The sequence below is a fragment of the Tauraco erythrolophus genome, chromosome 7 (genome assembly GCF_009769465.1).
Source record: "Tauraco erythrolophus isolate bTauEry1 chromosome 7, bTauEry1.pri, whole genome shotgun sequence".
Taxonomy (NCBI): Eukaryota; Metazoa; Chordata; class Aves; order Musophagiformes; family Musophagidae; genus Tauraco; species Tauraco erythrolophus.
Window position 1 is genome coordinate 39,270,378 of NC_141471.1, and position 60,948 is coordinate 39,331,325.

Genomic DNA, 60,948 nt, shown 5'->3' on the forward strand with positions numbered 1-60,948 from the left:
TCAGTTTTAATCAAGAAAATAAGACCGATATTTTAGATAAATTTTCCTGCACACCTGTGAAACATCTACCCCAGCCTTCATTTTGAAGCCAAAAATCTGCAAATTTCTCCGAAGCAGAATTACCTACCTCAGAGTCCACAGTTGCAATCATTGCAAATCCAGTGATAATGGATCAGTTATTTTGCAGTCCTTTCTCCAAACTGATTAAAAGTGTTGCACTTTCAATTCCAACCATGTTGTTATATGTTAATGAATATACCACCTAAAGACTATAGCATATAAAAGAAAAAAAAAAACACCACAACAAAATAAATGGCACTAGTTAAGAAATAATTTTGTGTATAAATGCATATTATGAGGGTTTAAATAGTTGTGATTTTTTCCTCTGTCCTTTCTCCTTCTAGACCTTGTTCTGAATTGAAGGCACAGCTGTTCTATGCCTTGCCTTTCCATGATGGCTGAAGGTATGTTAGCATAGCTTTTGCAGACAGACCTGTGGTGGTTCTGCTGGGCATCAGTGTGGCAGGAGATGTGTCAGCTGCTGTCCAAAAACCATATTGTTTTAGTGTGAGCCCAGCACTGTGGCAGTAACACTTTAGAAGGAGACCTTTGGGAAGCTTTTGGATCAGAGCTCGTGTACATCTGGTGGCTAGGCAAGGTGAGGTCAAATCTACATAAAACCTTAGGCAGAAGTATTGAGTTTACTACAGGTGAATCCAGCACAGGGCTAAGAGCAGTTCATGAAGAAACATCTGCATCTATTCTGTCTTGTCTGACACTTCAAAATGCAAGTCTAGGTGAAGACTTTATTTGGGCCTTCAGAAATTTGGAGCTTGAATTCTATATTGAGGACTGCACTTGCTGTTCTTACTTAAACCCAACTGCTATTCAAGCAAGCACTGTGAGAACAAGCAAGGAACAGTCTGTGGCACCTGAAATTACCAGTCTTAGAATCACCCTTACCAAGAGGACAAAAAAGAACAATTGTTTTGAGATCGGAGAGCAGTAATAATGTTCAATGACTGATGGGATGACTTGTAAGGAGTAAAACAGCTCAAAAAGTATAATTAGTCCTTGTAAATGTACTTCTGAATTATAATTCTTGTATTTCACAAAGCCGATGCTGAGGGGTGGGAGAAACTATTTTGCCTGGTGAAATGTAGAGTCATCTGCAGTGGAGTGCAAATGAGATCAAATTAAGAAAAGGAGAAATTAGGCTGAGTGTCAGGCAATCTGAACTATGAGAGTTATTTGACTGGGAAGGAGCTTCCCAAGGGAAATAATACAAGCCACGTTATTTGGGACACCTAAAATTAGACTTCAGAAAGCACTAAAAAAATGTACAACCTTGCTGTGATAGGGAGGTGGACTAGAAAAGTCAGGGTTTGGGATTTTCCTTTTTTTTTTTTTTTTTTTTTTTCAATAAATTCTGTAATTGTTGGTCCTGATTCTGTTTTGTGAGTGGAAGCCAAGGGGAGATTTACATTACTTTTTGCCTGAGAAAACTGAGGCTAAACACACAGGCTTCTTCTCTCTACCTATTGCCAACTTTCTAAACTGTATCTTTTTATTTCTGTCCCTCAGGGATATTTCAGACCCCTCTCTTCCAATAATAAATATGTATATTTAGAGAAGAGGAGGAAGTGTGCATGTGCCTTAAGAAATCTTCGTGGCATTTCCCTCTTGCCTGGCTCTTAACAGACACGAGAAATAATCAAACGGATACTCCTTTTTTGTTTTTAATTCAGAATTTATTTAGCTTATAATGTGAAAATCCATAACTCCAGCACGTTCGGAAGCTATTGTCTGAAATTGCCAACCGTATTTTAACTAGCAGTGTGACGAGGGTGGAAGAGGCAAATGCAGTACAGCCTTTAACCAAGGAACAGGGGCCTTCAAATAAAGTGTGTTGATATATTGAAAGTGTTGCAGTCATCTCCATTATTTTATTTAAATACAAACCATGTGAGGTAGGTGCAGTGATACAAAAGAGATTCTTATACCCAGTCCTACATATTAAAATGTGCAGTTGTGAGTAAATTGTAAGAGCCAATTTTTTAAATCGTAAATTAGTTTGAAGATGCGTGCCTTTATCTACATACGGTCTTTCTTTGCTATCAGTGTCTGCTTGTGTGAATGACAGCGCTCCTTCTTCCAAAGCTCGCTTGAACAAATAGAACCCTTATGTGGAAAATGTTTCTTTATTGTGTAGGTATTAGATGTGATCACCTTCCCACTGTAATAGCAGTGGTAGGAAAAAAAAAAAGGATGAATTTGTCTATGGGCACAAAAGCATGCCAAGGTTAGGACACTGAGCCTCTGAATTTGTGATAAGAGACGAAGGCACATTCGCAGAATTTTTTGAAAGTTCATTTGTAGAGGATTCAAAACAGCATGGGAGGAAAGCTATAGGGCATCTCCAGTATTTCATTCAAGGGCTATGGGCTATAGTCCCCAAAATGCGTTGTTCTCCTGTGTCACTGGATGAGAGAATTCAGGATAGGGGAGTGGGATACACAGTGAAGTGAACACTTTCTGTGCACTGTATTTTGGGTTGTAGATGGCCACACGGTTTCTGGTCCTGGAACTTAGGCTGCATCACTTGGAGGAATGGGTGCTGGGACTGGTGAGAGAGGCAAATAAAAAAGCCAACTGATTGCATTTCAGATGCAAGATTGACTTCTAAATACCAAGAGCTGATTCCCATTTCCTTTCTCCCACTGCTGCTCGCCTCCAGTGTGCTTTACCTCCTGCTGCCATGCACATGGTCTGTCACAGAAGCGTGGGTTGTATTTTTTTTTCTAATTTGACTAAGAACATATTTCCCAATCTAAATCCTTAATGAAGACAAAAGGCCTGTATTACAGGGTAGGAAGATACTAACCCGAAACATGCTATTAGCAGGGAAGACTCATTCTCCTTATGTCCATGTTTTCGAATGACTTAATTGAGGAAGAGATATCTTCTGATAATAGCTTTTTACACAGGGCAGCTATGAGGGTGGAATGGTGGAGATGCTGCAATGCCGGCTTTTTTGGAAAGCTTCCTTAAGCCATTATTGAAGTGATTGTAACCAATTCTGTTACAGATCCAGAGTGCTTTGATATGCTGGTCCTTCAAATAGCAATCTCTCACGGGAGAAAGCAAATGTTGCAGGGGCTCTCCATAGTTCATTTTCGATCCATCACCCCTACAGTATTTTACAAGGTACAGCAGAAGGAAGATACTCAGATATTGAGTATTGCCTTGCTCGGAAGTGGACAAGGCTTTTAACTTCATTGCCTCTTCCATCTATCCCTCTCTAACAAAACCAAAACAGCCAAGTGTTCCCATCAAGAGTGTAACTTACCTCATTTCTGTCTTATCCTTTCTCCTGAAGCTCTCCAGATTGAACCGTCTCATTTCTTCTGCTTATACAGATGATTCTTAAATTACTTGACCAAAAGGTTTCAGGCAGCTGGAAAAGCATAAAAAAAAGTGCCTGCTTTTAAAAAACAAGGGAAGGGTGAGAGGAATAGGGCCTGGGAATTGTGGTCCTTTCAACTTAACGTAGATTTCTAGAACAACATCAAATGGGGTAAAACGTTTCTAAATGCTTGGAGGAGACAGGAAGACAAATTATGATTTACAGAGATGTATAAAGAACAAATGTGTCAAATCAATGTAATTTCCGGCTAAGATAAAGCATTACAGAAAGGAAAGAAATGGCAGATGTTGTATTTTGCATTATTGTATGGCTATTGACACTATTTTGCATTATGTTCCGAAGAGTCTCAGAATACAGCCATGACATGATGGACATAAAACTAGATATAAAACCATGTTTGGAGCATCTGTCCAAGAGTCACTATCAAAATAAAAGAAATTGTCAAGTATGGCTTGCAGAGGGCTTTGCCTTGTACTTTCATTTGCAAATTTACTGCAATGAAATACAGGGGTCACTTGTTAACTTTACAGGTGACTTCAGACTAAGAGGGGATGCGATTATGTCAGGGGGCTGGGTTAGAGAGGAAAATCAGTGACCAATGCCCTGTCATTCTGCAGGAGATTTAAAAAAAAAAAAACAAAACCACAACATACAGCTGTTATTGGAAGATATATGTCTTTTTAGTCAGTATATTACTAAAGCATTGTGAAAAGTTAATATTTTAAAATGGCAGGAAAACACATATGACTTCAATACTTGTAATTCTTGGTCTTTATTTGATGTCATTTGGTAAAAGAACTGTATTTACTGAAACTTTAATTTGTAGCATTATTTCTTCATTTAGTATTCAAGCCTGTCTTTTTTTTCCTTTTTTTTTTTTTTTTGTAACATTGGAGCAAGTCCAGTGAACCTTACATAGTTCCTTACTCTATCCTTAGAGCAGCAAAACACTGGCTTAAAGTCATCGGAGTTTTTGTCCCAGCAGGAGTGTCTACATGTGGTTGGCTGTGATCTGTTCCCTGCAGAATTGCATTTCAGGGCTATGGGCTGGATTAAGTCAAGGCGTAATAGTTAAAGCTGGACAGGCTGGCATCTCTGCATTTGGAATTCATGGCACCTGTCCAGATCTGTGAGCTTGCTCTTTAGATGAATTTTGTCATCAGAGAACTATGAGGCTGTTCGTACTGTAGTTTTGGAAGCAGTGCAATATAAAAGTCTTCAGTCTGCTCAGAGCTAGAAATTTGGCTGATCTTCAGCTTACAGTGTATAAACACGTTCCTCTTCTCTTTTTTTTCTCCTTTTTATTTTACCCCCTTTTCTTTCTCCTCCCTTCCTTCCCCTCAAAGACATAGACTTTGGCTGTATTTTTCATAACTGCGTGAAGCTAGAAATCTTAACGGATGCCTGTGCCACCGCCGCCACCTCCTCCTCCACCGCCTCCACCACCTTCTGGAGGGCCCCCTCCACCACCACCTCTGGTAAGATTGATTTTTTTATCTCTATTAGCAAAAGCTTAGTTAGCCGTCCTAGAGCCCCAGAATTTTGGTGTGGATATTCATAGCAAATATCTGGGGCAGATGCTTGTTTTCCTGGCTTTTGTTCTTCTGTTCATTAGAGCTGTGGTCTCCAAAGTGGGGTGCATGAGATGATCCATTGGGGCGTGCAAAGAAAATGTTAGAACTTCTGTGATACATGTGTATAATTTATAAATAAATAAATATACATATATTGGGGTGCATGCTCAAATTTTTTTTTACTGCTAGGGTTATGGGATCAAAAAGTTTGGAGACAATTGCATGAGAGTGCATATGGTGAGAATTTAACATTCGTGAGTACTTCTCCAGTCACAGCGAACTCATTTTTGTATTGGTAATGTGCAGGTGGTAAGTGTTAACTTCTTCATCCTCTTTCATAGAGCTTCTATGAAGACTCAGAGTGTTCAGCTGTAGGTGTTGCTCTCTAACACATGCCATGTTCCTGGGGATACAGCACAATATGCTTTTATACGTGTGCAGGAGCAATTGCCGCTTGTAACAGAACGTTACTCTCTGTGTCATGAAGTAGAACATGTGCCCTGCCAGCACGTTTGCAGTAGGAGGAGGATGCTCTGAGTGGAGTTTCAGGGTATTACATTTTCATACCCTCAAATTAATTACTGTGCTTATGGTAAAACATATATAAGTCAGTCCTTGTATTCTGGAATCCATAGCCTGTTTCTGCATTGAAATTCTTAGACTGCGTTTGAAACAGTGAAACCTGGCACGGTTATGTTTAAGACATAAAATTTCTCCTGACATTTTTCCTGTAGTTTTCCGTCACTGCTGTGATTATTTGCAGTGTGTGTTAGTTCTTGTAGAAAAACAGTACATGGTACTTCGAATTATATATATATTAAATTTTTTAAAATAACTTTATTTCTCCCTTGCATTCTCTGACATCTCTGCCTGTTTTGTGCCTATGAAGCTCTGTTGATTTTGTCTGGTGATGTTCTATATTATCTTTTTCCAGGAGGAGGTTTCCTTGCATGCTTCTCTCTGCTACTTTGCAGGGAAACCATTGTGTAAAACTCTCCATGAATTGTGGAGACGAAGAAGAGGAAGACAAAGACAGTACTTGAAATCAGCAGTGCTTGATTCCTTTTATCATTCTATTTTAACTTTGGGCACCATGACCAGTGTTTTCAATTAGCAGCTCTTCTGGGTTGGTACACAACCTATAGTTAGATACTGAAATAAGTGGGCTGAATTTTGTGAGCAACTTAATGCCCACAACTGCAATTAAAGTTAATAGAAGCTACAAGTCATCTTATCCTAATAAATTTAGTTCAGTATGTATCTAGAGACATTTTTAGCCTCCTCTAACATATGCCAATTGTAAAAAACTTGAGAAAGCTGAGAGGACCCCTAAGGACCAATATGAACAAGATTGTGTTTTTATTTGTTTCCCCTCATTTTCTCATGACTAAAATCACTATGACACAGGGTTTTGATATGAGAAGGCTTATACTGTATTTCCATATTTTAGCTAGATCATTCTATTTCTAATGTGATCTTCTGCAGGTAAGATACACAGAATTTAGGGTCAGTTCTATCTTGGTGATACGATACAAACTACACCTATTCCTAATTAATGTCTGATATTAAAGCCTTCCTTTTAATAACTACTGACACTAAAAAGAGCACATGAGCCAACATAAAGAATTAGTAAAATAACGTAGCAGAATATTGTTTGTAACAGCAAAAGGATTTTTCTCTGTCAAAACCAAATGAGAGAGGGCTAACTTTGAGAGGATCCGTAGTCTGCCTGGTGAGTTCAGCAAAAGCACAGGATGAAAGAGAGTCAGCTCTCCAGTTGGTGCCAAATTGCAGAGGAAAATCTTCTGATAGGAGAATCCATGAAAACTTGCTACAGACCCTAGGAAGCTATTTTCAAGAACTTGGCATCTGTCTTACAGCTGCTGAACTGCCCAGCTGTTGTTACAGCTGCTAAATCTACTGTTGGAGGGTGGAAGAAGAAAAAATTCTAACAGGCATGTAGCTTTAAGGAAAACCTTCAAAACAAATAAGTTTTATTCGGCTAAAACTTGAAAATGTTAGCCAAATGGAAATGGAAAAAATCACAATGTTCCACTGTGATTTTTATTATACCGATACAGTTAAACTAGAGTAACATTTACATGTTAGCAATTAAAAGTTAAGTTTTAATTTCGCTGTTGATATGCGGGCGAGCCACTAGTTTAACATACTTGATTTATGTTAAAAGAGAAGTGTCTGTGTGTAGGCTGAAGTTTTAGAATTCTGTCATTTTGCATGATGCTGTTGATGGATACCATAGACTTGTCTTGTTTTTCTAATTATATGGATAATAGCCATACTTTCCTCTTGCTTTCATTCTTAAGAGATTTTTAGCAAAAGTAGTCACCGCATTATCTTTTTTTTTTTGCATGTTTTCTTAGTGAATATTATGGGCCATGGTCCCAAATGATTTTGCAGTCCTTATGTCATTGAAATCCTAAGCACTGTTGGCACTTCACTTTTTTGTACTGTTAACTCTTGAGCAGAAGAACTGTTTTCAAAGCTTTGGGACTTGCAGATATTCTGTAAGTACTTGTACTGAATTGTACTCTCAAAAGTTGTGAGGCAATACTAAAGTGATTTGGAGGTGGTATTTAACACATGCCAGGAGCCACCTGTGCTCAACAGCTGAAAAGCTGCTGGCTGTTAGAGTGTGCTTAAAACAAAGTGGGGTTTTCAGGAGGGAATGGTAGGGTGCCTGCAATGGCACATGTAGATGGCTGAGTCAAAATGTAAATATAGCTAACTGGATTAATTGAGCATGTCTTCAAATGTCTGTCTTCTGGGGGTCGTAGATAAAGTTGAGAGGGATGAGTAGGCAGAATAAAGCTGTGCCCTAACACATTTTCTGGCACTGGCTTACAGAATTCAGGTCTTTCTCTTTCCCTTTTCCCCTCCACTCTAATAACGGAAACTTAGAAAGGAGGCATTAAGATGTCTGTCCCAAAGCTCTTTCAATTTTATAGGCATATGTGCATCACATAAGGTGAGTTTTTCTTGTTTGTTTATTTATTTTTTCTTTAAAACTCTCTGTTCCTGAAAACACCTTTTTATTCCCCCTCTATTTCTTTTATCCCTTTTGCCTTTTAATTTGGCATATGAGACATTCTGGTTAGTTTTGGTTGTTTTATTTCCAGAAGTAGGTACCACCACTGGGACTGACTAAAAATTTTCTCTGCTTAAACTCCCAAGAGAGGATCAAGAGAGAATTTTGCTTTGATAAGCCATGTTCACTTTTTCTGTGTAGTGGAGGCTGCTCACTGCTGTGCTGCCTTTGTGTGTACGTTTGAATTCCTGATGTTGTGATCAGTCATCACCTATTAAAACGTTAATATTGAAGGAAGTGTGTGTATGGGTAGCAGCCCTGCTGGGTTGTGCCTTAATCAGAGAAGATGTTTGTTTAATGATTCATATGTTTGTGGAGTTTAAGAAAATACTTCTATTCTCTTTAGAATTGTTATTATTAAAGTCAGCATGGATATTAACCCCCAAAATCACAAAGGATCAGATTATTAAAGCCAGTGAAGTAGCACCAGGAGTTTACTTGTCTTATTGGCATACTGAAAACTAGGAGAGCAGAAGAAGAAAGCAATATGCTTGCCGCTTTAGTAAGAGAAATGTGAAACTTAAAATAATGCTGAATTCTAGACTGGCATGTAGATTAGTCTTAATGATTACCTCACTCTTATTTAATTGGAAAAAAAGAAAATAAACACAATTTCTGTTGTAGATAAACACATGTCAGTGTTTATCAAATTTGTTATTCTGACTTTATTTTCTACTCTTATAACAAAAAAAAGCAATTCCTTGTGATATAACATGATGATAAATGCATAATTTACACAGAGATAGGATTTCCAAGGTTAAGAAAACATCAGCAGATAGTTTTCCTTGGAGACATGTCTTTTTCCCTTCCTTCATGCAGTTGTCAGAGTGCAAAAACCTTGTTGAGCTGTTTCCTGCAACCTTCTCAAGAAATTGAGAGCACTACAGTGCTTATCTGAAGCTGTGTGGGAGTTGCTTTTGCTCCTATGACATTTAGCACTACTGTTCTTTGGAAAGAGAAAAAACATCGTATGTAAAACAGCTTGGCTGAAGATAATGATGATTTATGGTATTTTGATTTGGTCTTACCAAATATAATATGAGAATGTGCGCATATAAGTGTATGCATGCATAAATGTGTGTGCATGTTTGCTAATTATTTATTGTAAAAATTAAGGTAATTTCTCAAGTTTTCAATCAGGCCCCTAGACCTGCAAGCGTAGCACCGAAAGAACAGAATCATGCATAGTGCCGATTACAAAACATGTAGGAATGTGTTTATTAAAATTTTATGCGAGCTGTGAGCAAGATGATATTTAGTACTTTATCATGAAGTCTCTAGGTCAGGAGATACTAAATCATAATATTTATTACTGCTAGGTAAACATACCGGAGGGAGAGAGAGTGCAGGCTTGGTAATCTTGTCGCTGACAGGCTATCATACAGACTGTGCTAAGGGCCGAGCACAGCGCAGCTGAAATTTTTAAGAATGCTTTTCTCTAGCCAAAATAAAGGAAGCTGATTTATAATATTTTAATAACATCACGTCTCACACCAGTCTGCTTTCATAAAGGAGTGAGTGGCAGTTATGGAGAAAAAATGCTGTGTCTTTGTGTGCTTTATTTGACTTAACTTTCAGATAGTGGAAAATGTGGCATTGCATAGCTATGGCATCTCGAAGTGGTGCTGCTGCAGCCTTCTGCTCTTGTAGTCAATAAGTACAGAAAGGGTAAGTGGGAGCTCTGAAAGGTGGGGAAGATGTAAAGAAAACATAAATACTAGGTTGGCATTTCTCCATTTGTTTCATCTGAACAGGTACAGGGGCAGGTACTGCCTATATTCATATGTGCTAACCTTCTTAAATGATATACTTGAGATCTCTTAGGTCACAACTTTTAATGTATTTAGGTGGTGAGTTCTGTTTTGCAGGTTTCTTCATAATGTTGTGTGTTGTACATGTGTGAATGGAATGGGAAGTGTTTACCTTAGTTTTTATTGCTGTTTTCTTCATCTGTATAATTTTCCATATAAAAGTGAAAAAATTACAGCATGGTACCAGCTGTAAGTGATCAAGCCCAGGTACTAGAAGCAGCTTAGCTGCAGAGAGCTAATAGGTTAATTTACCTTTCTAATCACAAGGTAATATTTCCCCAAAAAATCAGTACCCCATCTGTAGTGTATGCAACTGTTATGTAATAAATTCCAGCTGTCAATTAACATTACACTTGTAGCATTTTAATTAAAAAAGGACCCAGAATTACAGTGATACTTAAGTTGGACTTCTCTGCATGGCTGGAAGGTGACATAGCAAGAAATGTTAGTTTCTCACTATTCTCCCATCTTGGGCTGACCGTAGTTTTGAATGGATGCTAAAAGGCATTTCAGAACAATCAGTAGCTTCTACAGAGGTAACTGGGTAGGACAAATGGCCTCGTATTCTTAGAACAGAGTGAGATTAAATTGCCGTGCGTGTAGGTTGTCACATGTTGAATGTTTTGTTACCACTACTCATAATAGCCTTGTCCTTCTGGGGACCTGCTATGGTAGACAGAGGGAATAAACAGGTAGTGGCACCAGCTCCCATGGCAGCGTTTTCAGCCTTTGCTGTTTGATGTCTTCATTGCAATGCCAGGGCCTCGGGTTTTCTTGTTTATGTGAGAATTTTCACTTCTGTTTTAATTGATGCAGAGGAAATCCTAGGAATTCGAATCCCAAAAATTGAGAAATGAGAAGGTGAAGTTCGAAATTATATTGCGAAGCTGGTCTCAGGGTATTTTTGGTATCTGACTTGTGATCTTTCTAAACTGCTGGGAAATACTTTTTGAGTAGTTTTGGTTTTATACTGCCTCCATTTTGGTGGCTTCTGTTACTGCGTATTTTCTTTTAGTGAAAGAACAGCCAGAATTTGTTTAAAATGTGGGTGTCAGTAAGTTAAATACCCTCAGAAAAGCGAAATTGCTCAGCAGGTATAAATCATCATATTGATTCTGTTGCATGTTTTGCATTCAGGTGCAGAAATTTAGCAACCCACACTGGAAAAACTTTAGGTACACCCTTGTTAATAAGCCCACTGCTCCGTTTGTAGCAGGAGCAATTGAACCTTTAAGTAGACGAGATTTTTACATTGTCTGAGGGAGTGGTGCTAATGTAAAATGGAGAGGGTTTTGTTGGGTGCAGTGGCGTTGATTACTGGTGGTGTTTGAAATGAGCACTGGAATATAGATGTAGAAGAGAGTAACTCCTGCTATGCTATTTTTTAATCTTTTTTCCCCTGCCATTGTGTCTGCTGGTACACTTCAAGCAGGTAGATGCTAGTGCAGAGCAGGCACCATCTCTGCTAACACTGAAACTCCTCCTCATTTGGGACTAACGCCAGGACTAGGCAGCGGCTAAAATGCCAGGAAGAGATCTGTAACAACTTTTGCAGTGTATTTCCCTTGCTAGAAGTTGAGGAATGAGGCTGGTGCAGACACAGCCTATCTAGGTACGCACATTGCTCGATGACCTTTTCAACCCAGCAGGTTCAGATTGCAGAACTTTGTGCGATGGAGACTGAGCTCATGGTTAATCATTATGGAGCTGGGTGTAGATGGAATCGTGAAATGCTGGTCTTGTCATTCTCTTGAAACAATGACTTCATTAGCTGCCAGGAAGCTATTTGGCAGGTCCCCTCATGTGAGTTCCCTCAAAAAGAGCTGGCTGGAGAGCGACCTTCGCATGGGAAGCATTTGAAGCTCAGCTTGCTAGAAGGCTGAGAGACTGCTGTGTTTACCCAGGTAAACCAAGTGCCAAGAATTAATTAGTTTCATCCTATGCTATGCAGCAGACACACAAGAAGTGGCTCTGATCTTGTGATTGACTGTGCAGGTGGAGTCTTGCACCATGGCGAGGTTTCCCATCATTAAAAAGCTTTAAATCAGAGGTTGGGGCTCTATTGTGAACAGATGAACCAAAACTCGCACGTACCAGATATTGCAAGCTTCTTTATAAGCCAGCAGTTTAAAGTACTTAAAAGAACTGATGTGCTGTGTTGTTGAGACTTGTTGGATTTTTCTTTAAGCTGGAAGGGGGCTTTGTTTTGATTGTTTTATTTTGTATTTGACAGTGCATGAGTGAAACCCTACCCAATGCATATTTAAAGTACATGCAAGAAGGATGACAATGTTTTTCTCTATTGTGTTTGTGACTTGCTGGAAACTGAGTTTATTTTACTGTTTTAATAAGCTCCTGGTTTTTGTTGCAATTCCGTTTCTCTGCACGGTCCTGGGGGAGACTTCAGCTGCCTGTTTGAGAATTCTTTGTAAAAGCAATGCTCTTGCCTGCTGGGCAAACTGCTGCTGCTGTAAATACAAAATTGTGAATTCTTGACATAATTCTAATCTAGTAAAGGTGGATTGACCTTGGGGAAAACAAGTTCCTCTGGCGTTTCGGATTTCATGTTGGGCTACAATGCATAGGTGACTTTTATAATCCCGTGCTTTGTCAAGTAAGACATACTGGCTAGTTTACACTGAGATTTCTGGTCATCTTCTGTATTCTATGTTGTTCCAAAACAACTTTGTTCTTTTAATAAAAAATTATGACATTGTAGTTTATTTGAAAATACATTAGTCCTGATGCTTACAGGGACCTCCTTATGGAACACTTGTGGTCAGCAGCTTGTGGTTAAGTGGAAGGAAGTTATGGAGTAAGTTGCTCGCAAACAGGTCTCCCCTGTTCTTGGACAGCTCTTTTTCATCATCAGTGTTCCCAGAAGGGTGTTTTAGCAGCATGTTGCCTCTTATGGCCCCTTGCTCTATGCCTGTGCCCTTCAAGATGTCGTAAGCACCAACCCTGTGCCTGACTTTCCTTCAAAGGAGCAGGAGCTTTATGGCTGGATGGGGACCTAGTCATTGTCTCTCCCTCTGTGCTCTCCTGCTTGGAGAGCCTTTCTGTGCCATATGGGTGGTAAGAACACTCATCATCCTTCCTCAGATGATTTACCAACCCCAAACAAGCTGTGTTTTCCTCTCTGTGTTCTTAGCCATCTCTGGCATGACGCACATGGAGTGTCGCACAGCTGTCTTCACCTTTATGAACAGTCGTATTTGTTGACACAATAATTCCATTTATTGTTAATATAGGAATAATATTTGGAGGTTTGTGTTATATTTCCAGTTGTTCAGGCTCTTCCTTGATGCTTTGCATGTCCTTGAATTAAGGTTTAGATGTTTCATTGTCTCTCACCGTTGATGCACGGTTTCTTTGGCCAGAGTTGGCACTGTCACCGTCACTCACTGCATTGCCTATGCACCTATTGCTGGTGTTGCCCTGTCTGCTGTTCTACATGCTGGCTTTAATTGTCCATTGCCATGTTTGTAGACTTTTGCATTTCTGAGTTAAGTTTGCTGTCTGAATCATGTCACATTGGATGCCACAGAAGGCCAGGACTGGCCCAGGAACTCTTGTTTTCATGAATGTGTGTCTCTGTGATAAAGCATTCCTTATCCTAGAGCTTTCTGTTCATCTTTATCTTGCTGTAACGTCTTTCCCCTTCCTTAAAAGCCAAACCTGAGGTGTTGCATGCTGCAGTGAAGATTCCTTGCCTCAGCCTATGTCTGCGCAGGTTTGGCTGAGCAGGGCAGAGAAAAATAATAGGAAAACAAGAGTTTGTTATGAGGTGTCCTCAAACACCTGTGTATGCCTTCTGCCGATACCTGTGCTTGATCTCTGTGTTGAATCCTTTTTTTTTATCTAGGACGAAAAAATTGGATATGGGAGAGAGGAAGGGTGATTGATTGACACCAGATTCACAGAAATAAATGAAATTGTCAGCAAAAGAGAGCACGCTCTTTCTACCCATAATAAAATACTGCACATCAAATGAATTGATTGATTTTTAATTTTATAATTCTGTGTTTCACCAAATAGTTAGGGATAAGTTAAATGTATTTTGACTTTTTTTTGGGGGTTAGTTTTTTTTTTTATCTAGTTCAGAGAATAAATAAATTTTCTACACAGCTGTATTTCCAGTATGTCCTATGAAAAGGACCAGGAAAGGGAATCTTCTGTGATGATATGAGTCATTACATGTTAGGAGTATGAATACTCAGTAATATTAAGTTCTCTGAAATAAAAAGAGAATGTAGTGCCTTGGGATGGAATTGTGCTTTATTTTATCTTACTTATGGCTCCTACCTATTATAGAGCTGGACTACTGGATCCTCTTTTCCTGTCAGATTATGGTTTTATCCTGAAATAAAGGTCCGCAACTGCCTGGCTACTGGGACCATCCAGACAGCTGGTGGTACATTTTTGCTGCAGATGTCATGCTTATGAAGATCTACACTACCTTGAAGTATTTTGCAAATTCAGTAAAGAGCGTATTTAAAAGTCAGAGTAAACATAACCCATTAATAGGACAGTGTGTGCACCCACTGTGACCTGAACTACCTGCCCAGAGTCTAGAGGATTTTCCCTTTTCTGTGTGCAGGGGTGCTCTTTAAAATCTGAAATATAATAATTAATGCTTCCCTATAATTAGTACTACTATGAACTTTTTCAAATGCCTGGTGCTTTCTGCATTTACATCATTTTAGTATCTGAGCATACATACCTCTTAAATATTTTAAGTCTCATAGGAGCCCAGAGGGTAGATCAATGCTTCCATCTGTCTTGCAAGAGGTAAAGTGACTTTCCCAACGTGATGCATGTATTGCAGCAGTAATGTACCCAGAAACTGAGCTCTTTGCCATGAATTTCAGTCCGTTTTCTTTAAAAAAAAGTCTCTCTAATCTTAATTTGTCTGATACAACCCAATTTAAGGCATTAAGATTGTGATCATTCAGGGCCAAACCTGTCCATATATACAGTGTAAACAGAGTTGTTCTGCTGAACAAAATGATTCACTTCGACAGAACTCAAAACTGAAAGGAACTGTTAGGAGCCACTGGCTGCCTCCCCACTGACATGCAAGGTGTACTGCATGTCAGCAAATAGCTCTGTGTGGGGCTCAACGACTTGTGCTTCACAAAAAGCAATTCTGCCAGAGAGGATCCATCCTTGAACTGAAAACCAAGAAGTTGATAATCTGCTGCTGTCTGCAGCCCTCTGCTGCGGGGACTGGTCGCTCTCATTGCTCCCGTACTTGCTGCTTTCTACTCGGAGCTCGTCTCGCTGTGTCTTACATTAATTCTCCAAATGCCTGTCTCTGCTGGATTAACAGACCCTGAGTCCTCACCATTGTTTCCCTGTGAAGGTTTGTGTTTTGTGCAGGCAGGCCACCCCTCAGATAGCCTCTAGGGCTGATGACCAGACTGAGCTGCTAAAATCTGAACTGTTTCCTCCAGCGTTTTGAATACCACTTTGGCTCTTTCCTGTGCACCTCTGTTTTTTCAACATCATTTTAAAGATCTGGAGACCAGAACTGAACTTGTAATTCCATTTTTGCTCACATTAATTTTTCTGAAAGGATAAAATATATCAGAGGAGTGTGCTGTCCCTCCTTGCCATTGGCACTGTGTTAGGAGATCAGGCACACTTACTTGCTCATACGTGCTCGCTGCTGAAGCCCACTGCCAGTCAGGCTTGCGCCGCTCTGGGTGCAGGCTTCCATTTCAGAGGTATGGCCAGAACTTTTCATCTGGTCATTTTCAGTTTTACATTTGACATTTGTATATTGTGCATCATCACTTTTTTAATTATTATTTTTCCCCCTTTTTTTTTCCCCGTCAGCAGTGGGGCAGCATGTTTTGGTTTGTTGTTCTTTTCAAATGGCCTCAAGTTGCAGTGATTCGGATCTCTGTATAACCATGCTGCCCTCATTCATTTCTCTGCCAATCTGAGTTACCACCTGTGAATTCTGCAATGTTTATTTCCATCACTGATGATTTACACTCTGAATCATCACTCTAAATATTGTGATTTGATGGTATTTTCCTGTTTACAGGTACTTTGGAGACCTGTCAGGTAGCCCAGACATTGGTCCTGTTACTTTACTGAATGGCATAGCTGATGGTGTAATTCAGGACACCAAAGACAAAAGTAGTGGAGTTTGAGATGAAAAGGGAGTAGACCTCTTACATTCAGGCTATTTACATGAGTGATTTGTTCCGTTCTGTTTCCAAGTATGTACTGAATGTGCCATTCTTTATGTCTGAAATAGCAGAATAACCTAACGGTTACTAAGGTAATGAGAACCCACTGTTCCCTTACCAATTCATGTAAATAAAGTATGGAATTTAATTTCACTCTCTGTTACCTGAGGCAGCTCTGGCATCTGATAAAACAAACGATCTTCACATTCTTCCCTGCTTTCCTTCTGATTTTCATTGAAAGATTGAGATGTTTCTCTTTTTGTAAATAAATGAAGCTGCCCTGCAGATGAGGGGAAGAAAGCAGCCTAAGAATTATGTCCTTTGTCATGCAGCTGTTTTTCCTCTGTGACTCAGAGTATATTTGCCTTCCTGCTTAAATGCTCCTACTTCATGTGATCAGGATTGAAGATTTAACACCTGTAAGACTTTGTCTTTTTATTTTTCTCTGGATAAACAACTTGTATGTTTAGTGTCTGTTCCTGTGCTATGGATGGCAGGCAGCATGAGTGTGAATCCCAGATTAATTTCTTAATTAAAGGAAGGGAGCTTCCTTTTTGATTGTGTATCAAAAAACAATATGGTAAAAATACAAATTTGCGAACCCAGTACACCAGTAGGTGAGTGGGTGAGATACTTACCCGGCGAAATGATTCTTGACAAGAATTGTCACTGGCCTTGGGAGTGCAGGCAGCAAACAAGAAATCTGGAGGAGTTCTGACCGCTGAGCAACCAGGCAACACTACACCCCAGACCATCTTGACTTTGTATTTGAAAAAGAGAATCCGTATCAAGCTACTCAGCAGCTAATCAATCATCTGAGTCCACCAGGCTGGGCATGGAAGATTGTATCTCTGATGTACATGAGGAGGAAGGAGAAATAGCTGAGCCAGAGGATGGAGTTGTGCTTGAAGGAAGGGGATCTATTATAAGAGAAAGTCAGCTTGTTACGCTGCCTTGTGGGCCTGCGGAATAGTGTTCCTGCTTTTTTATGCTACAAATTGTGAAAAAAATAGTACCTTAGCCATGTTAAAGTGATACCGAGTCAGAGTCACTTACAAATGTAAGTTGCCACAAGTGGTGTATCTTGGCCTGATTGCTATTTGGATATCAAGACTTTATATTCCAATAGCCTACCTGCTCAGAGAAGTAGTTAGGGGAAATGAAGTGGACAGCTGGTATGATATATGGACACTTGAACCCGGAAACGAAAAGACAGCTGCTGGATCTAATTTTAAACATAGGTCCTGATCAGATCCCTCTAGATCCTGGTCGTCCTGCTACTGCAAAGTCATTAGTGGGAGCAGAGAGGTGTGAAGTTTGAGATACTAGTAAAAAGCTTTCGTGAGAAGGGAAGTCACCCTTGTTCCAGTTATGGTATTTCCATTTCTCACAGTAAGTATTGTCAGCTTATAGAAACCGTGAGTGGAAATAAGTGTCTGGCTGGTACATGGTCTGAAGCTGCTTACACAGGCAGCTTTTCTGGGTTCTCTTAATGGGCAGCGAGACTCGCTGTCCTGAAAGCAGGAGGGCAGGCAGCGGTGTTTGAAATTAGGAAACCACATAACAAAGTGTGGTTTTTTTTCTAATATTTTTAAATCATAAATGATACAGTATCAGTCACAAGATTATAATTCCGAGGTTTTACATCAGGTGTCAGGAATGCAGCGGCGTTAGCAGTGATGTGGAGTGCCATCTGGTGGGGCTCTGCGAATCTGGCTTGCTGGTTTTTTTTAGCAAGTACAAAAATAACCATAAGTAATATTGTATCAGTCTAATTCTTCATTCAGGATTAGCAAGTTAGACATTTTATTAATTCATGAGCTGATTAAGTATTTTCAAGTGTCTATTTCGCCTTCAGAATGCCATTGTCAAGTTGGGTTTTTTGTTTTAAAATGTGACAGTGTTCTGCTTTATTATGACTGTGATGCTAAAATTAAGGGCTATGGAAGCGTTTGGTATTCGTTCTCTTTAGGAGGTTAGCTAACCTACGGGAATTTGCAGTGAATGTGGAAACACACAGTACATTGTTCTTTTTGACAGGAAGATTCACCTCTTTTAGGTCACTCTGGTAACTACATGATAGGTTTAGAAATAACAGCTTTGCTGGCTTAGATCTGCTTCAGTAAAGTGAAACGTTCAAGCTTTTGAAAAACTTGGGGTTTTTTTAATAACAGGAAACTTGATGACATAAGAATAAAGAATGATTTTGTTTGTTTGCTTTACTACAAAACTTTAAACTACAACCTGACTTTATATTTACGGACCTTGGTTAGGTAGAAAAGTTACTAAAATATAATTGTATTGTTCTAAAGACAGTCTAATTAAACTGGTGCAAATCTCCGATAGAGAAAGACAGCCTAAATTAGTTAATGAGCCCATTCAACTCGCAGTATGCAATTAGCTGCCTTTTTTGCTAAGGCAAAGTGGATAAAACAGAAAGATGTTTATTCTAAGGTGGCATATAAAATCTTTGTTGTGAAGTATTGTAAATACCATGAAAAGAGCTAACGAGAGAGGCAATCAGAGCTGGTCTTGTGAGGCAGAGATCATAAGTGGCCAAGCAAGAGGTCACATTTCATTTGAGCATGCCCCCTAATTTCCATTCAACAGTATTAGCACAGCTAGTGTAAGATACGTCGTGCTATATTTAAACTTTCAGCTTTCCTGCCTCCTGTACAACTGAATGCTGTTCTTGTTGATTCGACCCAAAGGCTTGGAAATGACAGCTGCCAAGGATGGTTTGTTTCAAATCTTCTATCTCATGTTTGTTTATGTGCCCTTTCTAAGCATGTATCTTTGCCTGTACTTCTCATCTAATGTTCTTACTGTCAACAGGCAAGTTCAGAGGTACCAAAATTGCGAAAGGAAGACCAAAAAGCACGGAATGCGCTCTTAGCTGATATCCAGCAGGGAACTCGCTTAAGAAAAGTGACTCAAATCAATGACCGCAGTGCACCACAGATTGAAAGTAAGTATGTGCTCCTGAGCAAGGTCCCTGTGTGAGCTTCACTTGAAGCCTTAGTTGTGGAGGTCAGCTGGACAGTTTTCAAACTGGAGGGCAGGTTGGAAGTTCAGCAACGGTCTGCATCTTCATGGGGCTTTAGGATGCGGAGGGGGGAGACTTTCTAAACTTGCGTCTTGCTCTAAGATCAACTATTAACACTTCATTGTAACTCTATAGCTGGATATCACCTTAACAGGCATTTCTTGTCATAAAAAAATCATGAATGATGAAATCATGGAGAGTTTCTCTATAAAATAATTGTTTAAGTGGGAATTGCTGGCTCTGGCAAAAGGGGGCTTCTTTACTAGAAAAAAAAAAAGAACAAAAAATACAAAAAAAATCTGGAAGCATAAATGTGATGTAGTCTAACACAGCTTCTTGCTGGTGTCATCAGTGATGTGAAATTAGAAAGCACCAGAGGGTGCTGTGCTCCAAGATACGGTTCAGAGGGTAACGCAGTTTCCTGTATTATGCTGAGCCTGCCTAAAGAGGGAAAAGTCTGGTGGTCTTGGCTATGTTTGTTCGTGCTAAGTCTGAGGGCAAGGAGGAAATGACTTTCTGATATACCCTGGGTTTGGTTTTGTTTTGTTTTAACAGAACCCAAAGGAGCTAACAGAGATGGAGTTAATCCAGCCATTAACAAGGGCAGCTCTCAGCAGCCTCTGGGAGGTTTATTTGCTGGTGGCTTTCCTGTTCTCAGACCTGCGGGCCAGAGGGACATGACAGGTAAGGGCTTAGTTTGTATGAAAGAATAGCTAGGGAAAATTTGGTGTTACCTTTAGTGATTGATTTTATTCCCTCCCCCCTGCCCCGAACTCTTAATTCATCTTGTGACTATGGAAGGTTCAATTAATAATGCACTGGAAATCATCTTTCTAGATTTTCAGATGCCTTATTCCTTAAAATGTAAATAATAAACTATCTCTACACTGGATAGGAGATTTAATAGACTGTATAGAGTTTTCACATTAGTTTAATGTAAACTTTTAATTGTGACTTGAATAGAGTATTGAAATTATCAACTTCAGCACAAATGGCAGAGTCATCACATTTCCTTCCCTCCGTTTGTGTGTATTTCTATGACATTGCAGCTGTGTGTGTGACTTCAACGACTTAAATATAAGATTTTCACCCTCTGGATTTTGTAATGTACAGTTTTGATCCAACAAGGTAATTTATTGACCTGAAAAATAAGGCACTTGACACTTCACAAGGACAGGAAGAAAGTCCTACCATTGCTTTCACCTCAAGAAGTGCCGGCATCGATGGCGGGTGACTGAGTGGCAGCAGTGGCCTCGGTTGCTGTTGGGCAGCTGGTGCCTGCTCAGGCAGCACACAGCAAAGCGCCATTTGCAGGGAAAGACAGAACCTGGCAAAACTGCAGATTGTTTTTGGGTTTTTTTCCTGGAAGGCAAGCCCAAGATGCTCAGCGCTGCTTGTGTCTGGGCTGCCTCATGTAGCTTTAGCTGCAATAAATACTTCCATTTCTTAAAACTATGACCATGCCTATCAGACTATGCAAATAGAGAATGAGGCCTTTTTTTGACATCTTGCTTTGTGAAAAATCCGTGACATTTATTCAGGAAAATGCATTTTGTAAGGTCAAGAGTCTTTGGGCATTTGCTATTGAAAAGGAAACATTTGAACCTGTGCCTTCTGGAGAGCCTTTGAGGCACTACTTTTAAGAACTTGGCTTTTGTCCACGGGATTGAAATTTATGTATCACTTGTGTGCATTTTTTCATCTTAAGCAAGTACTTAACCTCAAGGATGCAGGTTGGTGCGTGTCAATCTACTTGTGCGCTTTGAGGCCTTTTCACGAGGGCTCTCGGTTCCTCCAAGCAGACGGCTCATGGATGTTCAGCGGGCTGTACCAGGCAGATGAGGCTGGTATGAAGGACCCCAGGCCGCTGCAGAAAAGCACCTTCTCCTTAAAATGTTTCGTTTTGCAGAAACTGAGGAACAGGGAGGGGAGCAGCAGGGTCTCTCAGCAGGTGGTCACATAACTAAGCGAGTCCCTGGGTGCCCACTGGCATACTCCACCTCCTAAGCCCTGTTACACCAGGGGCAAACTACTGTTGGATACGAGATATTTTGGGAGAATTTGTTTAATTGCTCAGGGCAAGCGCAGGGGAGGGGAAGACAAAGAGCTTGCTCTTTGCACCATTTTGTGTGATGAGGGGGAACACAATCCTGATGTCTAACGTGTGTTACCCGTTTTTCAGCTGGAAGGTCCGGGCAGCTTCCCGGAGCGCGAGCAGCGGCTCCCAGGACCTCCGCCGCACCGACCAGCAGCGCTCCAAAGGCGAGCAGTATCCCCTCGCATCCAGCCGAGGGGCCGAGGGCCGCTGTCCCGCCGGAGCCCCCCAGCACATCCCGCACCGCCGCCGGCCCCGGGCGGCCCAGCTTGCCCGCCCCCCCTCCGCCGCCTCCAGCGAGCAGCAAACCTTCCCTCACTTTCCCTCCTCCTCCCCCCGTGCCCCCTCCCGCCGAGCGCCCTCCCAGGGCGGTGTCCCCCAGCCCCAGCGCAGCTCCGCCGCCGCCGCTCCCCCCTCCGCAGGCGGACAAACCCACCAAGGTTCAAGCGGGCGCATCGCACCCGCCCGCCCCGCCGCCGCCTCCTCCGCTGCCCCTCGTTCCCCCCTGCGGGTTTCCGGGCCGGGCAGCCGATTTCTCCGCCGCTGCTTCCTCCCCGTCGGAAGGGAGGGACTGCCCCCCTCCCGCCCCGCCGCCCCCGCCGCCGCACGGGCACGCCGTGACCTCCAACAGGCTCTCCTTCCCTCCGCTCCCCGCCCTGCCCGGTGCCGCCAGCGGCGCCGACGTGCCCCCTCCGCTGCCGCCCAAGTCTCCCCACTTGCTGTCACAGCTCCACAAGCCCAGCAGTATCCAGTCGCTGCCGCTCCCTCCCACCCCCGACCTCCCGCAGCCTGCCCCGGTGGCCGACACCAGGAAGAGGAGACCGGGCCGAGGCGCAGGTGAGCGGGATGGGAGGCTTTGTCTCCCTTGGGATAGCGGGGTTGGAGCGGGTGGGGATGAAGAGCACATGTAGCAGGGGGGCGAAATCCATCCCGCGGAAGGAATACCGGCAGGTTGCAAGGCATGTAATGAGCATGAGAGATGTCGGGCTCTTCTCACTGCTGGGCACGCGTGCCACATCTGTGATTCTTGGAAGCAACGTGCTGATCAGTGAAAGCAACTTTTTAGGACCACTGGGTGCTGCTTGCTTTGGTGTTGGTGCGTCTCCAGCAGTGCAGTGAGTGGGCTCAGGAGTGGTCTCCCAACAGTCTCAGGTAGGGCAGTAGAGTCTGTACCACCGTGTCTGCCAGATGTGCAGCTGCTCAAGCACCAGCCTACCCATGGCGTTCGTCCTGTACCTGTGCAGTCTGGAGCAATATTGGCAAGAGCTGGGAAATGTTACAGGAGAGAATAGAAGAAAGATGGGGCACCTAGAGCCGTAGAGGAGCAAAGGCAAATATGGATGCAGCTCCCTGCTCTTCGACAGAGAGGAGCAGCCAGTGCCTCCAGTGATCAAGGTGGTAGGGCCAAAGGTTTCTCTGCCTACTTGGGAATTGAGAATATTAGCTAGTGTTCCCGTGAGCAGATGGTAGAAGGAACTTTTATCAGACTTCTCTGATACAATGAAGATATTAAAAAAAAAAAAAGCAACCACGAGCTGTGGTCTGTGTGAGTTTGAGAAATGGAGACACCTACTTAATAAGGAACATCTGAAGAGAATGTTCTGTACCCTGTGTTTTAGCAGCCACACACTGAGAGAAAGATTGCTGGTTCCTTTTGATAGCCATGGGAAAGGCCATCTAAGTGCAGCAGGTCAGGTGCTTCATGATGGTGATCAGTGATGAACTGTTACTTTACCGAGATGCCTGTTTCTCATAGTGGTTCAACTTTTGAGGTCTCCATAAAATTAGACTGCCTTTTTCTTGGTTATCTAGGGGGAGAAGCAGTTTTGAGAGGCTGTTAACTTGGAGGCCTTGGGCTCCCTCCCCCTTACACTGTTCCTGTGGTAGGTCTGCACAGAAGATGTAAACTTTGAAGGCTCTTGCAAAGTCCTCAGTGAAATGCACAAGAATAACGGTAATTCCACTGTGTAGCTGCCAAAGTGTCAGGAAGTTATTTTCTTTTAGAGATACCATCTAGCATGGTTTTTATGTCTTTTTTTTTTTTTTTTCTTAAAGAAACTGCTTGTTCTTGTGAAAGTGGAAGGATAGTCTCCCCCTCCAGACTGGGACAAAACCCTACTTCAGAACGTTAGACTTTCCCTAGAACTGAGAATAGCAAGCCCCAGCCAATTCCAATAGTAACTTAATGGTATAAATGCATTTATATATCCAATATATCCATTATAAAGCCACGGTCAGGCTTGACAAACAGCAGCTATGAAGTGCCCTACGATAGCTGGGTAAGTTTGCCCCAAATATTGTAATCCTTCTACGCTCCCTCTGCTTTTGTGCCAAGCTTACTGTCGGGTTCGTTAAGTCATGATGATGTTTACGTGCTGGTCTACTGCTTTTTTTAAGGAACTGGTGCTGGGAAGCTAGCCACTCCTCCACAGCCACCAGCAAGATCACCAACAACCGAACTTACAAGCAAGTCTGGAATCTCAGCCTGGGCTCATGACCCCTACCCACCACTTAAAAATGGAAATATGCACATCATTGGTAATATAATCTAAATTATATTTCTTAGCCTTAGTTAATGATTTTAGTACAAAAGCCTGTGTCTCAGACCTCAAAAACTCATTTGAGACTTTCTCATGGCAACAACCAACAGGGTAGTATAACTGGACCCATGAGAAACATTTTTGTACAACCTTATACAATGAGAGAAAATCAAGGCTTTTTCAGTAATGTTTTGAGTCATCCAGTAGACAAGAAAAGCATGCGCTACCTGCAAAATTATTTAAGATTGTGGTCAGTTTCTGTAGTGTGCTTATATAACGTGCTTATATATGTCCATGTTCCTAAGTTCATGGACATTTAGCAGCTTCAATCCTACAGAGCAAAGACTGCTAAGAATTATTTTTGTGGTCTGATGAATTGGCCATTCATTCTTGCTTAAGATAAATGCCTTGAAAACCACCTAGGAATATCTCTATTACCACAATATCATCAATGCAAAAAATTGGCATGGCAGCCAGAAACTTAACTTCAGTTAGCAGCAGGCAGTGTTTGCAATTTAGCCAGAAAACTTGGATGGCTCACCGTAGTACTCAACAAGATCTGTGGAATGAGGCACTATCAATTACAGGGGAAAACCAGTCAGCATTTTTAATTGAAGTTACTTGTGGCAATTTTTAAGTATCTCTCTAACAGTGACTAATGTCTATTTCCCTGAAACTTCCCAGATGACTTTGAATCTAAATTTACTTTCCATTCTGTGGAAGATTTCCCCCCACCTGATGAATTCAAGCCATTTCAGAAAATATATCCCAGCAAGATAGCTAGAGGTAAGTGTGTAAACATGAGAGTCTGATAATTATTCAATCGGATTAAAAACAGGGAGTGAAAATAAAGAACAGAAGCCGGCATTAACGCGAGGAAGTGGGCTGCTAGCATAGGGACAGAGAGGAACGGGATTTGTTACAGTGGTTAACAGGAACCAAAGATAAAATGAAAAGCACTTATTAATTACTTTAAAGTCTTAATAGCTAAAAATAAAATTATGTGGCTTGAGAACGCAGCGTGCGTTCTTTAGATTGTTGAATTTGCAGAGCCCTTGATGTTAAAAACATTGATGTCACATAAAGAGACTTAGGCAGCTACTGAGTTGGGGTTTTTTTGTTCACGAATGTGTGAAATCACAAAAGAAAGGTGACTTGATCCATATGTTTCATCGTTTGTTTTGATTTAAATCTCTGCATGGTGTTTTACACACCTGAACAACAAAGGGACTTAGTAGCCAAACCTTGTCAGGAAAGCAGTGACTGACTGAACCTTGCTTTCCCCCCAACCCTTTGACTTAAAAACTTGGTATCAGGTCACTGTTGGAGGAGCAGAAGTTCACCAGCTTTGAAAACTGGTAGTTGAAGGTGCCAAAAGATCTCATGCCCATATTCTGCTTTTTATAAAACCCACTCTTTTCTGTATTATTAGATCAACTGTTTATCTCAAACTTCTTGAGGTTTTTTTTTTTGTTTCCATGCCAAGGTACTTTGCATGACTTTTCATAGCAGCCTCAGTCAAAACAGTCTGCTGTATGATCTGATCAAAGACTTTTTACTGAAGGGCTACAGAGTATGAGCAATGTATGTACATCAGTTCAGGAGCAGGAGATAAATGCAGCATTCCTGTTGTTGCATCTAAAATAGATAACCAAAAAATGTATCTATCTCCTCTGATTAAGCCTGTCGTATCTATTTACAGATCCCTCTAAAAATCCTCCGTTAAGAACACAAGTGAGATGAGAAGAGTCTTCTGATGCTCTCTGGATTGGTATTAAAAAAGAACAACATAATATATAAAACAGAAGGGGTCCTCATTACAGTGACAGATTATATTTGAATTGCAAGTACTGTAATGTTAACATTTCTATAAACTGGAAAAACGATGTAAATACTTTTTGAACTAGCCTACATACTACAGGAATGTTAGTACAGACTTTTAAATTATTGTATATAGGTGGATATTTTTTAAGCAAAGCAGCATATAATTTAAATTCTTCGTAGCCTTGTAAACAACTCTCATTCTTACCATGCTGACAAATGTTACCTCAGAATACCTTTTGCATTACATGCCTGTAGTTAATTTTTCCCCTTCCATCATCATTTTTAAGTATTTTGGAGATTCTCCAGTTATTATTCAGACATTTTTCAATGAACTGCCAGAAACTAATGTGCTACCTTTAGTCTCTCTGTATGTTTCTTCACTTCTTCTATTCTGCCTATCCTCAGATTGCAGCAGGATGCAATTTCATGAACAGATGGGCTCATGATCCTTTTCTCATCAAGCACGAAGAGGAAAGAGATGATGAGGAGCTGTGGCTGCTGTTGAGCCTACCTCCTATTGATTACAGATCCTTATAGGATAGTGCCTGAAGAAGCCCAGCCTGGGTAGGGTGGTCATGGACTTGACAAAGGCAGCAGAACTTTTCCAAATTGGAGGCAAAGAAAGTTGTTCTACTGTAAGCAAAAAAAAGGTGGTGTGTGTGAAGGCACATGCCATGAAGTATGCATGTAAGGGCAAGTGTCCTGTCTTTTCCTGCTGGCAAAGTGGATGTTTACCATTTGTGTGACAGACTGTCTTCACCCAGCAATTAGGAGGCCTTTGGATGAGGAGTCCAACACCTACATTTTAAACAGGCAACCAGAGCTACTATTGTTCAACCATAGAAGCAGTGAGGGTTGATTGTCCAAAATACACCACATGGAACAAGTGGTTCCCAAAGTGGGTGTTCCCTTGAGTAGAGTTGGTTGAGAAAAGCAACAACCTAGCAGCAGACAAGATCTGAGGTTCTGCTTTTAACGTGCAGCTTGGGGTAAGGTCTTTGGGTCACAGATGTTCAGATCTGGGTATAAGATGTCTATTTCCAGCAAGAATTACCCTTATTCTTGTGCATTTCACTGCACTGAGGAGTGTTGCCAGCAGGTTGAGGGAGGTGATCCTTCCCCTCTGCTCAGAACTGGTAAGGCCACACATGGAGTACTGTGTCCAGTGCTGAGCTGTCCAGTGCTGAGCTGCCCGGTACAAGGGAGACACGGACATGCTGGAGACAGTCCAACAGAGGTCCACTAAGATGATGAAGGGACTGGAGCATCTCCCCTATAAGGAAATGCTGAGAGCTGGGACTGTTCAGCCTAGAAAAGAGAAGGCTCAGAAGGGATCTCTTCAATGTGTATAAATACCAGAAGGTAGGATATAGAGATGGAGCCAGGCTCTTTTCAGTGGTACCCAGTAGCAGGACCAGAGGCATCAAATGAAACACAGGAGGCTCTGTCTGAACACTGGGAAACACGTTTTGATGGTGGGGGTGACCGAGCACTGGCACAGGTTGACCAGAGACATTGTGGAGTCTCACTCCAAAACTGTGTTCAGTTTTGGGCCCCTCACTACAGGAAAGACAGTGAGGTGCTGGAGCGTGTCCAAGAAGGGCAACAAAGCTGGTGAAGGGGCTACAGAAAAAACTTTACAAGGAGCAGCTGAGGGAACTGGGGTTGTTGAGCATGCAGAAAAGGAGGCTCAGGGGAGACCTTACCTCTCTCTGCAACTACCTGAAAGGAGGCTGTAGCATGGTGGGTGTCGGTCTCTTCTCCCAGGTAACAAGCAACAAGAGGAAACAGCCTCAAGTTGCACCAGGGGAGGCTTAGATTGGATATGAGGAAAAATTTCTTCCCCAAAAGGATTGTCAAGCATTGAAACAGGCTGCCCAGGGAATTGGCTGAGTCACCATCCCTGGAGGTATTTAGAGAGACATGTAGATGTGGCACTTAGGGACATGGGTTAGTGGTTGCCTTGGCAGTGTTAGGTTGGTTGGACTTGATGATCCTATAGATCTTTCCCAACATAAATGATTCTATGATTCATCAGCTTGAAAAAAGGCACTGCTGTGCCAGGATGAGCCTGGGGCTAACAGCTGGGCTATTTACAGTTATGGCATTAATATATAATTGCCATAAATTCCCCTCAGCTGCAGCTGTAATGATCTTTCCCCATGACCATGCCTTTGAACAAAACTATTGGAAAAGACAGGTAACTGCATCTTTACATTTCTCTGCTTTTTTCTTAGTTCTTGTGACAGCTCGGTTATGCTGTAACTCCTACTTCGACACGTGCATGCTCATGGTGTGGAGATGGTGTAAGGGTAAGAAGCTCTCCACCCGTAGGACTCAAAGGAAGCATCATTAGTCTTTTTCTAGCCTATTATGATACCTTGCTGTATGTCATGTGAAAACAAAACAAAAAAAGTAGTGATGCTTTGACCAGTATTTACTATCCCTGTCATTATTATAGTTACTTGGTAAATATGCATGAATATAGCAACAAGCAGGAGTCAGCATATACGTTGCTTCTCAAACAACTGGAAAAGTTTAATACTGCTTTGAAGACTATTTTGTTATAGTACTATTAAAGGTGACTTATTGCTGGTTCTCATTTGTTCTGGAACTTGTTTACTGCTCTGTAATAAGTACCTTCACAAGGATTTTAAAAATACTTAATGCTAGACTACCTGCCAGAAGGTATCTAAAGCAGAAAAAGTTTTACTCCTATTTTTATTATGATTAGAAGCAAACAACATCTTTCAGAGATTAAATGAGAAAGCCTGTGCATATTTGCAAGCGTTGGTGAAATGTTATTTCCATATATACTGGATTATTGTTCAAGGTCCATTGAAGCTTCTGAAGTTGCTATTACCTGGAGATACAGAGAATCACAGTGGCTGTCACCCAGCAGCAGTGAGTCCCACCAGTCCCACTATGTCCTTGCACTGAGCAAACAGCTGCACTCAAGACCAGGGGAAGTTTTAAGGCCATAGGGGTACTCTGGTTTCTCAAACTTGTAGGATGAATGATTTGCACTCGAGCATGTTGCTGTAGCAGAGTTTGTTTGGGGTTTTTTTTAAATGCACTACACAGCCGAAGCAAAAGCAACATACTATTAGAAAATTACTACCTGGATCACTGTGCTCAAAAGAATTTATTAGTTCTGTCATATAAGCAGTTCCAGATAAGGACATAAATTCCCACAAGATAATGGCAAATGCTGGTTTCTTTTCTTAAGAAACAGGCAATTAAGATATATCATGTTTTTAGCAGGAACACCCTCTTCTTTCATCTCGCCTCCCTCCCAACTCTCACGGGTTAGAGATCAGAGTTGTGCAAAAGAGCTGTGTGAAGTGGTATGTCCTAATTTCAGTGCTCTGCATGGGGCAATCGTTTTCTCTCTGTTCTCCTCTTGTTCACAAATACCCAGCTACTCCTATCAGGATGCAAAGTGCTCTGCAAGCAACAGCTTATAGAAGCAGCTTTGAAGTTCAACATGGTATGTGTTACCTGTCCTCTGATTAGAAGTATTTTCATTCAAAGTACCCTTTCATTCCAAAAGTGGGTATCATGGGAAATCCATTTACTTTGGTTGTGGACAGCTGGCAAAAGCACGCTGCTTTTTTACCCAGCTTCATCCAGCACAACACCCTCTGAAATGAAGTGTGCTACTTGCAGTCCCTATTCTGGCCTGGTAGATAGAAGGTAAGTTTTAGGGTTTATTTTCTCCTTCCCTTACCTGCATTTTCAGAATACCTAGGCACAGGAGCTGTTCCTGTAATAGAGAGTGTGGGTGGAGTGTATTTTGAATGGGAAGATCATTAGGTAGGCCATAAGTGAAAATATCTTCATGTTTGTTTTCTGTAAGTGGAAAGGCCCAATGTTTTCTTGTCCAATTGCCAGTTGTCATATAAGGCAATACCAAAGTAATGAGTCTGAATGGAACAATTTCATAAAAAAAAACATCCGAGAATGCAGTGTGCCAATATGGCAATGGCTATTTCCCTAATGCACAACTCTTACAGTTTCAAGTTGAGGTGTTGCTGCCTTCTAAGGAGCTTTTATCTCCTCAATACAGAAGTCCATGGTTCTTCACCATCCCCTTCCCTGAGCAGTGAAGGATTTTAACTCCATATGCTAATTCCATTTACTGAAGACATGGACTTCCTGTCTGAACCTCCTGTCAAAAAACCCTCAACCATCTTCACATGACATGGGAAGCAGTGTTTACTGGTTTAATTCTTAGAGTGTTTGCCATATCTTGCCCTTCTACAAGAAGAAAATACATGAAAAGCAGGTCTGTCTGTAAGACTGTCAAGGAAAGGAAGCATGCTGCAGAACTGCACTTAACGTAAGGAAGCGTAAGACAGCCATTCCTAAGCCTAACCAGTTGGATTGCCAAACTCACCAGTAATTCACTGGTACTTAATGGATTCGTCAGCCGTGTATGCTTACCACAGAGATTACTAGAAACTGTTCAGCACTACCGAGGCAGAAAGATGGAGAATAGTCAGGCATTGATCAACGTCCAGCTTCTATTCCATCAAAAAATTCCAAATTTGTAGCTTGTGTATAAATATGGCACCTTATTAATTGCATCTTAGGAGTCAACAGGTTATGTATAGAAGTCTTATGCATCCAGGCTGGCTCCATGTTTTAGTACTCAGTACTACAGCAGCAGCCAGGTGCGTTACAAACACAAGCTCCTCTGAGCTGGGTGCAGGTGAAGACAAAGCTTAACCTGGAGGACCTAATTCTGATAACTTGTACAGGCATAATGATGAGTTACTGTAACCAGATATGCCCATATGAAGCCAGTGCAGCAAGGTCAAGAACCAGGACTTACCTTCCTGCCCCCTCAAAACTGAGATTTCAACACTACCATTCTTTGTTTCAACTAGGAAGAGGAGAAAAATGCAAGTCAGCTTTGCTGCAGGCCTAGTCCTGAGCAACAGAGGAAAAACCAGATTGCTTTCAATGACAATATGGCAGTTAGCCCGATGAAGTTAATCTTTGCTTTAATTGGTTGCCCAACGTACATATTTAAACATTCTGTACTAAATTAGCCAGCATGCACACAGTAATTGGACCAGTCAGTGACTTTCTCCTTTCACTATATACATACACAAACAGGAACACCACGAGATTGGACAAAGGAAAGCAATTTGTTAACCGGGTACAGCTAGCAAGTAACATTTTTTCCTCTAGAAATGTTTCTCCTGCAAATTCACGAGCATGAAGACTTTCTTTCAAGTCTTGAAGAACTTTGCAGTCTTGCAGTGAAAAGGCTAACAATAGCCACCGTAGCTGAAATGAGATAAAATTCATTTAAAATCCATTTTGAGCAAGAGTGAAATAGAAAAAAAAAAAAAAAAAGCCTGCAATGTAGCATAGGGAAAAGGGACTTTGGAGACAATCTGAGTAGATGCACTGAGGTAGAAAGGTGGCTTTGGACCCGATTCTGAACACCCTTGACTTAGTGTGAAAGAGAAGGAGGGGGATCAGAACTGGGTTCAAAATTTCACATTCACTGATACCTGGTACCAGAAAGTCGGTATCTAAAGAATTGAAGTGTTTGCTTACTTTACTTGAAGAACTTTAGTTCTGTGTCAACACAGTCATAGAAAAGATCCACTACTTCAGCAGGATCCAGAACCTCTGTACGAGTAAGGATATCTTCCATTGCTTCTAAGCCTTGTTTTTCAAGGTCTAACATAATCCTCATCAGTTTCTGGCCCTTATCCTAAAGGCATGAAACAACCAAACTCAATTAACCAGCAAACAGGCTCATTACAGCATTTTACTGTTCTGTTACGGAGATATTTTCAAGTACTTTTAAAAATAAGAAAGCCTTTTCAAGTACAAACTATTTCTGTTACTAGTTTTTTCAATGGTCAAAGGCTGGACACTTTATGCATTAAGAAAAATAACCAAGAAGGAGTTGGTAAGTTGGAAGCAGAGAAGGAAGACGGAGAGAAAGATGGATAGAGGAAAATGGTATAAGGCTTGTACACGTGAGAAAGAGGTGAAGCTACTTCTTAAGCCTGTAAACCCGCAAACAGAACCACATGAGAAGACCAGAAGGCCCAAGGATCGTACAGATCATTGTGTGTACATGTGTATCCCTCAGCTCATCACCTGCAAGACGATTAGATCTGAAATGATGCGTAATGTAACAGCATTAAGAGTCCAGATCCCAGACAGCTTTGTGTGTCACTGACTTTTCTTCATGTTTCTGGGCAGGATATTCACTCCTGAAGAAGGTGTCATTTTGTTTTACCCAGATGTTATTTAAAGTAGTCTCTTTTCTTCTTTTTCTTTTTTTTTTTTTTTTTAAATGGAGAACTGCTGTGTGTTTTCCTTGCAGCTTTCAAAATTGATTTTTAAATGCGTTTTTTTTTCTGGAATGAGTGACAGTTCTGAGTTTTCCAGGATTTACACCAGCATTTGTGCAGAAAGAGTAGTGCACCTAAGCTAAAGTTTAGGCTCCCAAGTGGGCAGTTTTTATAGCATGAAGCCTCACTATAAGGTACATTTCCTTTTCTACAGCAACTGTTGGTGTCACACTATGGAACTTTAATAGGGAAGAGTTCACAAGATGCTAACATACCTCTTCTAGGTCTTCCCTAAATTAGTATTTTGCATAATGCTATGAGAGCCAGCTGCACATTGAGTCAATGTTACCACAAAGGCCACAGATTTTAAATTAAGCCATTCCAAGGGATTAAAACCCACATCTAGCCAAAACTGCGTTTAAATAAAGTTTGTACTAGCAAGGGTTACCGTAGTTTCCTTAATCACTAGTGGGTAAGTCTGAATGCTGTTACGATCTTAGCAAAACTCTGGCCTACCCAAATACATACAGAGGAAAACTGCAGAAAAGTAAGTCCTCTGTGGAATTTCGACATGACTATGTGGGTCTTCCATAAATTGCCTGAAATACCACTACCAGCATGCCTGGCATGCCCCGGTGATCTCTCTCTCTATTTTACCTCCTTATAACCAGCTACCCGGTTTACTGCTGTAGTTGTAATTGTAAATGTCAAAGAACATTTACTGAACTTCTTGCACTATGACAGCAAAAGTTGTTTCTCAATCAGTTGGAAAAGCTGTACAGAATAATCCCCTTCCTGCATTTATTTATTTCAAAATTTATTCCCATAAGAGATCTTCAACACTTTAGATTTTTACACTGGAAGGTTTTCAGCCCTCAGGTACCTGTTACATAGCACTGAAAAGTGTCTTTCCTTCTTGCATGGCATTTTCATTATGGAATGCATGGCATTCCATTTCAGAATTAGCTAATTCTTACAAATTAACAAAAATGCATTAAATCAAGACTTGCAAAACTGCCACATGCAAATTATTTCTTCAAGGAAAAAATACCCTCAAACTATGTAGTTCTTAATCCATCATATAATTTAAATTACAACATTCCTGCCATTATCCTATCATATAATTCTGATACCACGTTGCACTAGCATCTAGTGTTCAATAATCACTTAAAAAGACTATATACACAATGGGCATTGAACAAACTGATCAGCTTGTCAGTTTGACTTTTCAACTTGTAAAAGCAGTGGAGCAGAGCAACACTCAGAATAACAAAAAAGAAACTGTGCAGAATTTGCCTTCAGAGGGCATCATTCGAGCTAAACTTGCAAGGATTCTAAGAATATTCAGAGAATGTTTTTCAGTGAGTGACTTTGAAGTAAATTATGGAGCTAGGAATCTACATTTACTACTTTAATTCCAGGTTCCACAGCTCTTACCTGATCATTCTCAAGGAGAGATCGGGCCCACTCATGCGCCTTGTACAATTCATGCCTGCGATCAGGTTTCTCCTGGAATCGAGGTATCTTTTTAGCAGGGTCATCATTGCCAAAAGAAGGAGACTGTACTTTTGGTACTAATTTTACATCATCAACAAAAATAAAAGGTTTAAATATGGACCTGAAAGAAATGAGAATTACTGCTTGCAGTAGTAAGAGATTTTATGTACGTTATTCAAATGTTCACCAGGCTATTTTAAAACATCAGATGCAGAACAGCATAGCTAATTATCTACACCATGCATGGACTAGATTAGAGAGCTGATACTGGCCACAAGCGAAATAAATCTGTGCTTCAAAAGAACTGGGTTTGCCAATTACTGTGAAACTTTATTACCCCTCTTGATCTATAGGCTCCTTTAGTCTCCCTCATGCCAGTTCTGCCACTTCTTTAGAAAAGCGGCATTGTATTTTCCTCTCCAAGTTTTTTTAACAAATCTCAGCATTCAGCCTCACATCAGTTTTTCTCCTCTGTTCACACTGCCATCTCTCCTTCTCCCTCCAGATTTAATTTCCATTAAAATCACAAACACACCCTTGTGGACAGCAGGGAAGATTACATGCCTTGCTCAATATCACAGGATTTGGCATATAACCGGCAGCACTGAAGAATTTTGTGTCGGGGAAGGAAAACACATAGCTAGTTTGGACCTAAACTTCAGAGAGACACAGACGGACGACAAAACCCCAGCAATCCAGGACCTTAATTCCTGACACTCTGAGAGGAGGTGTTGGCAAGTGCATGGAGAAACTGCTTTCCCTTTAGATACACAACAAAACAGCACCCTGCATTCTGCAGTAATGAAGCTGCCAGAAGCGCAAGATTTCTGCAAAACATGATTAATAAACACTGCCTGCATACAGCCAGCAGGTTCATTGCTGCTACCCTTCCCATCCCTGTCATGAAGCCTTGCTGACTAAGAGTTTATGTGACTCACTAGCTGCACTTAAAAAAATGCTTTTTTAATGCATTAGAGTGTAAAATAAAGCAAGAAAGGCCTCTAAACAAGGTTTTTTACAGCTAGGCTCTCCATCTTTAAAAAGGACAGAAATCCCACCAAAACAACATGAAGCCTTGCTCCTTTTTATCCTAAAGGATTTGCATGAAGTCAAAGAAAAGTTTCGGTAAGCAAGCTCAAACTTCTTACTTAACCCTGAAGGTCTGAGTTGCGTAACGCAAGGTGGGTGGAAAGTCCCTCTGGCATGGAAGACTTCTGTAGCACTTGATAGCACCTACTGCTTACTACCACTCCTCTTATAGGAATGACTGTCAGCTGTTCAAGGGCACCATTTTCTTCTCCCCATAACCTCTTTACCTCAATGCAAGTGGCAGATCTCCTGAATAACTGCAAGTGGTTTAGTTTAATTTCTGTGAATCCCAGGTGGATTCTGTTTAAAACACAAGATAATTCATTAGTTCTTCGATGATCTGGCCCATGAGTTCCCTTATCTCCTCTGCTGCTTTCAACTAGAGAAGACATCATGTAAACCAACTGGAAATTGTCCTTCCGATAAATATACTTGGGATACCAGGCAGTTCCAGATGTTTTGCCTTGTTAACATTTTGATGTCATATGAGGCTACCTAGAGTACACACCCTCTCTTTGCTAGTTAGACACTTTGTTTCAGTTTTGCACCCAGGAGTTCACCAGAAGTGACTAAAATGGTCCACAACCTCATCATCTCAACAAGAACCCACTGGAAAGCAACTCTGCTGGAGTAATAGTTCCTGGGTCCTCCCTAAACTGCATTTCCTCTAGAAGCTCCGAATTTAGGCAAAGTTCCAGATCCAGCCTTTCAGCCCAATGGTGTCCGTTTAGAATCGCAGCAAGACGCGGTTCAGCAACACAGGACTGTCGGATTGCACACCACCAACTGCTGACTGCATGTCTGCTTGGAACACGCTCCTGAAGCATGTTCCCATTCAGGTAGCAGGGCTTGTTTAGTATCTTTTAACCCATCATCTGCTGTGCACCCAGGGAGTCCCAGTGCTGCGGCTTACCTTGAAGGGTCTGGCGTGCCAGTGAAGTAATGGACACAGGGAAAACTAGGGTCCTGAGGCAGAACTGACACTATGCTAGCTGTAGTAAGGAAAGATTCAGAGTCCACACAGACACCACTGTCCTTGTCTCGCAGGACATCAATCATAGCTTGTGCAGAAACGTCACCTATATGAAGGGGGAAAAAAAAATCTGAGTGTTCAATGGCTTGGATCCCAGGTAAGGATTTTAGCCTGAACAGGCTTTGGCCTAATATGAGCAGTGACACTCAGTCATATGACATTACTCGGGCTTGTCAAACCCCAGTTAACAGTTTCACTTGCCTAGCTGGTAAAAGGGAACAGTAAGAAGCAGTAATTAGGCATTACAATTGCTAGGTAGGGAGAAATATCATTCAAAAGGTATTTTTCAGGAAGAAGGCCATCATGTCTGTAATATTGCTTTAGCAATCACTATGAACAGACTTCTCACATAAAACATGCATTTTCCTCTAACAAGCTACCTCTGCCCAAGCCCGGGTAGGATGGGACCACCCTGATTTCCCACTTCTCATCTATTTCAATTAGCTCTCAGTCAAAATTTTGAAACATCATCTCCCATTCACAGAGCAGCAGACCTAGACACTGAGATTTTTCTCCAAATCACTATCTACAAGAATCCCACGTTCTCATTCTATTTCCTGCCTGTGTCTTATCACAGCTTTCTCCCCATGACACCCCCATGTTTTCTTGCAATACCCCTTTGGCAGGTAGGGCTTCTTCCTGAGCATCTTCTCAGACCCCGCATTGACTCACCCTTCAATGCACAGGTACCTCAATACATCCAGAGACATGGAAAGACCCAGCAGTCTGCAAGATCTGCAGCCATAGCCATCTGTCTGTAGGGCCCCTGAGGCTATAATCCAGGTTTATGAAGACCTTTCACCTATGGTCCTTCAAAATTACTGTATCTGCATCTCAGACACAAACCACGCTCCATGTAATTCTACAGCCTTAGCAGAAACTCTGCACTGCAATAAATATTTCACCTCTACACTGTTCTTGACATTTGCCAACATGTGAAAATGCTAACAATCTAGTAAATTCACATCTGTAGTAAAGGGCTTTTTATAAAAAGACATTTTGTACCATTTTTCACACATGAAAGAGCAGATACATGTCAGCCATGCACTGCTGCAGGCTGGTCATTTCAGAGGTATTTTAGCCAGCTGCAGTGAACGTAAGTCATTAATAAATTCTAGTCTAGAAAGTAATTGGCGCATTGTCTGTTCTAGTAATTTTGTTCTGAAAAAGGGACTTCAGTTTGAAACTGATTAGCATTGCCCTTCCTTAAACTATGATCTTAATTCCTTCCTCAAAAGCTAAGCGAATCTCCCAAAATGCAGAATCCATTGAGCTCAAATTTTCATATGTGAGGCCATTTACCTTTTTAATACTTTAATTTTAGAATTAGGTAGGGCCACTATAATTACACCAAAGCACAAATGTTGTGGCACATCATGCACATCAGAACAACAGTGAAGAAAGTTATTTTATAATTGCAATCCTGTTTTAAAACCTTAAAATTGAGAGGTAGATTAAGGGCTTCATCCTAAATCGTGGCAAGTTTAGGGACAGTCTTCAGTTCTGGTCTTCCTTTCTACATGGTTTACATTTAGAGGTGTTCTCCTCAGTCACACATAGTTCTGGACAGAATGCCTGAAAGGAAGCACTAGTGACTAAAAATCGCACTGCACACACAGAAAGATGGTTCAACACTTACCACCTTGCTTTTCTAGGCTCTCCCTGCCAGAACAGCAGGCTAAGTGGTCATCACCAAGAGAGAACACTTCAGAAAAATTGAAGTCTGAGTCTCCGTTCCACCAGCCTTGACTTCTCACGTAATTCCTTAGTTCAGGATGCTCAGCATCAATTTTTGTAGTTAATGAAAGCTGATTGCAAATGCATTTCACCCCCTCTGTAGAAAGAGCCACATGGCAAAAGAGAACATTAATACAGTTTTTCTGAGTGAAGATGGAAGGACAATGAAATTTCAGTTAGGAAGAAAATTAAGCCATTGGTTAGGATGTACATTTGGCATGACTGCATAACTACACATACACAAAATAACCAGCCACTGCAGCTTGCAGAGCTCAATTCTGTGTGCTCTACTTAGGTATTTACACTGCCTAACGATGATTAATAGTGCTATTTAGTCAGAATATCAGTTTCACAATCCTTACCTAATACATTCTGACCAAAGTAACAGTGGTCTCCAAATGCCAAAGGCACCTGCCTGACCTTTTCTCCAATGGTATATTCCACTGCCACAACAAGGCTTGAGGTCTGACTCGATTTCAAAATATATTTCAGCAAAGCTGCATTTAGTTTAATGACCCTTCTTTGCCACTGAAAACTGAAAATTTAATTTGGAAAATGTTTTCAAAAGCTTACTGATTGCTTTAAGCTTCCCAGTTGAAAAACAATTTTATTGTAAGCAGCAAGCCAGGCTTAAATTAAACTTCATTTTAAATCTTAAATTTTAAAATGGCATGAAGTAAAAAGAAGCCGTAAGTCACCTTCAAAGAATATCAAAGGGTTTTTTTAATTTGCTTTTCCCAAAAATACCGCAGTGCTTATATCTATTTATCTACAGCATGACTAACAGTGGCTGCTGCAGATACTCCTCAGAGAGAATAAAGCACATGTGTTGGAAGCCAGGGAAAAAGCTGATAAAGTAAATCTATAAAGTAAAATAAAACCAGATTCTGGAATTCGGCACAAACTTTTTCTTAAAAAAAAAACCAAAACAGTATTTGTAAAAGTAATTAATACTACCGTCCACAAAAGTAAGCTTGCTTTTGCAATGCCTCACGCATGCAATTTAAATGAGTAACAACTTATAGCAGGAAGTTCTGAGCATCAGCCTGCAAAAAAGTCACTGTCATTCAGTTCTGACTTATACTAGGTCACTGACAGTTTATTCTGATTCCCACTTTCAAATAGCATATCTTTCAGGGAATTTTCATGACTTCAGTGACAGGAATACTTGCATTTGTTATCAACCTAGGCAAGCCACTCCTTAAGAGCTCTTTACATATTACCTTTAGTAACCATGTGAAATAGTATTTCATGGTTTTGATGCCCTTCAAAAAAAGGAAAATTTATCAAACAATAAAATTTTTCCTATTACTGTTCTTCAGTCTGAGTGGAAAAATTTGTAAGGGTTTATCCTTAAATTACTGTCAAAGTGTTGCTTGATAAATATTCACAGCTTTAGAGAACTGCAGCAGTAATATTAAAAACAGAACATCTCTGAGGACACAAGTCAGGAAAAAAAAAATGCCTTCACACTGGGGAATGACACATTTTCTCTGTTTTAGCAGCATTTGTTCATTCATTTGAAAGCTGAGAGGCATGCTTATGGTTCCAAAAAAGAACCCCCTGAACGAAGCATGAAATACAGAGTTAAGTTTTTACATAGCCAGTAGCCTTTCCTCCTGGCAGCCCTAGCGGGCTGCAGAAGATGGAAACTACTTATCTGCCTCTCACAGGGACCTCCTAAAGAGAAATGTGCTGGTAAAAATCAGAACAGAGCGGCAGTATCATTTCAAAAAGCTGCAAGCAGCAGACGAGGGCAACAGTTTATTTGCTGGGAAGAAGGACATGAAGGTTATGTAGTGCTGATGCAGCTAAAAAGGCTAAGTAAAAATCACTGTTGTTCAAATATCGGCCAGGCAGGTCAACAGAAGAAGCCAGGCTGTCACTGCATAATCCCAGGAACTTCAGGAGCCAGCTGCTTTCCAGAGTTTGGATTTTATCAGGACAGCATTATCAGTGTTCTATTCTCTATGCTTGGTGTGTGTGCTAGAAGACTTCCTCCATCTTGCAGGTATCCTTAAAATGCAAGCTTTGCTTGAGCAAACACCATGCCTGCTAAGGTAAGCTGATTCATATTTGATGGCATGAACTGACAATAGGCCACCACAGAACATCACACAGCCTGGTGTTTGGTATTTTCAACAAAGTTAAACCTCCCTCCTCCCCACATCTGCTGTCTCCTACCTTTCAGTGAAGGGGAAATGAAAAGATAATTCAATGGATCTGCCATAGCTCAAAGCATGGATGATAAAAGTCCTCTTAAATTAGCTGAATTTTTAATTCATTCAAATGTGAGTAAACTTTAAAAAGCTCTACTCTTATGAAAATAAAAATTCCTTCAAAACTAAAGACGACAACTAAGAATAAATGAAATATGCACCTTAGACAATCATATTAAGGCAGCACATATGTGCTGGCAAAGTTTTAAATAAGTTCAGCAACCAAGTCAGTGAAATCTAGTAGTTTGGCAGTTCCGGCTTCGCGCATACAGAAAAAGAAATCACCTACAAGCTTACAGAGCAGAAAATTATTGTTTTGCAGTGTCAGATAAGAAATGGAGATACGAGGGGACTGTATCTACTGCAGTAAAGCAGCCAGCAGCAGCCCATTCAATTTACCACGCAACACAAGCCCCTTTTCTCAAAGCCATTAATGCTCATCCTTCCCTCCTACTATTTCAGATTTGTAAGTAACAATTTGGGCATTAACTCCATCAAAAAGACACTTGAAACATTCCAAACAGTAAATAAATCTGGAAAAATACAACACTTACCAAATATAAAAATTTAAGCATGATGATTATTACATAGCTTATGTATACAGGTAACAATTTCCAGCTTCACAGAAAATGCTAAGTTGCATCAGCCAATACAAATCAACATTTAAAAAAAATAATAGTACAGATATAGAAGGTTAAAATCAATGATTTAATCAAACACTTGAATAAATTAGTCACTTATTTAAACTCAGTGACTTTAAGACCAACCCTTCCAAGACAACTCTTTACAGTTATTTATAGTAAAAGAGGTTTGCTGAGTGATAAACTGACCTGTGATTTTTTCTGCTGCCCAGTACTTTCCAGAAGTCTCAAGTACCCAGGCTTCATTTCTGTCCACAATCAAAAATGCACTTTGGAAAGTATGGCATGAATTCCCATCTTCATAGTAATTTCCACCTTGTCCATGCTCTTCCAACAGAGCAACTATTACATCCAATGCTTCTTTAGCTGTTGCCCCTCTTTCTAGGCCAAGTCTGTAAGAAAAGGGTAAAACAGATTGAGACAGGTAACCGTAAGGTCTCCATAAGTTATTCATTTTAAACATCAGCACTGTTTAAACCAGCACATCTGGTTTTAAAATACCACAGTGTCAGGTATGCCTAGCATAATAATTCTTGCTTTAATGAGTTACTAGAATTACAGGCTGAGATATTAAATTATTTATTCTGTTTCAAGTCTTTATTTTCTACACTGGTTCTTTATTCTCAAGCCTATCGTAGCTGGTTTTTAGTTTTTGGGTTTTTTTTTTAAACTCTTTTTTTAAGAGTCCAATTAACAACCAGTGGCCTCAACTGCACTGTAAACAAGCAATGCTCTATTTATCCCCTCTCCCTCCAGCAGAATAAATTTGAAGAACAACTGGCAAAGGTCTTTTTAAAGTAAGAGCTGCATGCAAGTTTACTGTTCTGTACAGAAGAGTAGAAAATAGCAAATTAATATTACCAGAGATTAAAAAAGGGAAGGAGTATGCAGTATTACAATCCCTCTACAACCTCACTTTCCAAAAGCTCCAATATTTAATTGGCCATGAAAGCTAGATGTTTTATCCTTCTATGCATATTGCACACTGTAGACAGAAGCATTTGTGCACTGTCATGCTTCAGTGTTCCTGCAGAGGTTTCCCAAAAAAAACCATTTAACAATTAAACACCAGATATGGCTTTTGTCTGAGCTAAGAGTAACCATATGTCTAAAAGAACATGATTTTAAAAGAAAGTTTGAGCAAAGCAAGGATATTTTAGGGAAAAGTAAACTGGGGCATGAGAATAGGTTTTACAAAGCTACAGGGATTGACTGTATCTTGCCTTGAATAAATGGGTTGAAATAATTCCTTGATATAATTTACAGCCCTAACCAAGTCAACAATGAAAGCAGTAGTCAGAGGAGTCCAAATCAGACCTGCAAACTATTCCACTAGTTCCAAAAGGTAATTACTGGTAATGAAGAAATGCATTATTTCAAACAACAGCATATCCATGCCTCCATTCTTTGGGAGAGTTACCTGGATCTGTCCAAAAATATCTCTCTGTTGGTTATGTCACCTTGATATTTTCCTCTGTGTTTATCTTTCTCAAATAGCTGTATAGACAAAGTAATTTTGACTGATAGATAGTTCCAAGAAATTAACCTTTTCAAATTTAAGTACTATGCTAGCCCTTTCCATTTCCCTGGAAATCACATGACAAGAAAAGACTACTTTGTTTCTTTCCTAAAAACGACTATACACAAATTGAGTCTTGATAACTTGATTACAAATTTGTTGATCTAAATACTTTTCAACCTGATTTCTGCACTGGGTCTGCTCTGTTAAATAGCTGGACACTATTAGCCTTGTTGTAGGTTGAATTATTGAAAGCAGTGTGTTCATCTCTCTCAGCAGCATCTACTTATGACTTGACAAAGGAGAGCTAACTACCTAACTTAAAGTGAAAATTTCTCCCCCATCATCATCTTACCGTGCATTTATAGAGTTTTTCCCTCTCATCTTCTTTCTCTCGCTAGCTGAAACTCAGTGTGCATTGTTGTCTCCATTTTCAGTCACTATGCATTTATATTATTCCTTCATTCTTTTCATCACTGGTGCAATCACCTTTCCAGAGCAATACAGAGATGCCAGTCTTAGCACGTACCATAGACATCACTTAAAAGCCAGTCCAAAAGCATGTCTTATTTATGCCCTAAGAAAACTCCAAGAGCTGTCACTGCCACAGGTAAATGAATGGACTGACAACCACCTTGGTGACCATATAGTCACTAGATTCAGTGATAATCTGCTCCCTTCTCCTCAGTTTATGATCAAAAGCATTAGATAATAATTAGATTGAAACCTGTCAAGAGACAAAACATCACACTAAAACTTTCAATAATGTCTCCCTGAAATTTTCCTTCCGAGATGGTTATAGTCTAGCTTTCTCTATCAAAACTACAAAAGAAATATCTTTTAGATAATTTTTTGGCAAATGGCTCCAATGTTACATTGACTTCCATTTAACAAAGGCCTAGACTTTGCTTTTGTTTGAGTGCTCCTATCTCTCAGTCACAAGGGGCAGCAAAACCCAAAGAAAACAAAAAACCCACCCTACACAACAACCAACCAGCTCATCTCCACCAAGCCATAGGCCTTGCCAGTTATCTCGGCACCAGTGTCCTGGGTAACTGCAGCATAACTCTCCCACTAACGCATTTCAGAGTACCCTTCAAGGTGAGCTGGAAGAAAAGTCTTCAATAATTTCACCACCAGATCAGAGCTTGAATTATTCATGAAGAAAATTTCAGTAATTTAGTACAATCCACCGGTAAACAAATTAATACTATTTTAAAGAGCATTCTTGATTCCCTGTCAAGATCAGCATCTCTGCATGGCTCTGAAAAAGTGATTGCATCAGTGATGAAAAGAACGAACAAATAATACAAACACATAGGGATTAAAAATTGAGACAATAATGCAGAAATAAGGGTGTATTTTACATGTTTCTCCATATCTAACTTTATGATAATGTTGTCCTAAGCATAACATCTCTACTTCCCTAAGAAAACAGGTGCTTTACAGCGACAACTGTGCCTCAAAAAAAAAAAAAAAAATCAAAAAACAAACACCTCAAAAAACCCAAACTAAAACAAAAAAAAACAACACCAAAAGCCAAACACCACCCAAAAAACAACTTGCAACCACGTTAGGAAGAATATCTGAAGAAAATCCTGATAAGCTAACCAATGCAGCAATACTGGTGCAGCTTTCAAAGACCAGCTTTCAAATAAATCCCTAGAACCGAAAAGAAGCATTTCTTTGGAATTTGTGCTGGAATCTGTTTTCTCTCTATTTTTCTGTCTGCTGTGACTACGTTCATGTTCTCTGTTTAGATAAAATGGGATGGGGACAAGCCTGCATGGAATAGGACCAACTCCTACGCCTCAAGTCAATCACACAAATTTTATTAATTTCTTAAGAATCATTTGTATGTTCTGACATGCTGTGATATCAAGAAATAAAAATCCCTTCAAAACTAAAAAATGTCAAGCTACAAATCTGTAGATGTCTGTCTTAATCCTCAGATACAGCAGTATACTAGGTAACCCACTGTTTTCAGTCATTAAGCCAGCAGCCAGTCACTGAACAAGCTAAACACTTGCTGAAATCATAGAATCATTAAGGTTGGAAAGGACCTCTAAGATCACCGAGTCCAATTATCAACCCAATACAACCATGCCCACTAAACCATGTCCTAAGTGCTACATCTACATGTTTTTTGAACACTTCCAGGCATGGTGACTCCACCACTTCCCTGAGCAATCTGTTCCAATGTTTGATCACTCTTTCAGTAAAGAAATTCTTCCTAATATCTAATCTAAACTTCCCCTAGCGCAACTTGAGGCCATTTCCTCTCGTCCTATCTTTACTGATGTCTGTCATGATCTTTATTGAAAAAAATGCTTTGTCAATGAGGTTGAAGGACGAATTTTCAATTTCCTATTTCAACAACAGAACATGCTGACTTAGGAATTACACTACCCTGCTGCAAGATGCCTCTGGCCTGTTTAACGTGTGTACTCTCACAACACCCACCTACAGCCTTTGCCCGTGTTGGCTGGATTTTAAATCCTAACTGAAAAGTGACAATTCCAGATTTATTCAAAGAGAAAGGAAGCCTCCCCTACACAAAAAAAAAAAAAAAAAATCAAGAGAACGTAGAAGTAAACTCTTAGGGGAGCCAGAACATTCAAGCAAAATCCGATTCTGCTACCTGGATGACATTCCTGGGTTGACAACTCTTATGCCTGCTTTGAAGAACATGTTTCAGGGTGTAAAGCTTTTAGTTTCTTTTGCAAGCAGCTAGTCATACATGCACACAGGTGTCAGTCTTCATCCTTCAGCTAAGATCTGACACAGATGCAGAAGTTCAACGTATATATAGGTGTGAGAGAAATTTGGCGACCAGAAATGTGCATTTCTTAATCAGGTTTTAAACACCTCAGTTTATTTTTATTCCAATAAATCCTGAGCAATAGGATTAGTCTGTTCTGTAGATGGGTAAAAAGAGGCACAGCTGGTGGCAGCTGCTTCATTGCAGCCTATATGATTGATTTTGTGCTTGATGACTCTCTATGCTATGAGGGGATCCAAAACAGATAAGCTTAATGCAACTGGCCAAGTCTTCACAGTAAAAGAAAGAATCACTTTGGCTGGAACAAGAGGCAGATGGTTGTCTGCAACACCAGTTTCAGTCTCTAGTTCTCCTTGCCTGAAGCACTCTCTGCATTCGAGCTACAGGTAATCTCTTCTGCAGACAAGAAGGAAGAGCGGGAGGGTAATACCTACAGGTGATGATCCCTCATAGTTTATGACCAGTTTCTCCTTATCTTGATATCTGCTGATTTGTTAAGAGTGGATAAATCTAGAGCTGCTGGATGACATATACATTTGAAAGTGAAACAGTATTTTGAGGCTGCAATAACTGTGACCAAAATAAGCAGAACTCTGCATCTAAACCAATGGTTTGTTAAAGTTCCAGAAGGATGGTAGTAGAAGGGAAAAAATAAAGGTTGAGCTTGGAAAGTCACATAACATACCCCTTTTCTTGACAAAAGCTTGTTCTACATTTTCTTAAAAGAGCCCCTGAGTCTATTCAGTCCCCCTTGATACAATTAAACTCACTAGCCCTCCTAGATAGAGCTTCTCCACAGATTCCTTCAGTAATAGTTAGAGAAAATACCAAAGAGAAATGTAACCCCAATTCCCTCATTATTTTCTCATTGGTCAGATTCTATAGATCTCTGAATATATTTTGCATTTCCACTGCATTCTCTCCAAGTGGCTTATATTCCTCTTGATTTATCGTAGCTGGAACCAGATATTTCTGCAGAGACATCATTAGAGAACATTTACAATTAGTTTCAGGCAGCTATACACCTAACAACAATTTCTTCTAACTCATGCTTCCTAGCTCGCTTATGAGAATATCTTCTAAGGTTTTTATGCTCTCTTAAAAGTCAAGGTATCTATTTCCTATATGCTATCCATAAAAACTGTTAACTCATTACAGGAGTAAAGCAGAATGGTTTGATAGGATTTTTCTAGACTAACAGTTATTACTGCACATTCATCAAATCCTTGATATTTAGGTGGGTTTTTTTCCCTTTCAAGAACTGAGTTTAAGCTGATGTATAACCATAACTCTCTTTAACTGTATTATAGCCACAACGTTTAACCTTTTCCAGTCATCCAGAACCTCTCCCATCTTTCACTAGTTCTCAAGAAAAATGAGAATTCACCTGAAATTGGTTCACCCCACTCATTAAGTATCCTAGGGCAAATTCCAGCAGGACCACTGGGTCTAACATTGATTTGCTTAAATAAGCAGTTGTCTTGTTCCATCTTTAACTAAATGGAGTCCATTTGCTTCCTTTCTCTTTGTAGTAAGTTTGCACTGTTCTCTTGTTCTTTCGTTTTCGGCTTTCTTCCTCCACCCAACTCTCCTCTAAATTCTCTTCACTACAAGATGAGCATGCAGGTTAAGACTTACAGTGCAGCACAAACCTTTTAGGCAGACAACCTTCAATGAACAGACTTACAGGAGTTTGTTGGCCAGCATTTAAATAAGGGCAATGGTTTGCATTGGAATGCATGGGCTGAAGTGAGGCATAGTAGTTTGTTTATGCCTACAGTTGGCTATAAGCCCAGGGTAAGCTTTTGAGATCAGAGTAGGCTGTTGTAAAGTGAGGGAGAAAGAAAAGCACACCAGCAATCTGATGTTACAAATTATTTAGCAGTTCCTTACTAACAATGCAATCATTTCTCTTATCCTGTCAGAATAGCCACAGCTAGACTGTAGGGCAGGTGGACAAGGTAGGTTTAGTGACTCTTCATTAGACTAGTACATACTTGGTAGCCAAATTCAGATTCCAAGTGTTTTAAGTGTTAATTCAGCTGTGTCTAGAGCTCTACCTAGACAGGTCTCCTGCTTACATTGTTTTAAAATCTCCTAATGCCAACACCACAAAGCTGTTACCTGGTATCTTTGTCATCTAAACCTTTGGTGTTTGAAAGGCTGGTCACAGCTCAGCAAGCCACCCACCTGACAAGATCCATTCCAAGCAAGGCTTCGGATTCAGAAGCTGGTTCTCTGGTCACAACGGCTTCATTAGCTACACAGACTCCATGCTCGTTAGCTCCCATTTCTGCCCCCCAAAGCCAGGAGGGCCTGCTCAGCACAACTGCATGAGTCTTCGGCACCTGCTCAATCTCAATATATGTGCACTGCAGAGAGAGCAGGAAAAGAGAAAGCAAAACAATTGCAAGCACCTTATCTAATGCGGTGGCTGAAATTAACTCAAGACTTCGATGTACGGAAAGGATATACGTTACTTAAAAGAAGTCCACATCTTGTGTATAAGCAGGGAATTTTTTTAAACAACATTTAACTGTTATGTTTGAACCTTTACATCCTCATACTGCAAAAGTCTGGGAAAATACAGCTCTCAATAGTTACAGGCTTCAAAGAGTCAAGCAGAATTCAAGTGCCAGAATCAGTGGAAAACAGCAACAGACTGTACTGTTACAGCAAAGAAACACGTCATGTTTGTACATAGGAACTAATTCAAACCATTGTACCACCTCACCGAAGCACAATCTCCAGTACTTTATTAAGTACATAGTGTAACAATGGTAACTGGACAAAGTATGTTAGAAGGCATCCCCTCTCCCTTGCTGCCTCCTCTGCAGCTGACCCAGGACTGAGACCTGCTGGTAATAAAAAAAATTTAAAAAAAAAAAAAAAAAATCTGAAAAGATTCACTTGAATGCTTTGATAAACAGTCACAGGAGATAAAACACAGACATTGTTTTTGCTTAAAACTGATATTTCTGCTATTTTAAATGGTCTGTTGTAATCAGGGGTCTGTGGATTTATTCTGACAAGTCAAAAATACAGAGGAAGGCTTCAGAGAAGTCATTGAAACTGCAAGGAAGAAAGAAATAAGAAATTTTATGTCATCTTTCAAACACATTTAATTTTCCCTTGCTCTAGGACTTAAAAACAAGCACTGCTGACCCAGACATCAAAGAAGAGAGCTTGATCCATCATTAGATCATTGGCTTATACAAGCCAACTACTGAGGTCACATTAAGTTCTTCAAGGGCCAAACTCCACGGAATTTTCTTTTGAGGAAACTGAAGCTGTCTGTGGCATTTATGAGACAGCTCCTAGTGTCCAGCATTCCTGATGCAACATCTTCCTTGCAGGAAGTAATCTGCAACATTTTTCTGGAAGACATTTGGTCAGACATATCAAAGTGAGCAGGATGAGCAGAACGACTTGTGGACTGAAAGTTGTTTGCCATGAAATAAATGCTGTGTTCACATTAAAACCTAAAGCCAAAGGAATTAATCCAAGATTATCAGCAGTGAGAAGCTATTTTTTTTTCTAACCTGTCTTTCCCCTCTCTAAGGATTAGACAGCATGATCATCTTCAGCCTCCAGTCTTGAGCAATGATTTTTACAGTAACAGTTAATCTACCATGCAATTAAAATGTTTAACAGACCATCTTTGATCAGAAATGGCATTTTCAGAATCCTTCACTCTGACCATGCAAGGACACAAGAAATGAGCTTGCCACCTTCATTAGGAATTGTGTGCGAACAGGTCAAACTGTCATCTTTCTACAAAACCAGGCAAATAATAGGTGAAATAAGAGGACGATTTCTCACGGAGGGCACATGATTTAAAAAAAAAAAAAAAAGAAAGAAAAAAAAAAAAAGGAGGGGAAGGGCAGAGAACTCTCATTCTAAGGAATTAAAAATAGAGCAGGGATATGCTTCCCTTTTCCTTTCTGCTGTGTGCTTAATTTTGATTTTTGGCGTATGCAGTAAGACCTCACCAGGGACTTATCTGTTGTATCTGTTGGACAAAATCCCCAATAGTTGACCAAGCTGTTTGACCAAATTGCTTATATAGTAAAGTACTATGATTTTGTAGAGGCAGATTCCTCATCTACTGAGGTGCAACAACATCTGGCACTGGCCAGGAGCTAAGATCCGACTAACAAAAACAGTTTATACAGTTCACCTTTGTTTCACATTCTAATCAAGTCACATCGAAATAGACATTTCTTATCAAGACTCCCTCTTCTCCATTTGAGCTGTCAGCAAGCAAATCTCATTTTTGACATTCTGCGCAATTTTTTTTTCAGAGCTTTAGGTCAGTGCTGTTGGGATAAGCACTTAATGCATGTATGTGAGTGAACAGAGAACAGCTGTATTTCCTGGATGTGCAAAGGAAGACCTGCAGCAGCGGAAAAAAGGTCTGCGCCAAGCACCTTCCCACATTACATGTGAAGACATGACCAGAGCAGCTATCAGAAGACAAGTCTGCAGCCAGGCAGACACCAGCACCGCTAACCCCTTCCAAGACTAACAAGTCTTGGCTCCCTACATCTCATAGGTGGTCAGCTAGCTGGAGCCATCCCGGACATGAACCTTCTCAACTCCACAGTAGAAAGTAGAAACCTAGATGCAGCATAGAGGAGACTTCAGTACTCCATAAACCTCTACTTGCACAGCATTCTCTGGCTGAATAGCCCTATTATACAAGTTTGCTTACACTGAGACTTTGATTTTCTAGAAGGAAAAATTATGAAAACACTCTGAAAAGTGATAGTTAGGCTAAAAAATATGCTGAATGCCTTTTCTCTGCAAAATATATTCTGGCTATCCTTGCTACCAAATGCTTATTACTTCGGGCCTCATTCCAAAACCAAGCATCTCCAAAGCTGCTATTCATTATAAAGATTTTACTGTCAATGGTAGCAGTCAAGAAAGGGAAAAGAGAAAATCATTTGCTCCTGCTTGAAGGATCCAGAGCATTCTGAAAAAAAAAAAAAAAGCTTTTGCTTTGTAACCATGTAATCAGAAGACAGAAAACATCCAGAGGTCTCTCTACGCACCTCCAAATATAGCTGTCAACTTCTATATTGCTGCTTTATGTTCCCGCACCCAACGACAAGTGAACATGGACCATATTTTCACATTGTTATTTTCAGCTTCCATACAATAACTCAGGTACATAGACAATGTTCAAGCCTTATTTATATAAATTGCCTTAAAAGATCTAAATAACAGAAAACCATTTCAATTTGATAGTAGCTGACAGGCCTTGTAAAAACTACCATTGACTTGATTCTTGTTCAACAATCCTTTGCCATGCTAAATGACAATGACGGAAAGCCTTGATGAGATTTTACTTTCCCATTAGAATTATCTACTCCTCTAAGTAGAAAAGTAGGCATTTAATAGACTGATGTATTAAGGCAGGTGTTTGGTTCATATTTGTTAATAATAAGTGTGAGCTTCTTAAAAAAAATAGGGTCCAGATGTGACAAGAGACTATTATTTTAAATATAAACCTCTCACTCTTCATAACTCCACCACCACCCCTTAAAATAACATCGGAAAACTTTTTGTCCAGATAAAAGAATATCTTCATGCAGGAAACAGAGAACTGGGCTATCCACCTGTAGCCAAGACACATCAATTGTCAAGGTAGATCAACTAAAGCCAGTCACTGGATTTGCAGCGCTGCAAACCATTGTTACTTATTCCACAGAAATCAGAATATATGCTTATACAGCTCAGACAAGGAAGGAAATAGTTGGGCAAAGAGAACACTATCCATCAAAAAAACCTCACTGGCCTCTAGAACCCACTGGATCTCTAGAAACAGGAGCTCAGATGATGATAAGATTTCAAAGGCGAGCACAATCCGCAACCTCCCTGTCCCCGCCCCTGCACCTCACTGATCTGGCAAATCCCTCCACCTCAACAGCATAGCAGCCTGTTTTACTGAGAGCTGTGCCAAACTGGGCAACGATAAATAAAACAGACATAAGGTACTGCTGTGATTCTGCTCACTACCAACCCTGTCTTTAAAATTCCTGAAGCATCCAGCCTCAGCATTTTCTAACACTAACATCTTCCTTTCAGTATGAATGCTAAAAACAGAAGAATACTGATACATTTGGTGGCAAAGGCTGAGTGAATAAGCAGTGTCAGGCTCCATTGATTTGCTAAAACTCCAGCCCTGAAAGCGGCGTAACTGGCATCATGCCCTGTGACAGTAACTTCCCATCAGGAAATACAAAAGTAAAGAACAGAGACTTCACATACAAGAGATGCAGCCAACAACTTTAAAGAAAATTGAGGAGGCTGAAAACTAATGACGTTTTATTTCACTTACGGTATCGAGAAAACAATCTTATCGAGGCAGTTCTAAGTATAGCACAAGGCACAAACGTAGCTCCCACCCTAGCGAGGGCATGCAGATATGCTGGAGGTATTCCAAAAATAGACATGACAGTCACAAGCACAAGAGATTTCTTCTTTCATTAATGAAAAGAAACTATTGTGCAGCTTCTACTGTACTCAGGCTGCAGAAGCCTGATTCCTAGCACTGTCAGTCAGGTCATTATGAAATATCGATGAAATCACATAGGCTTCGGCCCTCAGTAACAAAGGCAATAGTCAGTGAAGGCTTTAGAAAGAAATGATCCTTGAAAAAGGGCCATGAGATTCTAGATTACAGAAGAGATTCCTTCACATCACCCCCTCATCAGATCTGGGCTCTAACTGAGCGTTAACTCTTTGCTTGACTACTTCGAGCACTGCCGTACCACACAGCACGTACTTGAAAACAGGCAAAACTCTGTCCTATTGCAGTAACTCAAGAAGTTGTACCATGGCTGCTTTCAACTCTTTCCAAAAGAAGGATGGCAAAAACACGATGAGGCAGTCTTGCAGCCTACTGCCTCTGTGGCCATCAAGACATGGAGACTGACAGCCTGGTTGGAACTGTCTAGAGAGGTGATTCCACAGGTGATACGGGCTACCTGGGCCCTCCCCTCATGGTGAAGTGGAAGACTGGAAAGCTAGACCATGGCTGTTCAAGAAAGCCCCTCAGACCTGTGGATGTGCCCAATAGAATGTGCTTTACAGATAATTATCTTATTTACAGGATGCTTATTTATAGGAACAAATGCAATAGCGTTCAAAGAGTGCAATCAACCATTCTCTGAAAAGAGAAATATGTGAGCAGTAGCACGCAACACAGAAGGTGTGGCTAGCTGATGCTGTTGCCTCTGCTTGCTTATGCACTAAGCAGCTCTACGTATACAGTGGAAGACACCTGGACAACACCCAGTAAGCACAGCCATGACATAGAATCATAAAATGTTTAGAGTTGGAAGGGACCTCAAAGATCATCTAGTTCCAACCCCCCTGCCATGGGCAGGGACACCCTCCACTACACCAGGTTGCCCAAAGCCTCATCCAACCTGGCCTTGAACACCTCTAGCAATGGGGCATCTACAACTTCTGTGGGCAATCTGTTCCAGTGCTTCACCACCCTCTGAGTGAAAAATTTCTTCCTTATATCCAATCTCAATTTACCCTCTTTCAGTTTAAAACCATTGCCCCTTGTCCTATCACTACATGCCCTTGTAAGAAGTCCCTCTCCAGCTTTCCTGTAGGCCCCCTTTAAGTACTGGAAGGCTGCAATAAGATCACTCCGGAGCCTTCTCTTCTCCAGGCTGAACAGCCCCAACTCTCTCAGCCTGTCTTCACAGCAGAGATGCTCCACCCCTCTGATCATCTTCATGGCCCTCCTCTGGACCTGCTCCAGCAGCTCCATGTCCTGGTGTTGAGCACTCCAGAGCTGAATGCAATATTCCAGGGGGGGTCTCACTAGAGCAGAGCAGAGGGGCAGAATCACCTCCCTCGACCTGCTGGCCACACTTCTTTGGATGTAGCCCAGGATACAGTTGGCTTTCTGGGTTGCCAGCACACATTGCCGGCTCATCTTCTACTAGCAGCAAAACCATTGTGCCACAGCGGAGGGGAGAGCCGTACACCAGGATAAATCTAGCCTGGGTACATCTCAAGTAGTCAGCCCTAGTTCTAGCCGTCACATAGTCAAACCAGAACGGTGAACAAAAATCTCTCCAGTGGCAGGACGAATCCTCAGGTAGCTAGCTCTCAAAAACACACGCTATGGTACAACTTGTACCCTCATGTTGTAGACAGATACAAACAACAGCAGCATTTACTAAGTGTACAAATACAGAACAAAACCAGTTTCTGCCTTTTGCTTCTTCATATTAAGAACATTTTTTCCCTTTTTATGAAGACCCTAGTACACTTTACACAAGCTTCTGTATTTGCATGTTGTTCCTAGCTATTTCTATTAATTGCAATCAGTAACTGTGTGCTGCTTTTGGCTGGGGTAGAGTCAATTTTTTTCCTAGTGGTTAGTATGGGACTATGTTTTGCATTTGTGCTGGAAACAGTGTTGATAATGCAGAGATGTTTTAGTTACTGCTGAGCAGTGCTTACACATCATGAAGGCCTTTTCTGCTTCTCACATCACCCCACCAGCGAGTAGGATGGGGATGCACAAGAAGTTGAGAGGAAACAGCTGGGACAGCTGACCCCAACTGACCAAAGGGATATTCCAGACCATATGATGTCATGCTCAGCATATAAAATTGGGGGAAGAAGAACAAAATGGGTTACATCCAGAGTGATGCTGTTTGTCTTCCCAAGTAACTGTTACGTATGATGAAGCCCTGCTTTCCTGGAGGTGCTGAACATGTGCCTGCCCATGGGGAGTAGTGAATGAATTCCTTGTTTCACTTTGCTTGTGCATGCAGTTTGTGCTTTACCTATTAAACCGTCTTGATCTCGACCCACAAGTTTTCTCATTTTTACTCTTCCAATTCTCTCCCCCATCCCAGTAGCGGGGAAGTGAGTGAGTGGCTGGGTTTAAACCATAACTGTAAAATGTGAATCTGTGTGCCTCTGATCTCTAGCAGTGTCATTTATCTTGAAGACTAAGGATAGTCTTGAAGATAGACTAAGGATATCTTGAGGACTAAGGATGATCGATTTCATTCTAGAAAAGAATTACAGAAGCTAGGAAAAGCTGAACAGTTCCCCTGTCAAAATTCAGAACTACACACCCTCTGACCTACTCTAACCTACTCTATCAAGCCACCAAGGAGCCTCAGGCATGTGAGCCACAGTGTGGAGATGTGCTCAACAAAATGCAATACAAAAATCTTTAAATAAATTAAATACCGCAAAGTGCAGGAAGGCACCCAAGGCTGAGAACACTCTCTGGAGACACTATATGTCAGAGTTGATTTAGCAGTCAAGAATTGACTTCTCATTTTTTTTAAGTCACAAATCTCGCAGTCTCATGGGTGATGAGCAAAAGTAAAATTGAAATAGGGATAAAGCTTATTAATTTAGTTTTTTAAAACGGTAAGACAACATTTCAAAGCCACAAAAAGCCCATCACAGAGATATTCTTAAAACTCTCAGATATCCTAGGACTGATTTCTTTGCTTGGCCATTCCGAAATACCTGCTCACACATCTGTTTTGCCACAAGTAAACAGTTTCAGTCAAGACAGGATAGCTGGCGGATTTTTGCCCCACACAATTCCAGCACTCTCCCTCTTCTTCCTCTCTGCACCAATAGAAAAAGAAACATTAAAGAGATTAAATTAAAAAAAATAGTTCAAGCTACCCAGTTTTACTTTAGTAGGAGAAGGGAGCAAAGAAGTGGCACTCCTACAGTAAAAACAGAGGCTTTGAGAGGGCAGAAACATCCAAGAGATTACGGCTTCTGCCTCTGAACTGCTGCTGGCTTGTGCATTGTGCTATGAAGCAAAGTCAAACACATTAGTTTAAAGGCCAGTGGCCTGCAATGGAGCAGAACAGAGAAAAAGCTCACATTAGCCAAGCAACAGACTCTGCTGAAGGCAACAACCACTTTCTTTTTTTAGTTGCTGTCTGCCTGCATAGTGCCTCTTCTCTCTCTCTGTGCGAAGTCTAAAGGTTAGCTCAAACAAGGTGGCTTGAGGTAAGCCGTCGGACTGCGTGTGTCAGGAGACAGGCTGCTGACACAGCCAGGTATCAAGTCTCTGCTGGGAGGTAAGAAAAAGCAGCTTCCTAAACTATCTCTGAATTGTAAGCCTTTAGACTACAACCTTTTTTTATCTACATAGAACAAATTAAAAGTTTCATCATGGGCACAAACACTGCCGTGTTTCATCAAGGTTTCCAGCCAGTCAATGCTCACCCATAGAGGTATCATAGTGGAGGTGCCCAGGTTGAAGTTCACAGCTGTAGTAACATGACTGTAAGCATAGCATTGTCACTCTAATCTGAAGGTTTCCCAAAGAGCAAATTCTCAGTAGATTCAGCTGCTGCTTGGCTTCTGTTACCAGATTCTGAACATCTTATCCCAAGATACAATGCAGATAACCCAAAGAGCTGGCATAAGAGGGAATCAAAGTATATCAGAACTAAACTGCAGCACTGGCGTGATGCCTGGTGACTACATTACAATACCAGAATTAAGATACTTCCAGGTAATACAAAGCCATTTTTAATAGAGTCAAAGTCTACTTTCCAAGCTTTTTATCTGTCTTGCACCAGACAGAGGCCCCTCAGTTAGCTTCAGGTGAGTTTTTAAGTCTGCAGTGCTCAGAGCAATACACAGCAAAAAAAAAATCTTACTGCTCCTCTGAAAACCCAGAGCAAGGGGAGGTAGAATGCTATCCTTTAAACAACAACAAAAACTATTAAACAAGAGAAAACAAAAACCTAACTAAGTATAACTGTGCCATGAAGTTTTAGAGAACACGAAACTCCTCCTACCCCACAGATGGCTGGCTTTGAGGCCAGAACAGTGTTTAATACCAACATATTAGAAAAATTTTTCATATTCCACAATTTGATAAGACTTTGTTGTAGATCATCATTTCTATTTTCCCCCTTCTACTCCTCCATAAGAAGTTGCATGCTATTAAGATAAAAGAGCTTTTACAGCTCTAAACTGAAGCAAGCAACCATGACTACTTTTCAAATCATGGATAAAAGTTCAAATTAGAATAAAGGGAGGTTGATCTAAAAAAAAAAAAACAAAAACCAAAATCAGCTAAGAAAAAGTCATCCACTCAAGACTTCTTCAGGAGAAAGAAAACCACAGCAAACAGCAGGTTACTAGAGAACAATAGAAATCTAGTCAGTATAATCTACCTTAAAAACGAGACAGGGGCTTGCATCTTAAAACTCATATAACATGAATTCTCATTAACATGAAAAATTCTTAAAATCCACACCTGGGGAAAAAAAGAACACACTTTTAGCCAAAGAATTCAAACTGAAGGGAATAATATTTCACCCGCACGTACAAGTTTACTAGAGTGACCACTACAACAGGAAGAGCGCAGATCAGCATTCGCCACTGCAAAATTACAATGCAAAACAAGAACCATCTTTTGAGAAAGTTGTCACACACACACATAAAAAGCAGACCTTTATGAAAAGCCCCCATTGTTGAGGGTCTTGGGAACCTGCTGACATGGAGGGAAGGAATTATGTTGATGAGTTAGCTGCAGGGTTACTTGTGTGGTAGATTGAGCCACAAAGATCAAGCTTAAAATGACTTGCGGTATTCACCGAATTCCCTTGTTTAACGCCCTACCACAAACTAGCTGATAGCTATACAGCACAGCCTGCCTGATTCCTTTATGGCAATAATCTAGCTGAACTACTGTGCCATTTTTGGTTACATTGTGCATTATCATATTTGCAAACATGAACAGCACAGAACAGAAATAGGATACACACTTCCTGAGAGAGCCTCATAAAAGAACTCATGTTGTTAGTGTGTTGAAAACCACCTCTTAACAGATGTTCAGAATATGAGTGACAGTCACGGAGAAGTAATCAAAATTTGATACATATTGGATTAAATTACCTGCAAAGAATAGAATATAATAGAATATAATGAAAAGCAAGTCTACCACCATTGCACAGTGAAGGTAAAGGATCATGTATCTAACATAAGAAATCAATTAAAATGTACAATATAGAATGCAGAGGTAAGCTGTTCATTTGGGGGGGGGGGGGGGGGAACAGAAACGCTAGGACGGATGAGAGGGAAAATTTTGTCCGAGGCACAAAGAATTACTGACTTAGGAAAACAGTAGCATGAAATTGGTCAATCACATTTTTCCATTTGCAAAATATCATACATTTAATTTTCTCAGACCTGTTTAGTTAGTTTCATAAAATGCAAGGGAAAGAAAGGTGTAGCAAAAACACCCCACGCAACAGTAATTGAACTGTTGGCTGTTTTCACTAGTTTTAAAGAACCAAGTAATAATTCTGAATATGTCAAAGGCTACATCTAGAAGCTTTGACATTTCTTTCCACTCCCCCTATTAGCTAATTATCTCTGACAACTCAGTAAGTTTGCTGAAAAGGTGGATGTAGTGTTGCATGCCTGCTACTTAAAAACATGAAGCAGCTGAATTCAAGCCCTTCCTTCAAAGCTCTTCTTAACTTTTAGAGGTAGCACTAACAGTACACAAGGAATTAACAGGCTTTGCACAAACTCTGCCTGCAAGTAAGTATGCAATTTTCATAAGACAAGAGCAGTGTCTTAGAAACATTCCTACCATAGGAGAAATACATACATTTCAGCTAATGAGTAAAAATTTAAGATCTTACTTCTGTTCTGCTATCACAGTCAGTATGTTTGAAATTGCAATCTCATTCATTAGTGTCCTTAAGTTCCCAAAACAGAAAAATCTAGAAGCAAATCTAGCAGCCTAAATGTAGAGTTTTTATTGATTCATTCACAATTCCTACAGCAAAGGGGATTATTATGATACTTTCTGAAAGACCTTTGAAGTGGTCAGTTTAAAAAGAAAATTTTTAAAAATGAGTTATTTCTAAAGAGAATTACTTTACAACATTGATATTGGCTAGACTTGACTGAACACTCATTCTCTCTCTCTCTCTCTCTCTCTCTGAACGTGTGAAAAAAATCTTGAACCTTAAAGAAAAACTAACAAGTAAATCTATGCTTAGGTTTCCCCAAAGAAGAGCAGTTAAAGGGCTGTGCGAAGCTACCAGACAGCCTTTAGACCCAATAAAACAATTAAAACCAGTACCTTGTTTTAACTAGCTTGCTCTACTCAAAATATTCATGAGTAAAAAAAAAAAAAAAGACATTAACAATACTTAGTGCTGAGTATGACAAAGATGCTGCGATGAGCAATTGCTCGCACTACTCCTAGAGCAAGTGAAGATGTTTTTATTCTGTGCTGGGAGGAAGTGGGAAGAATTTCAGTAAACATCTGGATCCTGTAGGTTTCTGTATACCACTGTACTTGCAAAACCTCAGGCTAGCTAATGAGAAATTATGCAGTAGCATAGACTAGCAGAGGCCAACATACCCATCCAATTAGGGCTTAAGCCCCTACTTTAAAAAAAACCCACACAAACAGGTATTAGCCACTCCAGTCCTTTATCTAAAAGTGCATCTTCACCACGTTGCAACCAACTTTACCTTCATTTAAAAAAAAATAAAAAAATTCAAAGATTCAACATTTAAGGGGAAGCCTGGCAAATACTGGTTAGCAGAATAAACCTACAAACTGCAGTTTGCTAGGCAAAGGGATTGTGCTCCCTGCTTCCAAAACGACTGGCAAAAGAGTTCAGACTAAACTGAATTCTATAAAAGGCATTAAACCAGTTAATCATGGAGTGGGAGAGGAATCATTATACATTAGATATGGCTTAATTATATACCCTTCAGCAAACTATGGCAATCTCAAAGAGTAAGATACGGGGCAAAGAGACCAAAAGAATCAAGTACTCCAACATTAAGCTCTTACAACGTATTCTCTTTTAAGAATACAAACATTCCAGAGCAGCTTTTGGAAGTTCTTCCACAATAACATAACTTTTTTTCATTTCCAGTTCTATGAAAAGAAGTTTTAAAAAAACTGCTCTGAAGTTTCCTTCTTGTCTTATTGTCACATTTGCGTTCCGTATACTAGCACAGGTCTACACAGTGCTGCCAATAAAGCACTGCAATTAACAGTATTTAGTGCTTTTGGGCAGGGGGAGATTTCTTTATATCTAGGGTTAAACCACTTAATAATGCATGAGCTGTACTAGATGTTAGCAGCAACAAGAATAAAGAGAACATTAACTGTTAGAAAGAATAGCACCAAATCCTCTGAAATTTGGAAGTCGTTCTACTTGAAAGACAATTAAAACTGGCACTGGCCTCAGGATCTCTTCTGGGAAGCGACAATTATGGTATCCATTAAGGACCTGTAGAGATGAGAGACACCAGCCTGGTGCAGAACACCTAATGTCCTCAGCCTTCTGCACAGCAGGAAGCTGAAGGCAGGGAAGCCCCACAGCCCCAGCTTTCCCAGTTGCCAGCCAGAGCAAGAACCTGTAGACTCTAAGAGCTCCTGACACTGCAGATCAGGCTCTATGTTCTCTGCTGAAATAGCTATCCCCACCAATCCTTGTCTTTCCTTCTGCTGCCTCAGTCTCTCCATTCCATGTTCACTGCACACTTCCCCTTCTTCCTATCTTCTTGTTTCATCTGTCCCCTTGCTTCGCCCTTCACATTTGCTTATCCTTTCATTTCTCCTGTCCTTAAAGTGAGTCTGCAGTAACAGACTATGATTAAAATTACTTCCAGCATGCTCCCTTTCAACCTGCATCCATGGCATCAGTGTCCAGCACCAAGACTCCACACCCAGCCTGGGTTTAGACAGAAGCCACAGCACTGAAAATCAACCACGATGCATGTGCCTCAGCTGCACAACATGTCATCAAAGCCAACTGTATGTACAAGAGTTATGTTTGGCTTACAAAGCTTATGCTCTTGTCTTCCTCCTCTCACGTTCCCTTATTAGATCACAAGTTCTTTGAGGCAGAGATTTCTGGCTACCTGTTTTGCAACATGCCTCGTGTAGTCAGGTCCAATTACAACTGTAAAACAACAACCTGAATAAAAACAATTCATAGGGCAAGTGACAAAACTTTGAAAATTTGCTTCTAGTTCCAGTTAGTCAAGATATTTTTCCCTTAAAAGGAAACTGTAAGTGATAGGCTACACAGTGCAGGAATCTGAGATGTGAAGAGTTCAACCTGTTTGCTGGAGAAAGTACAGATTATGGAATTTTCCTCAATTAAACAAAAAAGTTACATTCTGAGCGTCACCTTCAAAAATCTTGTCTCCCCTCTACTCGAGAGTTTTGAGTGAAGGGAACAAGGACTCCACAATCTGACAAGAAAACAAGACAGCATTCGGTTCTTCCAATAACAGCCATTTCTCCCAGTTTGAATGTAACAATTCACCCTTACCTCAACTTTGCTTCCTGGATCATGAGCTGCGGCAGCAAAGTAGACCACCTCCTGTACTTCATCCCTAGGCCGTGCAGAGTTCTTTCCAAACACCACCAGCCCATCTTTAGAACATGGGGGAAAGGCTACAAAACAGTAACTTGGGGGAGCTGCAGCCATCCTAGAAAGGAAAGGAGTAAACAAACAGAAGTAGTGTTTGCTGAACTCATAATTGCATACATTAGAGAATCATTCAGTCTACTGCTGTTTGTTGCAGCTAAGACACAACATATTATCTGTTAGTTGATTGTGCAAGGATAATCATACAATTACAGAATGGTTTGGGTTGGAAGGGACCTGAAAGATCATCTAATTCCAAGCCCCCTGCCATGGGCAGGGACACCCTCCAACTACACAGGTGTCCTGGTTTCAGCTGGGAGTTAGTTTTCTTCTTAGTAGCTAGAACAGTGCTGTGTTTTAGATTTAGTATGGGATTTGGTATGAAAAGAATGTTGATAACACACTGATGTTTTAAGTCGTTGCTAAGAAATCAGGATTTTTCAGCTTCCCATGCTTTGCCAATGTGCAGGTGCACAAGAAGTTGTGAGGGAACATAGCCAAAGCAACTGATTCAATTTGGCTAATGGCATATTCCATACCATGCAACATCCTGCTCAATATATGAATGAGGGTCAGCCAAGAAGTGCACTCTATCTCTCTCTCTTCCATGATGGCAGTTTCAGGACTTCTCTCCTCTGGACTGTTAGCCACAGACAGGCTGGGCATTTGTGACTGTGTGCTTCCCCCACTCTCATCCTGACCTCTTCCCATAACCCTGCTCAAGCTATAACCTCCAGTGGCGATGATGAATGTGTCTGGTCTTTATAGCTGCCTACGAGCTCAAGGTGGATTTGGGGAGACACGTAACACCACAATAGCCAAGGGCTAATCTATGGTAACGTGTTCACCTGGCCATAGTGGTGGTCGATGTCCGACTCAAGCCAAATTTGGTAGAAACTGGCATCTGCAGTTGGTATGCAAATATGACTAAGTCAATCATCTTGCTCCATAAATAGTGAGTAGCCCAAGAGCCCCTGGAGCTCTCCTGCATGGCAGCAGACTATATGTCAGGATTCCCCTTGAG

The 60,948-nt window shown here is 40.7% G+C and overlaps 2 protein-coding genes across 3 annotated transcripts; one reads left to right on the plus strand and one right to left on the minus strand.

Annotated features, from left to right (window-relative positions):
• The first annotated feature begins 4,827 nt into the window (after window positions 1-4,827).
• WIPF3 (WAS/WASL interacting protein family member 3) lies at window positions 4,828-25,545 on the plus strand. The gene is made up of 7 exons (XM_086614989.1): window positions 4,828-4,905; window positions 18,957-19,089; window positions 19,723-19,851; window positions 21,350-22,099; window positions 23,660-23,800; window positions 24,487-24,588; window positions 25,505-25,545. Exons 1-7 carry the CDS (start codon window positions 4,828-4,830, stop codon window positions 25,543-25,545), a joined length of 1,374 nt encoding a protein of 457 aa, XP_086471115.1.
• A 5,656-nt stretch (window positions 25,546-31,201) lies between these two features.
• On the minus strand, window positions 31,202-59,984 carry SCRN1 (secernin 1). 2 transcript variants are annotated; one of them, XM_009978001.2, is made up of 7 exons: window positions 59,826-59,984; window positions 46,660-46,841; window positions 40,358-40,560; window positions 37,211-37,405; window positions 35,452-35,617; window positions 33,390-33,570; window positions 31,202-31,360 (listed from the first exon to the last, which is right to left on the minus strand). In XM_009978001.2, the coding sequence occupies exons 1-7, from the start codon at window positions 59,982-59,984 to the stop codon at window positions 31,202-31,204; spliced, it is 1,245 nt and encodes a 414-aa protein (XP_009976303.2). The 2 variants fall into 2 exon arrangements, with proteins under 2 accessions (XP_009976303.2, XP_086470803.1); XM_086614677.1 differs by having other exon boundaries at window positions 33,354-33,570.
• Window positions 59,985-60,948: the final 964 nt, after the last annotated feature.

Coding starts and splice junctions, on each gene's coding strand:
- WIPF3 (XM_086614989.1), top strand. CDS start 4,828: ATGCCTGTGCCACCGCCGCCACCTCCTCCTCCACCGCCTCCACCACCT. Junction 22,100..23,659: donor GAGACCGGGCCGAGGCGCAG/GTGAGCGGGATG, acceptor GCTTTTTTTAAG/GAACTGGTGCTGGGAAGCTA. Junction 24,589..25,504: donor TCCCAGCAAGATAGCTAGAG/GTAAGTGTGTAA, acceptor ATCTATTTACAG/ATCCCTCTAAAAATCCTCCG.
- SCRN1 (XM_086614677.1), bottom strand. CDS start 59,984: ATGGCTGCAGCTCCCCCAAGTTACTGTTTTGTAGCCTTTCCCCCATGT. Junction 37,406..40,357: donor GGCAGCAGAAAAAATCACAG/GTCAGTTTATCA, acceptor CTCTTTCTACAG/AGGGGGTGAAATGCATTTGC. Junction 35,618..37,210: donor GAGCCTAGAAAAGCAAGGTG/GTAAGTGTTGAA, acceptor CCCTTCATATAG/GTGACGTTTCTGCACAAGCT.